At 36.5% G+C, this 72,089-nt stretch overlaps 1 protein-coding gene across 4 annotated transcripts; it reads left to right on the forward strand.

Annotated features, from left to right (window-relative positions):
• The first annotated feature begins 4,564 nt into the window (after positions 1-4,564).
• SLC38A11 (solute carrier family 38 member 11) lies at positions 4,565-54,881 on the forward strand. 4 transcript variants are annotated; one of them, XM_033112371.1, is made up of 13 exons: positions 4,565-4,676; positions 4,932-5,069; positions 5,569-5,686; positions 6,805-6,879; positions 13,207-13,341; positions 14,449-14,514; positions 18,828-18,934; positions 20,978-21,057; positions 39,848-39,918; positions 40,753-40,914; positions 43,946-44,058; positions 47,027-47,158; positions 53,929-54,881. In XM_033112371.1, exons 2-13 carry the CDS (start codon positions 5,031-5,033, stop codon positions 54,220-54,222), a joined length of 1,392 nt encoding a protein of 463 aa, XP_032968262.1. In that variant the 5' UTR covers positions 4,565-4,676; positions 4,932-5,030; the 3' UTR covers positions 54,223-54,881. The 4 variants fall into 4 exon arrangements, with proteins under 4 accessions (XP_032968262.1, XP_032968263.1, XP_032968264.1 ...); XM_033112372.1 differs by lacking the exon at positions 4,565-4,676 and adding an exon at positions 4,753-4,777; XM_033112373.1 differs by lacking the exons at positions 4,565-4,676; positions 47,027-47,158 and having other exon boundaries at positions 4,860-5,069; positions 53,929-54,391.
• The last annotated feature ends 17,208 nt before the right edge of the window (positions 54,882-72,089 follow it).

Genomic DNA, 72,089 nt, shown 5'->3' on the forward strand with positions numbered 1-72,089 from the left:
TCTCTAATTCTTTAGGTTCCCAAGCTGATACAGTTAAGAGTACTATCTTGCTGAGCCTCTGGTCCTCCTAGGCAGTCCAACTGAGGGGTACACAATTTCCTTTCTCCCAGTTTAATTCAGCTGAGACAAAGCTGAAATGTTGCAGATGGAACTTTATTAAAACAAAAGGAAAAGAAAGATCAGATTAGTTAAACCAGCTCTTACTTATTCTAGCATACCCTTCATAGATGCCCTTAACTAAAAAGGTACTAAAGGGCATACAGCACCCAATTTCATTTCTTCAACACTGTCACTTTACATATGGTTGGGCATATTTATCAGTGAGTGATAAAAATTGCTATAGTTGAGGACAAATCTCTGCTTGCTCTCCTGTTGTCTTGCATCGTGTCCTGCACATTACAGAAGGAATGAAGTGGCTAATCTGTTGTAGCCACTCACCTCCAGCTTCTAAAGGTGGGGAAATGGTTCTGGCATCACAAAGTAAATGTTGTGAGCTGCAAACACGAAGGGGCAAACTGGAGTTTGAGTCCCAGTAGGAACACTTCCTTCCATAGACACTTAAAATTGCATTCTCTTTCACATATGCAGAAAATACAAGCAGTACAGCAGAAGATGCTGAGAGACACTCAAGGCAGAGTGGAACCTGCAGTTTTGCTGGGTCAGTCCTCAGGCTATTGATCAAGAACTAATAATAATTCTCTGTGATAAGTGAGACCCTTAAGCAAGACATGGACAACCAGTGCTGACCAGATACCTAAGGATCGAAGAATAAGACCAACTTGGGAACAAACAGAAGGGGACCTATGTCATATTGACAGAGAGAGTATTGCCTTGGCCAGATTAGCCAAGGCTTCTTACCGGTTCACTAATGAGGCAAAAATATGAGAATCTAATGACTTATAGTTTATTATAAATGCATTTAATAACAAACTATATATATGTATTTATTAATACAGAGTTTAATTAAGCACAATGAACCCTCTTGGAGTTTTCACAAGGAACCCAGTTAGAGAGCCTCTTTGCCTCTTTTAGGTGCTGTTATGTAGAAATATATCAACTGGATGAATCCTTTTGACTATTAGAACCATAGTCTTGGTACCCTGAGGAGGTGTTTAAAGGGCTGGCTAATAAGGGTTATATTTGTTAGTAAATGACAGAATATCCCAAATAACACTAGCTGAAACAAGATGGAAATTTGTTTCCTTCTCATATTACCTGAACAATCCAGGTCTAGCATATCCACCAGGAAACCAGGCGCCTTCTATCTTGTTACTCAGCCATCTTCAATATGAAGTTTCCAACAGGTCCAGGATAAAGCCCCAGCTTCAGCCATCACGTCTCTGCATTCCAGCTAGTAGGAAGGAGGAAAAGAGAGATAAAGGTATTACCCTTCATTTAAGGATATACGTCCTAACTACATCCTCAGAGCTTAACCACAACCAGCTGCAAACGCAGATGTGAATTTTATTCCTCTTTTTAGGTGGCTATGGTTCAGGCAAAAATCGTGGCTCTAGCATGATGGAGAAAGGAAGAAGAGCTATTTAGAGCTAAATAGTAGGCAGTAGCCAAAACTCACTCTATATTATACAATTTTGGCCCAACAAAGTATTTTTCTGCTTGAATAAAGCAGCAGCAAACATTTATTGAAAGTTTATTATGTCCCAAGCAATTAACTAAATTCTTTGAAAACAGTATTATGGGTTGAATCATGCCTCCCAAATATGCTGAAGTCCTAACACCCCAGCACCTCAGAATGTGACTTTATCTAGAAATAGGGTCTTAGCAGATATTGTAAATTTAAGATGGGGTCATTAGAGAGGGCCCTAATCCAATATGATTGGTGTCCTTATAAAAAGAGGAACTTGGACACAGACATTCACAAAGGGAAGAGTATGCGAAGAGACACAGAGAAAATGCCATGTAAAGATGGAATATTGGAATGATGAATCTAAAAGCCAAAAAACATGAAAGACTGTTGGCACACCACCAAACGGTAGGAAGAGGCAAGAAAAGATTCTCCCCTAGAGATTTAAGGATGAGCCTGGCCCTGGTGATACCTTGATTTCAGACTTCCAGCATCCGGAACTGTGAAAATAATTTTCTGTTGTTCTAAGTCACCCACTTTATGGTCCTTTGTTACAGCAGCCATAGAAAACTAATACAAATAGGTTATCTCATTTAATTCTCACAACTACTGCTATGAAAGAGGTACCGTTATTATTCCTTTTTTACAAATAAAGAAATTAAGGCTCAAAAAATTAAGGAACTTCCCAAGATACCTTGTGCTTTGAATCAAACCTAGGCTTTTCTAATTCCAGAGCCTGAACTTTTAATCTATTATACTAACTCAAGAATTAACCAAAAGTCGATGTTTTTTTAAGATCTTTCATCCCTTCTCAGCTTGGACACTACTACAGAAAACTGTGAAGTGTTATGCAGATATTAGGTGGTATTATTATCTCCCATGTGACTTTGTAACATGCTATTGTAACCTAGCATCCAAACTGTGACACTTTGAAAATGAAAAAGATGCTATTCGTAATTACACTGGGACAATTAGCTTAAACCAGGACTGTCTTAGATAAACCAGGGCTTACAGACACACTAATTTAAACTCATTGCTCTGTGCGCCACTCCCCTTAACTCCTAAACAGAAATAGCATTATAATGGCTTTACATAATTCTAATAATTACAGTTAGAAAACAACAAAAATACTTTAACTATGCAATAATAATAAAACGGTTTCACAATAAGATATTCCTTGATAATGAGCAATGTATAGATCATAGAAGATAGTTACAAGAATGACTTTGTAAGATGATTAATTCATAAAAAGAAAGAATACAATTTGATTATTTAGCTAAAAGTATCTGAGCAGTCCTTCCAAGCTTGTAAAGACTGAGGATCACTACTTCTGGAAAGTTAAGAAAGAGAGAAAGAAAAGTCTTTCTTATTTGAGACACTGCCTACTAAGGCTCTACTTGTTACAATAAAGTAATATATTGGAGAATATCAAGCTTTCATTTTTACAAAAAAAAAAAAAAACCCACAAAATTATCCCTCTTCAGACTGCTTTCCAAGGTTGAGGAAAAAGTAACTTCCCCAGGGATGTGGACTGAAAGTTTTTATCTCTTTTCTCATCCAAACTTGAACTTTAGCAATGTCAGAAAGGAGTCAGGTTAGCCATCAGGAAGAGCTTCGTAAATTCAGACTTTGGGCAAGAGAGAGCTTTCTCTGATTATTTCTAAGAAAGCTAGGTGCTCTTAGAGGCTACATAGCCTGGACTGTATCCAAATAAAGAGGAAAAGTAATAATCCTACATGAGCATAGAATACTATCTACATAATTACACAATCTGATAAAAAGTTCAAATTAAGTCTCTCTACATTCCTGAGAGTCTGGCTCTCATGACCTTTATCTGGGACTAAGACAGACTCAGTAAAACTCCTTATGTGCATATCATGTGCATTTATCTTCTACCTCAAACACTGTATAATCTGAGTAAAGTACAGGGTTCTAAAATGTTAACGATGTTTACCTCTGCATGGGGAGGATTGCCAATGATTCTATGTGTCCTATTCTTTTTTGTGTTTTCTTATTGAAAATATAGCACGTTTGAAATTAAACAAATAATACTTTTGAAATTATTTTAAAAAAGACTTTAAGCAATATCATTAAAATATGTGTTAAAAACTTCCAGTTTCTGATCTAGCATATAAAAAGATGGGATACTCCACTCCATCCTGAAAACAAATAAAATTCTGAACAAATTCAATATGATGCATCATTTATGGCTACAAATGAATGAATTAAAATATACAGCATGGATAGAAAAGATACACACCAATTTCATGAATTGGCTAACTCTAGGGATGAAGGGAAAGAAATGGAGAATGCCAGAGTGGTTTCTATTATGACAGTAAATGTTTATTTTTGCAATTTGAAGAAAATATGACAAAATATTAAATTTGTTAAGTTGATGAAATGTATATAGAGTTTATTTTACAATTCTCTTGGTATCCATGTTTTTAAAATATGTCATAATTTTAAATAAATGTCTATGAAAAAGAACAAATTTAATTGAATATTTAATAAGTACTTAGGTTACCACTCTTACTGTCCCTGAAATTGTTCTCTATGCATTGTCTTTTGTGATTGAGTATTTTCTGGGCCTGTCTCCTCATCTGTAATATAAGGAGGGTGAATAGATGGTCCTTAAAGATTCTTTCTAGCTCAGATACTCTAGGTGCCTGCCCGTTCCCATTCACTTACACCCCAACAATCCCCCTTTAAAATTCACTAATTGAATCTGTTATCAATCCATCTTCCTTTTCCCCTCTTTAAGTCTACTTTTCTGAAAAGTCATCAGGAAAAATGTGAATAAAGCATATTTAGTAATCAAGTTTGCTAAAACTCTAGAAAAGTTAATTTTCCATTTAAAATAGAAGCCCTACATTTTCATTTGTCATCTCTGACAGAAGATGTACAGGGAGGAGGAGGTGATGGTAACAAAAAACGATGCTCCATGGGAGCCGGGGTACCACTGCGCTTACCTGGGCATCAGACTCCAGCCAAAGAGCAGTTAACTTGGTAATGGGCTAAAATGAGGCCACCGTACTCTGTACGGTCTGGAGAGGACAGCGTGGGAGGAACAAATTGTACTTTGCTGCGGGAGGTAGGGCGGGGGTGGGGGGAGGCGGTAAAGAAGGTGGGGTGCGAGGACAGAGGGCTGCCCAGATCAGAAACATCCTGTAGCATCTCCGCTTGAGGACGAAGGTACGAGTCCCGGGGTAGGGGTGGAACTTCCCCGGGCTGAGGCACCCGGGGTGGCTCCGGGCGGCAGCCCGCGGTGTGGGGGTGGGGCCAGTGGCGCCGGTGTATCCGCTCGCTCCCGGTTTCCCGCTCCCTCCCGGTTTTCCGCTGCGCGCAGACTCCGGATATGCGAGGTCGCGGAGAAAGCAGGTCCGGCTAGAGGGGGATACCAGGTCCGCGAACCTTCCTTCCACCTGCTGAGGCCCCGGATGCAGCCATGGGCTACCAGGGGCAACAGCCCGTCGTCCTGCCACAGGTAATACTGGAGGCTGGGGCAGGCTCTGGAGCCAAGTCCCTCGTTTCATTCACTCTGCAACTGAGGTCGGCTACCTTCACCAGGTGTTTGGGTTTAGCACCGCGGAAAGTTCTCTGGCAGAAAAAGTTGTGCGATGATTTAGCTTTATTTTTGTCTTGGAGGGCACTTTTCAGCATAACCCCTTTGATTTCACAAAATCAGATCATTGGCTCCTTACAGTCCCTGGGATTCCATGCAGCAAGCAGTCTGAACTTGGTGCAGCTGTAATCAGGACATGTTAGGATGGAGTTTGTTAACAAAGCTGTTGAACTACTAGCTGTTATTGTTACTCTTTATTATCCTCATTAATTTCTCTTATTATTGACATTGCTTATTATCACTACTGATACCGTGTTATTCCCCTATATTGCATATTTGCCTGACACTTTTCTATTTTGGAGGCCAGTAAATATTTGTTTAATTATATATAAGTAATTGGCCATTTTATATATTTAAATAGCGCGATCTAGATGACAAAGAAACCCTCGTTTCTGAACATAAGCACAAAGGGAAAACTTGTCGTCAGTCGGCTGCTGTTTTTAATGTTGTCAACTCGATTATAGGATCTGGTGTAATCGGTAAGTGTTTTGTTTTCATTTTACGTGAAAGGCCAAATTTAAGACTCTTAGTGTTAGTTGTTAGTGTTCATTGATTATTTTTAAAAGAAAAAAATCAGATGATAAACTTGGTAATTTTCTTTCATAAAAGCCATCCTTTTTTCCCAATGTAGCAATGTGTATCACATCAGTCTCTTTTACGCTGAACATGGGGTTGTGGTCCATACTCTTTCCACATTTGAGAGCATCCTCCACATGTGTTACATGAAGGTGGAGTTGCATAGGGGAGATGTTGGAAATTATTTATTAAATAGGCTGCATGGTCAATTGATAATGTTACCTAATTCATGTTTTCCTTTTGCTGAAGTGTCCAACATTACTTGAATCACCTTCTATGACCTTCTAGAGATCTAAAACCTCCAGACAATTTGGAAATATTGGAGGTATAAAAGTTTAATGTGAAAACGTAATCTTGTGAAAAATTAAATGATGCAACATTTCCTTACTGTTCTATATAGTGTTAAATTTTAAAGTACAAACTCATGAATTTATATTACTTTTAAATATCGTTTAATCAATAAATAGAAATTGGTTAAATGAAAGTACATATGATTTTTTTTTTAAACAAAGGAGCCAAATAATCACAATCAAAAGAAATAAACAGCTCATATTTTCCCAACTTAAAGCACAGGGAAAATTCTGACAAAATTAAGTACATTGCATTACAGTAATAAAGTTTTTTTTTTTCTGTGCCTACTAGTATTGTTATTTGAAAACATCCAATTTAAGAAAAAGCAGAGACAAAACTCTCGACATATTCTAGGTCATATGTCCTCATCACCCTGAAGTGAACATTATTTATGTAAACTGGCATCTATTTTTTCATTTGCTGCTTTCTTTTTCTTATTCCATCACCTCATTAACTCGCTTTCTTGACATGTTCTTAACTTATAACATTTTATTCTGAAATAAATATTAATATGCTAACATTTAATTTTAGTAGTCATATGCACTGTTTACAACTAAGTTATATAAGTATGTCAATTTACTTAGCCTATTATATATAGGAATTGGGGAAAACTTCTCTAGTTCTGTATGTTTTATTAATGTGATGGGTGGGGCATTTTATGTTTTCCCAGGATTGCCTTATTCAATGAAGCAAGCTGGCTTTCCTCTGGGAGTATTGCTTTTATTCTGCGTTTCATATGTTACAGGTAAAATAATGTATAATTGCTCCTTCCTGCAACTTAACTTGCACAAGCACTGTTTTACACACACACACACACAAAATTGAATTTCCTAATTTTAGTGCGTCAAAGAATCCTAAAGAATTTAGACATTTATGTCTGAGGAGATTTGCTTTTCTTGCTAATCCTCTGACCAGATTAGAAAAGCATTATGTATTACCAAGCCCCAATCCTTTTCATGTGCTCTTTTCACTTGATGCAGAAAATAGTCGACGGGGGAGTCATTTCACGGGCTGGTTAGGCTAAGATAGATGGTGCTCTGAAAGTGTACACGCCAGTGCTTCCTTTCCCACAAGACCCATGGCGGGCAGGCACGAATGAGCAGTCTTTTCCAGCTATGCTGGTGCAGCCACCTGACTGTAAGCCTTGCTGCGCCCTACTTGCCCAGGCCTGCACAGGCACCCAAGCTGCCACAGTTTTTCATGCAGCGATAAGGTGTTTCGGTCTTACTTCTTCTCTCCTGCTTCCCCCTTTGCATGTAACATGTCCGTTCACACCCACGTTTTGCCACTCCCCCGTCTAAGTGCAGTCTATACAGTTCATAATCATCTCCTGTTGTCCTCATCCTTGCCTTGTCATCGCGCCACAGCACCTCATGACAAACACAGGGTTTTTCCTCTACCTTAGGATCACTCTGGTAGAGGCAGCAATCACAGATGCCTGTTGTGGTTGCTGCAATGTGGCCACTGTGTGTGATCACCTACTTGTAGATGCCCCTTTACCAGGTAATGCAAAGCACCTCTTCTGTCCCCTTCTTCAGAATGAGGACCTGGGCCTCAATGGCACCGCCTTCCTGTGAGGTTATGAGCTCCAGCTATTTCCCCACAGTCTTCAGCCAATGACTGACCGATAGAAACCTTGCCTTCAAGAGGGACCATGCAGTGATGCAGTTGGAACTACAGAGGGCTAAGCTGCAGCTGTCTCCACCTGAGACCTCATCTCTGCTGAGCTATTTCCCCTGCCCTGTCCTCTCACTCCCCTTCTCCTGAGAGTACTCCCTCAAAACATTTGCCCAAGGATCTCTGTGTCGGCTCTGCTTCTGCTAACCAAGATGCCATCCGTCATATACTCTTAGGCTTCCAAGACCAGCCTTCGACTCTGCTGTTCTTTCTCAGGCTGAGGAAGAGAGTCAAGTATATGCGAATCCAAAAGTCAGAGCTGCAGAGGCACTGGGCTCTCTTCCCCCACTTTCTTCTCACTACCCTCCCTCCCAAAACCTAAGCTGCTTTTAGTTTCTATAGCTCTTAATTTGTAGCTTAAAAACCATAGCTTGGTAATGTGGGATCCATAACTTTGTGCATATTCAGAGTTGATAGTGTTTAAAATTTGCATTCTGTTCATGAGCACATTTATCACACAAAAAATCCCATCCAAGGATTTACCCTTATCGTTTTAATTTCCTGTTTCCCAGTCAACCAGCACTAACAAATAATTAATTTCCACCCATGCATAATAACCATGGTTCATCTAAGTGCACTGTAAACACCTATACACATTGTAAACCAGTAGATTAAAAAAAAAATTAAATGTATATATCACCTAAGAATTCAGTACTTGAGGAAAATGAACAGTTTACTAAAGCCAAATCACATTATACATAAATAAACCATATTGTGAATAACTTCTTCAACTGACACTATATATAAACGTACAGAAATCACTGTGAGCAGTCCTTTGCAAAGTTATATATTGCAGTTACCAGTGAAAATTAGTTACTATTATTAATTTAGTTGCATGATGAAAATCTTTAAACAATTTTAATAAATAAAGGATAACCACACAAAAGCAAAAAGTGTATATATAGGCTATGATTCATTTTGTTTTTTAATTAGCATTTTAAGAGCAAAATTTGCAAGTATGGTGTAGTACTGAATTATTAAAAAATTGATACTGTAATTATACAGTTATTTGTCTCAAGAATTATTCTTTTGTTTTTTTAAGGCCTCTACTGAGACATGTCTAGTTCAACAAGTAGTTAGAGTTCTAAATTCTTTTTCATTGTTCATGCAATGGTGAGGAGCAAAAAAGAATTATAAATATTTATAACAAATCGTTTTATTTAAATTGCTTTAAGATTTTCTTATTTGTTGATTATAGTCAAATAAATGTTGTTGTCCATACATAATGATTTAAAAGAAAATTTCCCTACTGAATAATATAGACTTATTCATGGATTACCTAAAATTTGCATATAGTATGTTTAGAGTGAGATCAAAATGTTATAGTGATTGATATTTGAGATTTTTAAAACTTTTAAGATAATATATTTATAGCTTGTATTTTACAAGCAGATGAAATCATTTATATTTATTATTGACCAAATTCTTAGCAAATTGTTAACTTCAAGCAATACATTTTGAACTTTTATGAAACTCAACATTCTCATTCCAAGCATATAGTTCTTCACCAAAAATTTACAACATCTACAAAATTGGTTGCGTCCTGTTACTCAAGTCTATTAATTCTCTTCCTTGGCCAATAAGGCTGTTTTACTGCCTTTAGCATCTGTCTACTTTCTAATCAGTACTCCTTACTGCTGCAAGAGTTATCTTTATTAAACCTCAGCCTGATCACTGTTACTCCCCCAATCCAAATCCTAAGACTTTATAATAACAACAGGAAAAACAATTATTGCATTCAATTCCTTCATGTGTAGTCACAGGCTGCATTTTCAGTCTCACCTCCAACTACTCTAACCTCTGTTTCACCCTGTCACCGACACTGCCAGGTATGGGCCTTATGTTTTAGCTATTCTGGACCGTTTCATCCCCCACATATACAATATGCTTTTACACTGCCTTCCCATGGATTGTCCCCCAGCTTGGCATTCTTTTTCTTTTCTACCTGGTGAAATCTTGTTCATCCTTCAAGGTACTACTCAACTCTTCTGTGAAGCCTTTCCGAGTTTTAAACAAAAGAAGTATAATTAATCCCTCTGTCTTTTGTGCTTCCAGAATATTTTTAAATGGTTGAAGTCATTTGTCACATTAGTTTGCATCAGCTGTGTAGATTTCTAGCAATCCTGCTATATTGATCATTGATTCATTCAGCAAATGTTTACTGACACTGTAGCAATGAAGAGCATTATCCCTGCCTGTGTGACGTTCACAGTATAGTGTGGCAGGAAGGCAAAAACACAATTATAATACTTCATGAAAAATACCATAATATAAACGGGCATAATGATAGAGACATCGGCATTTAACCCAGCCTCAAAGGAGCAGGTATGTTTTGGGAAGGAGGAGATACCTACACTGAGTGTTTATGAAAAAACATGAGTGAGCAAAGAAAATGGAAGGGTAGTCTAAGGAGATGGAAATGTGGAAATACAAAAGGGAACTGTGTAAGTGATTCAGTCTGGCTCAAGTATAGGGTTGATGTTTGTATGTAAGTAGAGGGAGGTGCCAGTAGAGAGGTTTCCAGGGGCATTATGTAATGATAATCATTACCATTTCCTGAGGACTGGCTAGGTGCTGACCATAAAGCTGCCCCTACACTTAATTCCTCTCATTGCGTCAGGTCAGTGTTCACGCTCTGCTTTTATGGAGGAGGAAACTGTGACTTAGGGTAAAAATGGCGTTCCCAAGGCCTGTAGTTACTTGCAGCGGAGTTCAGGTTTTGATTAAGCATGGATTCTGGGGCTAAACTACCAGGGTCTGAGTCCTGACTTCCATTACTAGCTCTGTGAATTTTGGCAATTTACGTAACTTTCTGTGCCTCACTTTTCTTATCTATTAAATGGGGGTTAATAATAGCACCTAGGTAGGGTTGTTGTGAAGATTAAACAAGTTGATATGCATGAAGTATTTAGGAAAAGCCCTGGCACACAGAAAGTGTTGTGAAGGTATTTGCTAGTATTTTTGTGGTTGTAACCATTATTATCATTATTGTTGGACTCCAAATACAATGCTTTTTCTACCACCGCATGCAGCTTGTAGAAAGTAATTAAAAATAGTGCAAGTTCTCATTCATTTAGGCTATATAACACACCGGGCATTGTGGCAGACGATCAAACACCATCGTCCTCACAGACTCATCAAGGTTGGTGTATTGTCTTACTTTACAGACGATGCTCAGACAACTCAATTCCTTCACCCCAGGTCACGCAGCTAATAAATAACTTTCTCTGCCTCATGAAAAGGTGTTGATTTTTATTCAAAGGCATTAGAGGATTTTTTGGAGTATTTTAAGCAGAAGATATGATCAGATTTATGCTATGGTCAGATCCATCTGGTAGAGGAGGAATGTTGAGAAAGTCTTGGCAGGTGTCAAAAATATTTTGGTTGTGGGGTGAGATTGGCGGATAAGAAAACTATTAGTTTATTACAATAATCCAGGCAGTAAATGATAAAGGCCTAAGCCCTAAAATAAAGCAGGTAAAAGATTAGAAATGAGTTGAACAACTTATGATGCAGTAATTAATGGATTAGAATATAGAATGATGGATAATGAGAACTCTAGGGAGATTCTCAAGTTTCTTTTGATACTGTTCACAGATTGGAGAACTACAGATGGAGAAGCAAGTTCCAGAACAATTATATAAATTAGAATTTGGATATTTTAAAATTTGGATATCTATGAGATCTCCAGTGTAAAATGTTTATTAGCCAGCTAGATGTAGATAGGGTTTCCAGGCGGGAATTCCCACCCGTTCTCAGGAATTTTTTTCGCTTTCCCTGTTCCTGAATCCCAAGATATAAACTGTTTTCTGTTCTCCACAATGAATCGTTTCCACAAAGTGACGGCTGATACTACCAACCACCTGGGTTCAAGGAGCCGATTTTCCCGATTTCCTGACCAACTTTTCTCAGGATTCAGGAACGGAAAAGTGAAAAAAATTCCTGAGAACAGGTGGGAATTCCCGTCCAGAAACCCTAGCGATAAATAGGAAAAATGTCTAAGAGATACATTGTGAGTAGTATGTTTATTTTCCATTGTGGGTATTACTGGGTTCAAGGAGCCGATTTTCCTGATTTCCCAACCAACTTTTCGCAGGATTCAGGAAGGGGAAAGCAAAAACAATTCCAGAGAATGGGCGAGAATTCCCGCCTAGAAACCCTAGATGTAGAAATCTGAAGTTTCAGAGTCTGGGCTAGGGATACAAATTGGGATGTTACTAACATCGGTAGGAATATTGAAACCATGGGTATTATTAAGATCACAGTAGGACATCTTGAACAGTGAGAAAAAAGTCCAAGAATCCAGAATAAAAGCAGGTTGGTGAAAAACTGAGTATAAATGGCCAAAATAGTAGGAGGAAATCCAGGAGAAAGTAATGTCACAAAGCCCAAGGGTGGGTGGTTGAAAAAGAGGGGAATAGTAAACAGGAAAAAAAGGTTGTACTGAAAGAGCAAATAAGATTAAGATTTGGGGTGGGGGTGTCAATTGGATTTATCAACTTGGAGCCTCGTTGAAAGACATTTCAATGATGTGGGAGGGGAAAAAGGTGGAAACCATATTACAATTATTTGTACTTTTGTCTGTATTTTAATGCATTTCCAAATTATTTAAAGGAGAGAAAGAAATCACCTGTGGTGGAAACATGAGCAAGAGAAAGGACAGCAAAAATCACATCCTGTGCATCATAGCTGTGCAACACCATACAACGGCAGTGTCATTCACTAGATTAAATGTCATTCATTGAGTTAAAGGACAAAATAAAAGAGATATTAACTTTTAATTATATAATATTGATATATTTGTATCTTCAATTTCAACTCCAAAATTGAACTTTAAATCTCTAAAATGTAAATTTCAAGATGTTTTTAGTGTGCTCTCTTAAGCATAATAACTATAAAATAGAGTTACTAGTTATACTTTGTTGTAAAACAAAACAAATGATCTGAGTCTTCTAAATCTTTTTTTTTTCCTGAATGCTATAGCATTTTTCATTTTTAGTCTTCGCACGTGGAATGTCTATGAGATATTTAATTACCTATATTCTGTTGCTTGAATAGTTGAGCCACATCCTATTAGTAGTCTGCATTGGTTAGATTAGGAAGTACGAGTAAAATGGAAAACTGACACTTGTCTCTGTCTAGTCTGCTTACCCTCTTCTGTCCAGTTAATTGCATGGATATGTTAAGTATATTTGCAACTTGATTGAGAAATATATAATTGGAAACTGTACCAGTTTTTGAAAGGTAAAAGCCTTACCATGCTAATTTATTGTAGCATTAAACTAAACTCTTTTTTAAAAAATTTCCCTTTTTCTTTAAGTCAAATCATGACTGTATTAAATGTAGTAAATGTATTAAATGCATTCTGACATGTTTAACTGTTACTTTGCCACAGACTTTTCCCTTGTTTTATTGATAAAAGGAGGGGCCCTCTCTGGAACAGACACTTACCAATCTTTGGTCAATAAAACCTTCGGCTTTCCAGGGTATCTCCTCCTCTCTATTCTACAGTTTTTGTATCCTTTTATAGGTAAGATGAATGTGAAGATGAATATTATACTTATTTGCATAAACATACTGCCATTTCTGAATAAAATAGTTTTAATAGTCATTAAGTAATCATTAAGGAGTACTAGCAGTTGAAATATTTTCCAAATTAAGTGTTCAATTCTTTAGCCATTTTTCCCTTATATCCTGGTCCTTTTCGTTGGTTTTCTGAGTATTTTATTGAAATAAAATGAGTGATTTTCATTAGGTTAATGATTGTGGTTCCCTAATTTGGTGAAAAGATGATCTTTTATTAATAGTGAGTGAGAAAAACAATAGATTTCTTCTAAAGCTGAAACACATTTTTTGAAAACCTAAGGATTTATGGAAACCATATACAAGGCCAATATGCTATTTAAAGTTTGTACCATAAAGGTGAAAATGTTACCTAGTACTTCTTAAATAAATAAATGTCAACGTTCACCAATGGCCAAATTGACTTCAGTTTTTAAATCAGTAATATAGAAGCTGTTGCTCAAACCACTAGTTCCTTATGTCTCCACTGAAAGCTAAGAATACATTTACCAAAAATCTTACTTTTTAAATGAGGGGATATTTTGGAGCCTTCACTATTTTCTATTATTATTCCTCACTTTGAGCAATACATGTGTTCTTCAAAAAGTATTTTGAAAATGTCTCAGTATTACTTTGTCTTGTGCACCTGAAACTAATAATAAAAAAAAAGGAAAAAGAAAAGTATTTTGAAACTGAGCTTTAAATGACAAGTACATCACATTTTAAATGACTACCGAAGCTCACTATTGTTTAAAGATGCCATGGAAAGAATCAGTTTGTAAAGTGAAAATCTCTTTTTAATACAAATTTGTATTCTCCCATAAATCTGTTATCTAGTTATTTTTAAAGTTGTACATATTGGTAATCACAATAGATATATTTGAAAGTAGTAGGATTATGCCAGTATTGGGGAAGTAATAACTGATTATTTTCAAAATATTCAAGATGAAAATTTTGGGTGACTGCATTATTTTTTATTTTTTATTTTTCAAATTATTATTAAATTTATTGGGATGACATTGGTTAGTAAAAGCATATAGTTTTCAATGAATTTTTATTTTACTTATGTATTTAGCTATGATAAGTTACAACATAATAACTGGAGACACTTTGAGCAAAGTTTTCCAGAGAATCCCAGGAGGTATGTAAATATATTTATTTTATATAATTTTTCCTAGTTAATGTGGTTTGTAATAATTTATAAGTAAAATACTTGCAAGTTGAAGAGTTGGATGACTTCAGATATCTGGCAATATCCATGATGCATTCTGATCCTAAAGTATTAATTTAGTTTTATTTATAGTTCAGTTTTTGTTTAGCTGTTTAAAAATATTATTATACTGTACTTAGTAATGTTATTACTATTCTATATTTAGTATAATAGTAAATATTAATAGTAACGTATATTACTATTAATAGTAAATAATAACAGTAACTATTATAATAAATATTACTATTATTATTATACTTAAAATGCTTTATATTTTAATTATCTTATGCTACATAAACTCTGTTGGTAACATTTTCTCGTATATTATTTTTACTACACTATTTCTTATATAAGCAAGCTAACCTTTTCCTCCACTATTTATATTAAGATGTAACTTAACATAGTAAAATTAACCCTTTTATTATGTAGTCTTGTGAGTTTTGACAAATTCATATAGTCATATAACCACAGCCACAATCAAAATACAGAACAATTTCATCACACCTAAAATTTTCCCTATTCCCCTTTGTTGTCAAAACCTTCCTCATCTCCAGCCCCTGGCAACCACTTATCTGATTTCTCTTCATAGTTTTGCTTTTCTCAGAATGCCAAATCAATGGCATCATAATAGTATGTGGCTTTTTTCACTTAGCATAGTACGTTTGAACTTCATCCATGTCTTTGGGTATATCACATCCATGTCTTTGGGTATGCTCTTTAAAACAAAAATGCTGAGGAGTATTTCATTGTGTGGGTGAACAACAGTTTATCTGTCACACCGTTGGGGGACATTTGGTTGTTTCCATTTGGGGGTGATTACGAAAAAGCTGCTATGAACATTCTCACACAGACCTTTTTAACATGTGCCACAGCCCCGCTCCCTGTTCAACCTTTCACCACTTCACAGCTATCTGAATAATTCAGAGAGCATTAGTCTGTGTGCTTCGAAGACCTTCTCATCCAAGCCACAGTATTCCTATTTCATTGTGACCTAACTCTATAATTGTTATTATAGTTGAGATTGATGCAAAAATGCCTTTCCTCTTAGTATTTGAATGACTCATTCTAAAAGATGTATAAAACAAAGTAAAACATAACGTAGAACTAGAAATTGCACCTATCCCTCTCACAGAGGTTAGTGGAAACTGAGTTCAGGGATACTTTGACCATACAAAACCACTGCTTGCTTGCTGTGTGACCTTGAGAAGGTTAATCCTCTCTCTGAGTTCTAGTCTCTTCATTTCTAAATTATTAATTGGAGTATCAACTGCTTCATAGATTTTTATGTAAAACAAAAGAGATAATACAGACAATGCCTCGCATATAGTAGGCTTACCCAACATTGTTAGCTATTATTATCGTTACCCTAAACTTTTTGCAGCTTCTGTCATGGTCCCCAGCCTCCAAATGATAAACTGAGATCATGTGAGTAGAGAGGATGCTAAGAGAAAATGAGAACATAATTCCATACATACAGTATGATCTAAATTATTTAAATTTTCTATTTGCATATATAGGGAAAAAATAAGAAAAAAGACATTCACATAAAAACTGTGGTTATCCTTTAATTGTGGGATCCATGGGATTATTTGTGTTCCCTTTGTTATTTTCCAAAGGTTTTCAAAGGAGCATGTATTAATTTTTAAAATTTTTTTTAATTAAAGTTTTTTGGGGTGACAATTGTTAATAAAGTTACGTAGATTTCAGGTGTACAATTCTGTAATACATCATCTATAAATCACATTGTGTGTTCACCACCCAGAGTCAGTTCTCCTTCCATCACCATATATTTGATCCCCTTTACCCTCATCTCCCACCCCCCACACCTGTTAATTTTTAAAATTTTTATCACTTTATTTTCTTATTTAACAATAATGCATATTTATTAGGAAAATATTGAAAATACAGATAAGCAAAATGGAGAAGCTGGAACACACTCATAATCTCTTCCTCTTGGGAGAACCAAGTAGGGACAATCCTTCCAACATTTCCTTCCTTCCTTTCTAATGTATACTTTCAGAGTTTTAAGAATGGGTATAACTTCAGATAGTCACATGAATAAAATAACACTGTACATCTTGTTCTATGAACATGCTTCTTTCTCTTAGTAATATGTTAGGGACACATACTCATATCAAAACATAGAGATCTATCCCATTTTCTTAATGGACAATTCAGTATTCTCCTGTACAGTACCTACTGTACAGTTGGATAGACTGTAATTACTTTAATTTTCCCTGATAGAAACATTTTGATTATTAATTTTTATTGATTTTTAATTTTACAAAAAATATACTGATATGAATATATATGCATAAAAATAAAACATAATAAATAAGGCTAAACCTCCTTGAAACCTCCTTTCTGGTTATTACTATTGTAATCATCAAAAATGACTTTTAAAAAATAGGTCATATAGTAAAAAACACAATATATTCTTATTACAGTTTTTTTACATGGTTGAATGTGGTATTTTGTAATATGTGATTGTTTATATGTCTTATAAAGATTAATATGATGCCAAAGTTTTTAGAAGTAGATAAAATGCTTAATAAAGCTGCGTATTTTTTTATTCAAAAATATATCACCAATATCTTAGACTAACAAGTGGACAATTATACTTTTCCTAGATAACCAAAGTCTTGGTTCATGATAGAAGTCAAAATCATGCGAAATGTTGGTAGAAGTAGTATGTTTGGATGATTTTGAAATTTTTGAAAACTGTCAATGTTCAATTTTTCTTACTATTGTTTAAACATTTTAAATGCTTATTTGAGTATATTTTTGTTAGAAGATCAGTATAGGTAATAGATCTCATCATTAGTGAAAAATGTCCTTTACACTAATGGAGATCCTCAGTTATTAGGCTCCTACATGCTGTTCATAGTCATATATTTTAGTCTTTTCCTAGGCCTTAGAATTTTTCAAGGGAAGAAAATATATTTTCTACCAAACATATTATAGGGGGAGTAGTAAATAGAAACAGATAGACAGATAATTTAATTCAAATTTTATTCACTAGGAATATGTAAATAGTTGAATTCAGGGTTTGGGGAACTTAAGCGTCCAGTTTAGTTGTTTTAATTCACAATTTTATGATGATTGTTTAGTTATGTCTGAGTTGAACAAATGCTCATGATTAATTATTCCATTCTTGTGTACACGTGTGTGTGTGTATGTATGTATGTGTAAATTTAGGCCATTTTGAAATTTCTATCTTGAAACTTCCTTTTAAGTTTGTTTATTAGCCACATAAGAGTAATAGCTTCTTTTTTATTTTTAAACCACACTCACTTATTTGACAGACTTGGTTTCTACAGGCTAAACTTTGCAGAGATAAATGCACAAAGACTTGGTACCACTGAAGACCTTTCAAAAATATAACTACATGATCTGTGAAGGAAGTCAGTATGGGCTAAAAATTTTAAGCTATGGTGTCTTCATTGGAGTAGATATGTAGCATGTAGCTCTTGAAGCGAACACTGTGATTAGCACAGCTTTAAAAATATGTAAATCCTTGTAAGTATGTTTTAGTTTATGTTTACATATTTTTTGTATTTGATCACACACACACACACACACACACACACACACACACACACTTATTTACTTGTTATGGTAGCTAAGATTCTACGTTGCATACCAGGTTTCAGCAGCTTCCCTTTGACTTCTCTATCCAACAAGTTGCTTCTCTCAATGAAAGGATAGAAATATAGTGAATATTTTTATCTAAATCTTTATTTTTAAAATTTTGTTAAAGTCTCTTTGAAATATAGATTTTTTTTTTAAAGCCTCAGAAAATGCCTGGTCTCCATGTAGCTTACTTTCTGAATGAACAGTTTTACCATTAGAGGGTTTTGGACAAGTAGTGACATAATGTGTTTTTTTGCCCATGAAAAGGAACCCTTTAGTTTCTAGGTTAAGGAGTATACACTCTCAGGGGAGAAAGGAAGGTAGAAACAAGGAAACTGATTAGGAGGCTATTAAAATAATTTCAATGTAAAATATTATAACATTGTTTGAACTATAGGTTCATCTGTAAGTTATTTTGTATTTACATTTTGGTGAATTATGTCTAGTTTTACATGGTTTTATGGAGTTTATTTACTCTTAAAGTCTTTGTCCTTTAGATAGTATGTAATGTTATTTAAGTCGTTTTGATAATTCAGTGTTTGGCTGTTTACTTGTGTCACTGGTGTGCTACGCATACCTATAAACACTTTATAATATTTATTGTGTTTCAGTTGACCCTGAAAACTTCTTCATCGGTCGCCACTTCATTATTGTGCTTTCCACGGTGGCTTTTACTCTGCCTTTGTCTTTATACCGAGATGTAGCAAAGCTTGGAAAGGTAATTTTTATATTTTAAGTAGGCACCGAAATGTACGTTGTTATCTGCCTTTTGTCCAACTATTGACTATATGACCAAGTTCTTAATTATAGTATTTGACTTTAGATTCTTTTAGTTTACTGATACTTATGTGAGAGTAATGTATGGTTGAATATTTAGCTTATTTTTGGGAATGGATGGTTAAATAGTTGATGAGTATAAGTTAATTATGTCCTTTCTTTTTCTTCCTTAAGATAGTTATTCTAACTTTGTGTCGAATAAAGGTAGCCTCTTTAAATTTAGAAAAAAAAATAAGAACTAATAAACCAAATCTAATTTACTAAAAAAATGTTTTCCTATCATTTTTATAGATAGTAGGTTAAATAATTTAAAATTTCAACTAAATTTAGAAGTAAGGATGAATTACTTTATTGGCTGAAAATTTTCTTTGTAAATTACAATGTCTGTTGTGCCTGTATCTGTATTTTTCATCCATCAAATTCAAATGTCAATGTGTTGATTAATTAATTGTTGAGAATTTGGCCAATATTTATGATTGCTGTTGCTAAAGACACATGCTGATTTATTTCTAATGAAACCAATAAAATAATTATTCAACTCATCACATATCCTCATGGACATAGAGTAGCCTTTTCTGGCTGTATTTTATTTTCTTACTCTCAAGAATGTTTGTATTTTATGCAAAATATTATTGGTGCTGTAGCTACATGATGCCAAGCAGCCCAATGAAAAATTGTTAGAGTTATATGTATGATATTTTTATATTCTATTTTGAAAAATCCAACAGTTGATTGAATTTTACTTTTCAAAGTATATTTGATGTGTATCCACAGCTAAGAAGTCCCTCCTTGCAGGTAGAGTTGATAGTGTAGGTAATATTCCAGAGTATTCTGACTATTCTGCCTTCCTTCCCTAACAGTTATCCAGAAATAAACAAGAGTATATCAAAAGGTGCTTATTTTGGTGAATTATATGAAATGGCTAGATTGTTTTCCATTCACATGTTCAATGTAGACACAAATGTTACCTTCTCAGAGCAGAAGGCAAGGAATTCATGAAAAGAAAGCTACTAGTATTCTATCATATTATTACCTGAACATTTTCTTTAAATGTCCCCTAAAAGTGTCATACTGAAGTATCTAAATAAATCTCCCAATGAGCAAAGCAGGTAGACAAGAGCCCTGATCTGTAGTCAGGGATACTTGCTTTTGAGCTTCTCCTCTGTCACCTCCTTGCTGTGTGACATCAGGAATATTACCTAATATTTCTGTTCCTGAGTAGATCAGAGGATTCATAATAGAAGCTTCTTTATAGTTAAAAACTAACAACACCCAAAACAAATTTAATAACAACCAAATAAAATTAATTTTATATTTTTCTTATCAGAGAAAAAAGTCTAAAATGTGTTTATCCATTTTAAAAATTAAGAGAAGAAACATACTAGATCTAATGTATTGAGTTCGCAGAGCACATACACACACAGATCAGTTTATTTTTGAGCCAGTTGAGATAGTGACAGGAGAGAGAGGAAGAAGCAAAGAAGACTTAGAGACATCAAATTCATGAAGGAAAAGTAGACTAGCAGAGCTAGAGAACAGAAAGGAAAAAGCAAATGCATCACAAAAATGTATGTGTGGGAGGGGTTGTGTTGGAAGGGAGAGGGTTTGATGAAGACAAAAGCAGAAGGAGCAATTATAGATTGGAAAAACAAAACAAAACAACACTAACGTAGGGTCTGAAGAAAAAGAAACCATAATGTCACTTTCCTAAAGGAAAATCACCAGAAAGCCACTAAAAACATTTCAATCCATGTTGCAAGATTATAACAGTTATGTATGATACTTGCTTTCCTATTTAGAGGGAAAACACTAAGACTATGAACTGATAAAAAGTTATATCCCTGAGATTATCACCCCAATTTATACAAATAAACAAGTAAATAATTGCATTTAAAATTATACAAATGAAAAGAGAAACACCTACTTTTTTCAATAAAATACTCTCTATGCTATATTGACAATATCTTTACATTTTCTTTCACAGATTTCTCTTACTTCTACAGTTTTAACAACTCTGATTCTTGGAATTGTAATGACAAGGGTAATTTCATTGGGTCCACACATGTAAGTTTTGCTGCTTATTGGATGGTCTTCATGAAATTTATAACCTTCACCTAGGTAAATTGTGATATAAACGCTGAAATGTAAAGTAATTGTGGTATCAGAAGCATCATTTGTTTATCTTTAGTACTTGATAAAATTAGAGAAAATAATTACAGCCAAGTAGATATGCAGGTTTCCCTTGGACCCTGCATGGCCGATGAGATTAAACTAAATTTACTTATTTATTTTAATGGCCAGCCATAAGAATTAGAATAAAGAAGAGATTCTGAATAGTGAGAGATAGGATTGAAGTAGAGCACACAGGAGTAAAAGTGGTAGATGGCAGAAATTTCAATATCTACTTCAGAGATGGATTTGTTCTTTGAACAAAGTTGCACCAATCTAGGCTGAAATAAGAAGAATAAAGAATATTTTGGATGTTTTGGGGGCTTTTTGCCATTAAACAAAATGTAGTCATGATGAAAACCAACCTTTATTCTCTACTAAGATTATATTTTTAATTATTTTGTGTTGAAATGCTTTGTAATTTGTGAACTGATAGTGATAGCTGATAATGGTATTTATTCGTTTTTTTAATGTTATTGTTTAGCCAAATAAAATGTTGGCAACTTTGTATCAGTTCTGCAAATTTTATTCACTCATCCATGAGATTCAGATTGTGGGTACTGCTGATCTAAACTGCACAGTTTTTATGATTTGATTATAGATTAGATTCACCAGATAAGGACTGGTTTATATCTATAGTCCCAAGAGAATGCTGGGATGAAACTAACTAAATTGGCTTTAAATGTAGAGTCCTATAATGCACAATAAATACTTGTTAAATATATAAATCAACCAATCAATTAATCAATCAATCAATCAATCAATCAATAATATAGTATGGTGTTTCCGTGAGACCTTAAATATTTTCTCTATCCAAAATAAAATTAATGTTAGACATAATGTCTAGGACAGTGCAAGGGACATATGAGGTCTTCAATGACTGTTATATGTGAGAAAAAATAAAATAAGCCTGATGAATATAGCTATAGCTATGAATAGCTAAAATAATGTGGTCCCCAAGATAGCTTACTTTATCCTGTTGATTAATTGTTGTTTTGTAAAATCACTTCATTTCAATTGTTTATGCTCATGTCAGTCTTCTTAGTTTACCAGAAAAAGACCAAAAATTATGCCATAAATTTCTTTGGAAGGAAATGTAAATATCTAGTCTAACTGCATTTGGTATGGCCTTTTCTTTGAAAAAACAAACACCTATTTTTTTTAAATATTTAAATAAAAGGGAAAGGTATAATAATCTATGATGTTTATATTAATACTCTCTTCAAACAACTTAATCCCAGTTCATAATTATGTTAGTCAGCTTGGGTTGCTGGAACAAAATACTATAGACTGTGTGGCTTAAACAACAAACATTTATTTTCTCATAGTTCTGGAGGCTGGTTGGTGAGAAATCTCTTCCTTGTGTTCCTGCTGTGTCTTCTTCATATGGCAGCCAGTTGAGAGAGACAGCAAACTGTATGGTGTGTCTCATCCTTTAAGGCTCCCCCCTCAGGATCTCATCTAAACCTAATTCTCTCCCAAAGTCCCCATCTCCAGATACCTTCTCATTGGGGGTTAGGACTTCAACATATGGATTTTGTTGGGGACACACTTCAGTTCATTACAATAGTGTCTTTCAAATGCACCTGGTTTACTTAAATGTGGCCATTTATTTTTTCATTTAATAAATATTTATTAAATGCCTGTTGTTTGTAGCTATTTTGCTGTGCCTTGAGAGAAAAGAACAGAGAGGCACAAGTCAGCACCTGCTGCAAGTTGTTGACAATTAGATGTGGAGAAGGGACAAACTTTTTAAAAAAAGAAAAAGAAAAAGACATGATAGTACAGTATAAGGAGAGCAAAACAGAGGCATAAACTAGGGGCAGTTGCAGTGCCAAAAAAGAGAGTGCTTAATAGTCTTTCTGAATCAGGGAGGGCTTCCTGGAGGAAGAGAAATATGATCTACATGTTTTGAAAGATTAAATTTTTCAAGATAGATAAGGTTGTAAAAGGCACCACAGGAAGGATAAGCATAAAAGCACAAAAGCATATATTAAATTCTGCTGACATTTATTTAGCATCAATTATGTTGGTGCTCTATTCAGTTCTGATTTTCAGAAGCTGAATTCACAGCAACAAAGATCTAATAAGTAAATGGAACAGAATACAATAGATACTAATTTTTAGCTAAAATTTTTAATTGTTCAAGGTCGACCTATTTTAATTGAAACTTTTATTATGAAAAGTGATCCTAGAGAATAAATGATTGGGTTATGATAAAAGGTCTCATAGATTTGGTATAGTACTATAAGGCAATATTGGGGGGGAAGTACTTAAAAGTTGGAGGTAAATAAATTATTCATTAATTGAACTCCAGGAGAAGAGTTTAAAGCAATGATTTTTCTGGCGTCACATTAGAATTACCTACCTAAGTAGCTTTTAAAAATATTGATGCCAGTTCCCCACCTGCAGAAATTCTGAGTGAATCTGTCTAGGGGTCAGGCAATTGCATCGTTATTTAACGGTCTTGAGTCTGAACAAGGATGTAGATAGAGCCTCTTGGTTTAAAGAGATAAAACTCATGAGTACATTTTTAACTGACACATCCTTTCTAAAAATATACCTGTGATTTTGTGTTCTTTTAGTTACTCTTTTGTCATTATTTTTCATGATTCATTCTCCACTTACTTTTTTAAGTGTCTTTTATATACAAAATGTTATGTAAGATACTATTGTGACTACAAATCGAAATAAAATCTCTGCTCTCAAGGGGCTCACTGTTTAGTGGGGAAGATGTAGAAATGATCATCATATAGGCAATGTATCTCCATACAAAAGAAAGAGAAAAGAGAGGCCACTTCCTGGTAGGGCTCAATGAATTGATTTTTATGACCAAAGAGATATTTAGTTGTGTTGTAAACAAAATGAGACCTGTGTCTCTCTAACCTTCCTCTAGTGGTGATATCTTATTTCATCTGAGCCTTTGAAAATTTTCTAATAACAGGGATTATTTACTTAACTCTTTCAATATTTAGATGTTAAAGAAGTGTGTGTGTTTTTTTAATATTGTGCCACCTTTAATTTCTGTTTGAATACCACTGCAAACAACTTCTGTTTGTCCAGATTTACAATTAGGCTAATCAAACCCCATGTTCAGGGGTTGGCATAATAGCTAGTCAGGCAGGCTTCTCTCTGAAAATATGATGGCCACGAATGCTCATAATCCATAAAACATGAGAAATTCAATACTCTGTGTTTTTCCTCATTTTTGGTTCAGAGGAATGATCAGAAAAGCTATACTTTTTCATGGGGTTTTTAAAGTGGTATTTGAAAAAGATCTTTCAACCCACTATCAGGAAAGAGGAAGGTCTGTAATGGCTACTGGTATTGACCTTGTTACTATGGCAACACCTTTTTAGTGGTTGTGTTTTAAAAATAAAACACACAATTCAATTTCCTTTTCCGTAACTCATAGGGCCATAAATTCCACTTTTTGATATGATTTCAAATATCTCACAGTCCAATGACTTTCAGTTCTTTTTGGAAATAATGGTCAGCTTTATTGTATTTTCTAACCTTGTGCTTTCTAAAAACTGAGGTGACAAGACAATTTAATTGCTTTTCAGAAAGTGTGCTAGTAGAAAAACGCAGTAACACAGTTTTCCCATTCTTTTTCAAACTAGAATCAGAGTCATTATTGCTATGAAAACCTTCATTCTGTGCCTCATTAATACTCAACTCTTTACATTCAGAATAGAAATGATAGCATGCAGCTCAAATTTATAACTATTTTCTCTTCATATGACATCTCTTTTGCAGCATTTTAATCAATAGTGTGGTTGATGTTCCAAACATAATTCTAAAAAGTGCTGCTGCACTTTCCACAGGTATTTATGTGCATAAAATGTGCCTTCCCTAAGGATCTCAATACGTACTAATTTCTTTGCCCCTTATCCATTCTAATCCTGAAATTCTATAATATATAATGTTATACAAAAGGAGAACCTAAAGGGAATTAAAGAAAGGATCAGAAAAAAGTGGGTAAAGACAGAGGAATAGTGCATATTTGAAAAAAGGAATAATTAGTCTTGTCAAATACTAGCCACTGAATGTTTTGATAATGCATAAATTATTGCTATCTTTGTTGCAAAGGACAAAAACCACAGGGTCCTAACTAAATAAAGCAAAGAGAATTTATTGACTCACTTTACTGTAAAGTTCAAGGGTAGTTCTTATTAGGTTTGGCTGGATTTAGGAGCTCAGTCAGTGAAATCAGACATAATTTCTATTTTTCATTTCTTGGCTTCACTTCTTGTTCTATCTCTAGTTTCTGAAAGGCTTTGCCTTTATATTGACAAGATGGCAGCAGCAGTCTCATCCTACATCCATTCAAATCCAAGTCCTTATAAAAAGAAAGAGTTTTCTCTTATAAGTTACCCCCAACCTCCTTCCGGTATTAGTTCTGATCGGCTCTAATGAGGACCTATGACAATCCCAAACCTTATCATCATGGCCTGTGTTGAATTGCTTGTGTTTAGATTACATGCCTATCCTTGATGTTAAGGATAGGGTGAATCCAACGAGAGCACATGGGCTGGCGGTGGGGGAAAGGATGATCCCAAAGGAAATCAAGGCAAGAATGCTGGGAGTACACTGCATGTTGCAAACTACAGCTTTCCACTTCAGGCGATAGGAAATTCTGCTAAACTTCCAGAATTTCAGTCAAATAATATGGGTGGAAGCCAGGTTAGAGAGAATGAAGATGAAAATGAATGATAGGAAAGTGAATTTTGCAAACCCTGTCGCTCCCCCTTTTTATTTGTGTGTAAAGAGCATCAGTGAATGCAAATGACATGACAAAACAGTGACTTGAGGGACTAAGAACTCTAAAGTACCCTTGTTACCATAGGAGATATTGAACATGTTATAGACCAAGCCAGAAGATGGAGCCAAGGCCCCCAGGAGATCTTGAAAAGTTGGAATTTATGATATAGAGTGATCCTTGTTGAGGAGCCTGGGTATTTCTTCCTCTTGAAACAATAAGATAAGAGTATGGAGAGTAAACTGCAGATTCATCCTAAAGACCAGTGAAGGGAATTTGAGTGTTCATACCCAATACCTTCTATTTTTTCAGAGTTTCAATTGTCATCTGAGAGTCTGTGAGACAGGAGTAGGTTCAGAACTGGAATTCTTTGGATGCTTACATTTGAAACGTTCACCATAGGAAGTGAAAAGGGATCCACACATAGGAATAAAATAATTGTGCTCTTTGTTAAATTATCTTTACTGATCTTTTCTATGGTTTGTTGTGTATTTTACGTCTTTCTCACCATATTGTGAATGCCACGAGAACAGGGGTCACATTTGTTCTTTTCACACCATATACCTGTGTTTCAGCACACTGCCTAACACAGAATCAGAATTCAGCAAAGAACTGTTGAATAATCGGTTGGATAAATTAATGGATCCATGTGCCTCCTGGTTTTAGGTAACTCAACTTGGGGGTTAACTGACCAAAATTTTGAAGTAATGAGACAATAAAAATTATCTTGGGATGATAAAAATTTCATTCAGAAACATTTCCTGTCAAAGAAAATTTCCTGAGGCTACCTCCATGTTAGCAGAATTTGCTAACTCATTTGCTCAAATATCATTTGACTTCAAGTTCTGCAGCACTGTTAGAGCTAGTGGTGTTACCAGACAGATTGCCTACATGATGCAACAAATAGATCCATCATTTAATTTGGGTCTACATGAAAATAGGAAAAACAGCTGCAAGGCAGTATATTCTCAGAGAAGATTAGTCTTGTTGATGTGTTAGTGGAGCTGGAGGAACAACCCAGGCTGCTCGGTGTTAAGAACTCATTCTGTCCATCACAGTTATTTTTATAAATGGCTGCCTTAGTGAGGTTTGCCACCTGTCTGTTATTTCCAGTGAGAAGACAGACCGGTCTCTGGTATACATTCACAACCAAAGAACAAACCTACAGTAGCTTGCTTAGCCTGCTCTTTCAACCAACAAGCACTTAGTAAATGTTTTGCTGGTGCCAGTCACTCTTCTAGATATTGCAAAGATGACGAAAGCACAGCCCCTGACCTCCGATACCTGTAGTTTGTGGAAGGGGAGAATAGACCTTTGAAAGATAATCTCAATATCATACTTAGAATTGTCGGGAAGTGCCGTGGAAACAGAGGAAGGACCCTTAGCCCGACCTGGGCAAGCAGGTACTATTTCATGATAAGATAATATGTGATTTGCTGCTTGAAAAAATGTACTGGCAGTAGTTGTGTCAAAAAAGGAAGTGGGGAAAAGTTGGAAGCTATTGTTGGCAGAAGTGTGTGAGGCTCAGAGGTGTGATGTATATAATGGCAGAAGTTCAAGTTTCTAACATTAGGAAGGACAGACAGTTTGCCGTTGGTTAGGGGAACTATCAAATAAAACTAAAGGTACCTCCATTGAGAATATTATCAAAAACTATGTTGCTTTTATGTTGCCCCTCAAATATATATTTTATCATAGTTTTAACAACGGTCATGTCTCCATATTATCTCTTTTGAAAGACTGCTGAAGATAGTGCTTTCCGAATCTACTGACCACCACTATATAGCTTCAGAGTGTTGGTGATTCTGAGCTGAGAGTTTGGCTTGAGTTTGTGCGAAGAAGTGATCGTAAAGAGGTTGGCAGAGACCGACACGAAAGGAAAGCTTTATGTGTAGTGCTAAGACACTTGGATTTGTTCTTTACTTGCTGCGGCATTGGAAGTTCTTAAACAGGAGAGTGACCAGAGCTAGTCTCCATTTCAACTGGACTTCTCTTGCAACATAAACTGAGGGTAGAAAGATCTGGAAGGAGGCTATCTGAGGCAAGCAAACAGGCAAAAGACAATTGGAATGGTGGCAGGGCAAAGCTGGTAAAAATGAAAAGGAGGAAGAAGGGCTGGGGGGGGAGTGGTGATGCCAAGGTTTCCAGTTTGGATAACCAGAGTGGTAGATGATCCAGAACTCACCACCAAAAGGAGAAAATGGAAGAATCTGTTCAGTCAATTAGTATTTACTAAATGCTTACTGTTCCCATCACTTTTCTAGGTACTGGAGCTGGAAAAATCAATTTAGCACAATCCTTTTCTTCAGGTCTCTTAAAACTTATTGCGGGCAAGGTGGGGTAGACAAACACATAAAAGATAACTTCAGTAGACTATATAATAGAATTATGAGTGGGCTGCTATGGAAACAGAGGAAGAGAACCCCTCCCCAGATTCTTTTAAGTTATTAACCAGGATAGGAAAGGAAGCGGGTCTAGAAAAAACATGTTTTTAATATTTTTATATCTTGATTTTGATTAACACTTGGCAGAGAGAAAAGAAGAAGCCTCCCATAGTTTTGGAAATGCAAGTCTGGAGTTTAGGGAGAGTCTAGAGACAAGATTATGCAGGGACAGCTTATGAGGTTTGACAGTTAAGTTCAAGAACTTGTTGCAACGATGTTGCTAACCTTTTTTGATATCAGGAGGATTATTCACTATGAATTTGCACCAACTGGACAAACAGTTAACCAAGTTTACTATTTGGAAGTGTTGAAAAGGCTGCATGATAAAGTTAAATGACCTGAACTTTTCGCCAACAATTCATGGCTCTTGCATCACGACAGTGCACCAGCTCACACGGCACTGTCTGTGAGGGAGTTTTTAGCCAGTAAACAAATAACTGTATTGGAACACCCTCCCTACTCACCTGATCTGGTCCCCAATGACTTCTTTCTTTACCTGAAGATAAAGGAAATATTGAAAAGAAGACATTTTGATGACATTCAGGACATCAAGGATAATATAACAACAGCTCTGATGGCCATTCCAGAAAGAGTTCCAGAATTGCTTTGAAGCGTGGACTAGGCACCGGCGTTGGTGCATAGCTTCCCAAGGGGAGTACTTCGAAGGTGACTGTAGTAATATTCAGCAATGAGCTATGTAACACTTTTTCCTAGGATGAGTTCGAGAACTTAATTGTCCGACCTCATATAAGGTGGAGAAAGGTGAAACACAAGTAGAACGCCAGTGGAAAATAATTATCTGGAGTTCACATCTGAAATTTCATTTATTTTAATATAAACTCACATTATATTTTAATGTAATTTCTGTTTTGTGGAAAACATATTAGAGAACTAAAGCAACACTCATAATTCTAACAAGTTTTCATTATGTTAAAAAGTAAAATCCTGCCCCCTCCCACGCAGTGTCTGCCTTTTGAATCCCAAGTGACAAAAACAGTTGACACCAATTATTAAAAAGTTGACAGAGGAATTAGATCCAATCCTGGAAAAAAGAATAGAAAAGTAGGTGACTGAATAAGAATCAGAAGTGGTTGGTGTCCCAAATGAGAAGAAGGAAGGATTTGTAGTGTTTGTGGTGCCAAGCTGTGTAAGCTTTTTATGATTCATATTAAAAATCAAAATATTATTTTGGCAAAAAAAGATCAGCATAATGTTTTATGTAAATTTTAATTCAAGATTAGCTTTATGCGAAACTTGTGTTTTTTTAAAAAAAATGAATCAGTTTTGATGTTTAGAGTGATTCCCAAGAAGAATTTTCCCGAACAGCTTTATATGTTCATGTAAATCACAGTTGTCTAGAGAACAGAATTAGAAGGAAAGTGAGCTGGAGCCAGGAAGGGGCAGAGAGCTTTCAGCAGATGCCCAAGCCAGGGAAGTGGGCAGATCTGCCTGTGTCATTAATAGCTTGTGGGGTGACAAGAAGCTGGAGCCTTTGTTTATGTGCCACTCAGAGCACCTAACTAGCAGATGTGTCTGGTTAAAGAGGTTAACATGTAAGGCTTCTTAACAAAAATGCAGGCTCTGCCAAGATAGAATGACTTGGAAGGTGTCTGTGTTTAGCTGTAAAGAATCTGGGTGGGTACGACAGAGAGGTGTGACGTTTGGTCCTCCTGATGGGAGGGAGCTCTAGTGTTCTGGGGATCAGAAGCAATCCCCCTGCAGCTTGTTTTCATAAGTCTGTGAAGACCGGCGATATTATTTGCTAGGACTTGCTTCCTACTGCTTTGCCTTATTACTGCTACTCAGCTGTTGTAAAGATAAGATGGAGTTCATCTTTCAAAATAGGATGAAATGCCTGAATCCAAGAATCCAAGCTGATATAATATCGCAAAATGAATTTAACTCCCCCAAACCTACCCACTCCCACCTACCCCACACACAAAAAAGTTTCAGGAAAAAAAAAATGTAGCTAGAATATGACTGGATTTTTTAGTATAAGGAAAACAATTATTCTCTTGAAAGTATTTTTCATACCAAGACTGCAAACTGCTATAAGCCAGCCTCTATTTTTGTTAGTATTAAAATATATTTAAACACTTCAAACATGGCTTCTTAAGTGATATGAACCTTATAGCAAGCCTCCATTATGTTGCCATAATCTATTTGAAGCTTTGTAAGACGTTTTAAAGGATCCTGCTTCTTCCCAATATAACTTTCATTTTGATTTATTTTTTTCTCAAAGAAATATATATTTACATATTTTTATAAAATCAAATGTTAAAAATGGCTCTTAATGAAATTGAGCAGTCATCTACCAAATATTTTCCTATTTCTGATGTATCATTTGGAATTTACATTTTTACATCTACATAATATGCTTGTAAGTGCTACTTTTGCATTCTCACTCTTGTCATATAGTAAATGAAGGTGAGCTCTCTCAAATGATCTTTTCTCTTCTACCATATCTTAATATGTGGAGATATAACACAATGTTCAAAATTAAATAGCTATATTCTCTTTCTGCACACTAGTTTTTTCTAGAATAAACACTTGCTTTGGGGTTTCTCTTCAACCATGTTTAGCTGGATGTCCAGATTAGGTTTCCTAGGACTGCATTTTTCAGAGCAGTTTTAGAGTCACAGCGGAGGAAGGCACAAGGGATTTTACATACACTCCCTAACAACACATATGCGTGGCGTCCCCCCAGCGTGGTTACAACTGATTAACCTAGATTAGTATATCATAATCACCCCACGTCTATAGTTTATATTAGAGTTCACTTTGGGTGTTGTACATTCTGTGGATTTGGACAAATGTGTAATGACATATATCCATCATTATGTTATCATGCAGAGTATTTTCACTGCCCTAAAATGTCGTCTATGCTCTACCTATTCATCCCATCCCCCAACTCCCCACCCCTGGCAACCACTAATCTTTTTACTGTCTCCATAGTTGTGTCTTTTCCAGAATGAAGTACAGTTGGAATTATACAGTATGTACCCTTTTCAGATTGGCTTTTTGCACTTAGTAACATGCATTTAAGGTTCCTCCGTGTCTTTTCATGGCCTAATAGTTTATTTCTTTTTAGCAGTGAGTAAGATTTCATCATTTGGATGTACCATAGATTCTTGGTCCATTTACCTACTGAAGGACATCTTGGTTGCTTCCAAGTTCTGCAATTGTAAATAAAACTGCTCTAAACATCATGTGTAGGTTTTTGTGTGGACATGTTTCAAATCCTTCTGAGTAAATACCAAGGAGGGCAATTGCTGGATCGTATGGCAAGAGTATGTTTAGTTTTGTAAGAAACCGACAAACTGTCTTCCAAAGTGGCTGCTCCAGTTGGCCTTCCCGCCAGAAATGAATGAAAGTTCCTGTTGCTCCACATCCTTGCCAACATTTGGTCATCTCAGTGTGCTGGATTTTGGCCATTCTATTAGGTGTATAGTGGCATCTCACTGTGTTTTCATTTGCGTTTCCCTGATGACAAATGATGTGGAGTATCTTTTCATGCGCTTATTTGCTCTCAGTACATATTCTTTGGTGAGGTGTCTGTTAAGGTCTTTGGCCCATTTTTAATTGGGTTGTTTGTGTTCTTATTGTTGAGTTTTAAGTGTTCTCTGTATATTTTGGATAACATGAGATGTGTCTTTTGCAAATATTTTCTCCTAGTTTAGCTTTTGATTTTGATCATTTTTGTTACTCCTCCAAATGCTCGAACATAAAATAATCTACCAATTTAATTTTTTTTTCTGGAGACTCCCTCCTCCCAGAGCCTTCTCTCCTTTTGCTCCTTTTTAGATGCACTGATTTTTGTTTGCCGCTCACTGTCATTCTAGGACTTCCTTTTTTTGTTAGATACTCTCTATCCAGGATCTCAAATCTTTCATTTTTCTTTTTTTTTTCCTTTTTCTGGAGCATCCTGGGTAGCTCTCAGGTGTCTCTGAGTCCTGCACACACAGGGGATTTGCAAAGTGAATCAGCTCTTTCTCATCATTTACTCCCTCTGTGTGGTTGTAATTTTTTCCATTCTCTGCAGTTACCAGCTAAGCATCAGCTTTCCTTTTCACAAAATGTCTTCTCCACTATCCCTTTTTCCATGGTCTTCTCCCCTGTGGATTTATCCCTCTTTTGAATTCTCTTAGGAGAATTTTAGTGAGGGCTGAGGTGAGAGAAAGGAGATAAATTTATGTGGCCCATTCACCATGGTTGATTTTATGTCCAAGTTTAACTTTTAATTATTAATTTGCTGAGGATTTAAGTACAAACATTTTATGTAAAATATATTTTCCTCCTTATGGAAGTTATTTCATTTTTTTGTGAGGCTTGCACTATGCCATAAAATATAGGAGAATTAGTGTGCAGGAGGAAAATGGTTAGAAAATTCTCTCTCAGAATTTATCCAGTTACTGGATCTAATCCCCTTCTCTACAGTTTACAGCTTCTATTACACTGTTACTTGATGGGGAGATTAAGAAATGAAAGGAAGAACAAGTACCATGTGTATTATCACTTAATCAAAAGCTTTGGGAAGAGATATCTGTGAAAAACAATGACTACACTATGATTTTATCTTGTTTTGCTGGATATTTCTTTAGTTCTCATTTTTATTTATGCACTCAGTAAAAGGTTTTGGGTTTTTAATTTGGTAACAATCATGAGATATATATTTTCTATTGCTTCCCAAACTATTAAACACACACACACACACACACACACACACACACACACACCCTCAAGAGTTTATAACATGGTGCAAGGCCATTTCACCTTATTAAAACAAAATGCAGTACCTCCAAATAATTCCTGAAAGTGAAACTAGTTAGCCTGATCAAGTAGGTAGGCTGTGTCTCTCTATAAGAAGGTAGTGCTAAGTATTCAAGAAATGAACTTAAATATCACTATAGTTATGTTTTATCAACATTAATGATAAAATATTGATATATTCATTCCTAACCTTTCCTTGTAGTAAAATACAAAAGGAAGAAATTCTGTCTTTGCAATACTGACAGAATAAATCCTTTCTATAATTGGAAATTTATATAACAAAAAATAAAAGTAACCTTTAATTAGTGTGTGTGTGTGTGTGTGTGTGTGTGTGTGTGTGTAGATAGAAGCTTAAAAATGTAAAAGGTTAATTTTATATATTTTTTTCCTTTCCAGTGATTAGTCTAAGATGTTATCTGGTAATTAAATAATCAGGAAATTTGCCTTTCCGTTTTAGATGTCAAATATCTAAAGGTCTAATGAGTGCTTTCTTTTAGTCAAACATTTAATTATCTTTCATTGATGGTGGTCTCCACACCACTGTAGCAAAATTTATCATATCACTACAGAGCTACAGCTTAGCTGGGGAGACTGATGGCTGGGCTAAGACATAAATCCTGCAATAACATAAACAGATTCAAATACCCTGAGATTGTCTAAAATGGCTTTATGCAGCTGGAACTTGCAAAAATTTGGCAGATCCAGTTGTGCAGAAAATTGGTGTATGGGATAGAACACTGAATATTTACTGTGAATACCTAAAGCATAAATGAGCCATTTCATCTTTTTCATCATTATCAACCAAATGACTGCCTATTTGGTTACATGTATGCCTATTATCAATGTTAATCATTCACTTATTTTAAATAAGAGAGCTTGCCTTCTGCAAGGTCCCTTCATTCTCTAAAAGTATATAAGTAACATGATGAAGAGTGTATGTCATGTACCTGAAGGTCCTTACACCCAGACTAAGACATTTATTTTTACTTTAATGATTACATAAGGAAAGTGAGGAAGAGTGGAAGAAAGTCTCAGCTAACATTGATTATCCACTGTATACCACACACTCTTTCATTCACTTTCTCATTTAACCCATATGTCAGATTTGTAAAGTAGAATTATTAATATTGTCTTTGTTCTACAGCAGAGAAGACTGAGACCAGTGCCACAGAGTAATCTGCCCAAGTCACCTTGCTAGTATATCATAAATCTAAGTCTCTCGGATCTCAAAGCCCATATTATTTTCCTTGATAGCTTGCTGTATTCCACCTGGTTTTTCCTAGTAGTGAGAAGCGTTGTTCTTCACAATAGAAATTAAGTTCATTACTGTTTTAGTTGTCCTTCATTGGTAATATTAAGCACAGTTTCGTCAGTAGCCAGCAAATAATCCCATGAAATGAAAGAAGCAGGTAAGAGACATGTGAGGGTAAAGAGCTGGTCTGTGCCTCAGCAGGTAACTTGAACACCTGCTGAAGAGAGGAAGTTGACTGTGGTGGACTAATTTCGGAACTACTGGCCTCCATTGCAAACTCTAGACACACACCAATAAATGCAGTTGGTGTCCGTTCCTCAGCGAAATGAACTTTGACAGTAGCAGCAGAATCTAAAACAAAGAGAAATTGGAGAGTAGTATTTATTTTGGGTTTTCTTTAGAAGAAAACTCACCCCACTCTGTACAAAAGAAATACTCCAAAAGAGTTACATGTTAATTAATATGTTTGAATTTGAATATTCATTTGAAAGCCATGCCTTGTTTACAGGTAATCTATGGTGAATTATTCTTTCAAATTTTTTTAAAGCACTCATCCCGTCATTTAATCATTTCATAATAAATTAAATTTTATTCAGTTGATTCATTTCAATATGACTACCATGTACTATGTCTTTTCCCCTGGTCCCTATTCATAATGACAATTTCAATTTATCCTAGTTTGTTGTTTTTTTGCTTTCTTGTTTGTTTTGAAAATTCTCTAATATCCATGGTCTTTATAAGTTAGCAAAGTATTCTTATGTTTATTGTTATACTCAAATCCCCCATTCTTCAACTCGCCTCTCAGAAAGTTCAAGAGGTAAATAGTAGCTGAAATTTATGGCATAAGCTACACTATAGGAAAAATTAAACCTCTTTAGGCAATTTCCATAATTCTTTTCAACTATTAGAAGGTAATTAGGTTTTCTGAAACAAAAATTACCGACATGACGCCTTGTAGATCTGTGTCGTACAATATAGAAACAACTAGCCATGTGTGGCTCCTTAAATTTAAATTAGATAAAATTTAATAAAATATAAAATTAATTCCTCGGTCGCACTAGTCGTAATTGCAAATGCTCAAAAGCCACATGTGTTTAGTGGTAACCATATTGGACAGCATAGATACAGAAGATTTTCATCATCACAGAAAATGCTGTTTGGTGCTGTTCTAGGTTACAATATAGAATATAAACCAAGATAGTTGACCTCTTCTGTCCTTTTTTCTGCAGTATTCCCAGTGATTATAAGAGTACTTGCCACATAAATGGTGCTCAACAAATATTTGCTGAAAATTGAATGAATTGAATGAGTGATTGGAAAGCAGGAAGAATGTAGTTTCAGTTATAGAGTATTTATGGAAGTTTAAGGTTAAAAATTAAGTTCAGATCCAGAGGAGTTTTATGTACAAAACATTGTATAATTACATAAAGTTCAGGAAACAGGAAATTGGCCTATATTTTTTTAAAATAATTTTCTATACTTGCTTACAATCTTTATGAGCAATAGACTATCATATTTAAAATTTGATTCATTTCTCTTTCCCTAAAGGTAACTATATTTAAACAATAAAGGTAACTATATTTACACATAATATTATGTTTAAATTGGTTTGAATCATTCCTGTTCATGTTTTTATATTTACACTATGCATTTATGTATTGATAACAATATATAGTATTGAATAGTATGTTTATAAAATATCCGTAACCATTTTTTCCCCTCAATATTGCAATCCATGTATTTCCACTTTGTTACAGTTAGCACTGGGTGAATCTTTTCAATTGCTCTATAGCACACAAATTTATGATTATGTCATATTTTACTTATGAACTTATTTATCTATTCTATTGCTGGACATTGAGATTATTTCCAAAATTTGGCTAATATAAACAATGCGGCAGTGAACATTCTTATCCATATTTCTTGGTGCATGTGTGTATTTCCCTAGCCTAGGGTATGTACCTAAAAATATAAGTGTTTGCTTACAAGCTTTGACTAAGTTCAGCTTTACTAGACATTGCCAAATTCTTCTCCAAAGTGTTTTACAATTTACAGTTCCTTCTATAATAATTGCAAGTTGTCCTTTCCCAGGAATTTATCAACATTGCTATTGTTGAGTTAGATATATAAAATGCTCTTTTTTATGGGGTTCGTTTTAATTTCTCTAATTATTAAGGAGGGACTTGTACCATATTTATTAGCTATTCTCATTTCCTTTTCTATAAATTGATGGCTGTCCATTGCTCATTGGTATATCTTTTTCTTATTAATTTTCAGGAGTGTTTAGTATACTAGGTAATAATCTTTTCTAGTTTATATGCATGACAAATCTCATCTCCCAATTTTTCACTTGTCTTCAACTTGGTATATGGATTGTTTTATTATACAGACATTTTATATTTACCTTTAATTAATTTTATTAAGTGTATCAATCTTTACCTTTATGGTTTTGCTTTTATGGGTTTTTTTTAAATTATTTTCACTCTCATTATCATATTTTATTCTTTGAATTTAAATGTTAATTTGGGGAGAATTGACATCTACATGAGATTGAGTTTTCCCATTCATGTGTGTGAATATGGTATATTTCTCTAATTATTTGTACCTTTCAATAAAATTATATCATTCTATTAAGATTATGGACATCTTTAAAAATATTTAGTATTTTTGTTGTCACTGACGTTTGAAAAACAATTTTATTGGTTGTTATTTGTGTGCCAAAATCCTATTAATTTATGTATATTGAGTTTGTATCCAGTAACCTTGCTAAATACTCCAATAGCTTGTCAGTAGATTCCCCTGAATTTTCTGTGTACATTATCATATTGGGTACAATACATTTATTACTTTTTAGTTATTACATATTTTATCACTTCTTATTTTATTAGGTAGGAATTCCTGTAATGTATTCTGAAAGCCATGATAGTGAACATCCTTATCTGGCTTCTGCCTTTATTTGTAATGTTTCTAACTTTTCACTCCTAACTATGTCATTTGCTGTAAGTTTTGGTGGATATTCTTACTAGGTTAAGGAAGTTCTATTTTATTAACATCTCGCTTTCACATGCTTATCGTAATAAATAGTTCATTGTAGGCTTTTTCACAATTTTTGAAATGGTAATCCTTTTTTCTCCATTAACCTATTAATGTGATGAGTTATATTAATAGTCTTTTCTGTTATTGAACTACCCTTGCATTTATTGAAAAAACTCTTCTTGGTCATGGGTGTTGTTTTGGTGTTGTTGTTTGTTGTTTTCTTATACATTGTCTTGATTGCATTTTATAATATTTCATTTTCTATTTCAGCATCTCTAGTCTAGAGTCAGAGCAATCTATGACTTCGTTTTCTCATCCACTTTGGGTATCAAGGCTTCAGAGCCTCACAAAATGTACCAAAAAACTTTCTCTTTTTTTTCCTGTGGAAATGGTTGTTTCTGGAATTCAATGATAAACTATTTTACAAAAGATAGCAAAGCTATATTCATTGTCTCTTCCTACTCTTTCCTTAGATTTGGGTACACATTATTTGCCTGTCTGTGACATCTTTTTGGATACTTTCCATCTTATAAAATCAGCATCATTAACATGAACACAGAAAACCCCAAATTATCTCTAGGTACTGTTTCACACTCCATCTTTGCCAGGAATATACTCAAGGAACCATATTGACCAGGAAATTTTTTAAAAATTTAAGAAGACAAATAAAATCAAACTCCTATGTTTTCATTACTAATGTAAGAGTTGAAAAGTATGACACCACTACAATCTATACCAAAGAGAAAAATGAGTTTTTTTCACATGCCAGTACCTTTACAGGGAAAGGAGATCTTTTGAGACAGACAGAAAATTAAAGATCTCCAAGTGTCTACAACTGTTAGTACTTCCTTTTCAAAAAAGAAATGTAAGGACCATGGATAAAATATGTACCTTCCTACATTCACATTGGGATTTAACAGGTACGCTGCTAGCAGTTCATGTTCATTGCAGTAAGAGCAGTGGAGGCAGCAGGTGGCAGCAGCCCCACTCAAACTAGGGAAGAGGAGCAAAGCTTGTGACAGCTGGCGCCTCCCTTGTCGGCTAGCTAGTTCCTTTGTCTGTAACTGCTTGTTTCGAATGTGGAAAGAAATGATATAATGCATAAAATCCCACTAACTTTGACAAAAAAAATGGAACTTTTTTGTGTCTACTTTACATCGAGAGTTAATCATATACCTTTATACTTTTTCTAGGACTTTCCTTCCCTGTTCACCTCTTCCAATTTCATGCATTCTTTCAGTCTTGCGACAGTCTTTTCTTTTCAGGGAAGCTGGCGATACTTTTAGACTTTTTGCTATATTTTATTAAATGACAGGGAATAAAAACAATACTAATACGTAAGCTGATAATACGAGTGACTGTGTATTGAACACTTAATATGTGCTAGGCCCTCAGAAGTTTTGCATCACTTAACTCACACAATAACTCAATTAAGTGCTATTATTGTCATCCCCATTTTATAGATATCAAAACTGAAGCACAGAAAGGTTAAGTAACTTACCTAAGATCACACAGCTAATAAGTGGAAGAGGACCGAAGACCAACACAGGCTGTCTGACCTGGAGCCTGTGCTCTTCACCATTACTCGAGGGTGTATTAATCAGGGAAACCAATCTCTGCCAATAGACACGCTGGCAAATATTTTAATTCCACTAAGAAATAAGCTTCTTCAAGTTATTTTAAGTGTGCGTGTTTCCAAAACCTGTTTGAGAGAAGTATATCCACAGCTGGAAATTTGAAGCCACTGAGAGTTCAGGATGGAAGACATTTTGGGACGGACAAACCAAGGAGACAAATCTTAACGTCTTTATTTACTGTCTGTGAAAGCTTCACAAGTTATGTCACCACCCAGAGCTTTACTCTCCTAATGTATTAAAGGAAGATAATAGTACTTAAGTGTTATTTTGAGGATTGAGATAACATAGGATAGTTCCCAGAGCATAGCTAATTAAGTACATCATTGATTCATATTCATGCCTATCTTCCTCACTAAACTGTAGTGCCAACTGTGAATTTCCTTGGGTAGAATGAGCCCAGAAAAATGAGTAAAAGGGGAATAAAGGGTAATATTAATTAGTTGAGGAGGAGTACTGCATTATTAATTGTCCTAGCTCCCTCAGTGAGTATTTCAAATAAGTGCACAACAAATGTTAAATTGATGAGTAAGTGAAGTCACAAAATTAAGTTGTCAATGGATATTTTAAATATGTAAAAATAGAGTCTTCTCATGTAATGGGGGACTAACAGATAACATTGATATTCCTGGGAAATTTATTCACAATTAAATAAGATTAAGGGAGACCCCTTAGTAATTTCTGACTGAAAGGGGTTCAATTTATATTGTGACAGCATTTCTTGTTTTCTGATATACTTATGCTTGTATGTTTACTCATTGATCAAATTAACTCATTTCTCTTGTAGACCAAAAACAGAAGATGCCTGGGTATTTGCAAAACCCAGTGCCATTCAGGCTATTGGTGTTATGTCATTTGGTGAGTATGTGTTTCCAAAGGCACTTTCTCAATGTGGACTCTTCTGTATAATGAGAAAGTGCTGTGGTTTATATTTGTGTCTAGAGAACAGATGTCCTAAGTTTCAGACATCCTATTAGCAGCATATGATCCAGTTTGTGCCAACATAAAATTAGGCTCAAACTTTTCTCATTCTTCACTAAAATTTGCTTCAATTTGGACAAGTCTCTTTTTCATGCAGAAAACTCGTTAAAGTCCTCGTGTTTCTTCACTTGAAAATCTAGCAATATTATGGACTTCAAAACCTTGCACATAAAGTTTTACAAATTGCTAAAAAAAAAAAGTATTACAAATTACTAATCCTTTATATCCCAGATTGGAAAGGAAGCGTTGGACTGAAAATATTGTGTCGTTTAGGTTTCCCCTTAAAATTAGAAAGGCCATTAGGAAATGGAAAATGGGAGAGAAAATTGAACAGGCCTGCTTTATATAAAGAGTGGCATGAAAAAACTGCACAGTCTAATGTGAATGAAATTTCTCATTCCCAAAGCTGTTAGTTAGAAAGATGATTTTGTGACATATGCAGTAAATTAGTATATTTGAACTTTAGTTCATTAGCATTCCAAAGTACTGTGTTTCCCTGAAAATAAAACCGGATCTTATATTAATTTTTGCTCCAAAAGACTCATTAGGGTTTATGTTCAGGGGATGTCCTCCTGAAAAATCATGCTCGGGCTTATTTTTTGGTCTTATTTTTAGGGAAACGCAGTAGCATACACCTATGGTTTTCAAAAGTAAAGGGAACGCTAGTGTTTGCTTTAATAATGCTCTTTTTTTGTTTGTTTTCTCCCCCAGCATTTATTTGCCACCATAACTGCTTCTTAGTTTATGGTTCTTTGGAAGAACCCACAGTAGCTAAGTGGTCCTGTATCATCCATGTGTCCACCTTGGTTTCTGTATTTATCAGTATTCTCTTTGCTACATGTGGCTACTTGACATTTACTGGCTTCACCCAAGGTAAATGAGAGGTGCAGTCTTCCCAGATTTTGGTATCCATATGGTGTGGTGCCATCCTTTCTCAATTTAGGTACAATTATACCCAGTGTTCTACTTCGAATTATCACTATCTCTTCTACCCATTTTCTCCTCTACTTTCCTGCCTGTCTGCTGTTTCCGTTTCCTAATTTTCTCCTTTTTACACTGCTGAGCTTATTTCTGTAGGCCATTCTCTCTCCTTCCATGCTTTCGCTTCAAAGCACATGAATTCTGGCATCCCTCTCTACTACTCCACTGCAGCAATATCCTCCCCATCTTCAAAGCTGCTAATCTTCTTGGTTCTGATTCTCTTGGACCTCTCTGAATCACTTAACAGTTATGAACATTCTTTCCTCCGGTAGAGAAAAGAGCACTACCATACAATCATTCTTTCTGTTGATATTTTTCCTCTACGAGCAATTCATCTTTGCTTTTTCCCACCTCCTCTCTACCTATGCCCTCCTCCTACCTCCCACCCTTTCCACACACACACACACCCCACCCCCCCCCATTAACTGTCTCAGGCAAGTTGCCGTTTTCACCCCTCTCCACAAATTCTCTGGAGATTTTCATTATTTTAATGCTAGTCCAGACCTTCCTTTTTACCTCCAGACTCTTGCCTGCAGGACATTTCTACTTAGTTGTCCCATTCTTGCCTTAAACATAAAACATCATCTTTCCCACAAAACTAGCCCCTTCCGTCCACCCTCCCCCGCCAGTGCCACACATCAAACTTCCTTCCCTTTTCTAATATTCACTCAGACCCAACCACTGTGTGGTTGTCTCTTCTTTTCCTTTGACCCTTACATTCACTCATCTATGTAACGTAATATTTGGGGTATTCTGACAGCCTGTTGAATGCTCTGCTTCGTGCATCTCACAGCTTTTGCAGGTTTATTATCTCATTTGACCTTCAAACAACCCTAAGATGGTAAGTGGAATAACTAGCTTTACTCCCTGCTTATAACACAAAGAGGAGAAATTAACTTGCCCAAGCTGGCTGCTGACAAAGTAGAAAACAAATATCCTGACTTCCAGTCAAATTTGCTTTTCTATTTTACCCTGCTGCCTACCCCATTATGGTTAAGTGTGACCCAATAAAAGCTGTCTCAGCCTCCTGCTCCTCTTGGCCTAGTTTTCTGATGACATTGAAATCTGGGTGAATAGTGCATTCTTTCAAATAGACTTTACAGGTAACTATGATTATAGACAAATATTTCTCAAGAAATAAAGATGGCTTCAAAACAGAGTAATTAGCATAACTCCAATCCAGTAAAAAAACATAGTAAGTACAAGCAGGTACCATTAGAGTGCAAAACTGAAATACCTTGAAAGTCTTGATAAGAATTTTGTTTCAAGCATTGCCATGTATCACTATTTTTGCCAGGATGAACGGCCTGTAGGCTCTGATCTGTACAAAACCTTGATTTTTAAATGCCTTCTTTGTAAGTCATAAACCCTTTTCTTAGTCACACCTTCCTGGTGTTTTTATCAGTGGTAATTGCTCAGATATAATTAAATCTTTATATAACAAAACTGACAAGTTGATTTGGGTCCTCCTCCCCTCCCCCACCCTCACCCCCACGCCCCCAGCTATAATTCCCTAAAATACACTTAGACTCAAGCTAGAATTAGCTGACATTGTTTCTTTAGGCCATTTCACCTTAGGCAAATCTAGTCTTGTTTGTGCAAAGGGTGTGCTGCTTCTCTTTTTCCTTTTCAATAGATAAATTCCAGCTTGAGAGGAGGCAATCACTCTAGATTGTTCTTAACACTCCCAGTGACTTTTGAAAAGGTGTCAGTCTCATTTTTCAGTAGAGGTTAGTGAAGGGGAGCATCCGTCCTTTTTTCTTAGAGTGCTGGAACCTTTTCAATCAATCTTGAAACAAGTCTCTACCACTACTGCTCTGTGGTTTAATCCCCTTCTGCCCCAAAGGGACACTAGAAAGTAATACACATTTGTTCTAGTGGATGGTGGGCGGAGACAAGAGTCACTTAAGTCTTAGGAAGAGGCAAGTCGTTTAGCTTTTTAATGAAAAAAAGAAAGTACAAAAGTATTCTTGTTTGTTTTCTTTTTAAACAGTGTGGTAGTCTGTGACTCTGATCTAATTTTCTATTCAGTCTAGTGAAAAATGCAACAGAAATTTTAAAATGTAAGCACGTTATATTTAGGAAAGAAACAGACCCAAATATCCTTTGTTTCAACATTGGGCAACTTTTTTTTGCTGACATGACTTTTGTGCCCTTATTAGATCCCTGTATGTCTTCATACGGTAGGTGTCTGAGAAAACACAGTCTCTAAATAAGAATTGGTCCGAGATATATATGGTCTATTGTTTGGTATGGAACTAATGAAATATAATGCTCTTCCATATTTTCACATTTTTGAATCAGTGCATTTACACTTGGGTTTATCAGATATCGTGAAACATAATATATGTTTGGAATTTCTTGCTGTGGCCCTAAGTTTGTGATTAAACCCTATAGTGTGATACACAGGAAATTCAGCTCCCCAGATGCAATGGTCCACTCTTCCTTTCAAGATTGTCCTTGATCTATGAATAGCATTTCAAAAGGAAATTTGTTTATTTTAAAAGACTTTTTTTAAAATAATGAAGTCACTTACCAGAAACAAAGACCAGAAGCAAGTTTATAAAACCAATGCACAAGAACGGAGTTGATTCTGGTGTAAGAAGACAATAGATAAAAAGTACTTTTCAGAAGCTTATACAAATTTAGGCCAAGTCTACCAAAACAAACAATGAAAATAAAAGGAAAACTATTAGAGATGAATTCATCTTCAAGTGGAACATGTACTAGTTCTAATATCAGTCACTAATTATATAGTTATGGGATTCAAAAACTTATGTTTAGACTTGGCAATCCATTCTATTAATTAAATAAAGTTTATGTAGCTTCACTTACATAATAAATATCCAATGTCTCATTTATTAGATATTTATATGAAATATCTAGTATCTGTTAAATAAATATATTTTATATCCTTCTCTAGGCGACTTATTCGAAAATTATTGCAGAAATGATGACCTGGTAACATTTGGAAGGTTTTGTTATGGAGTCACTGTCCTTTTAACGTACCCCATCGAGTGCTTTGTAACTAGAGAGGTAAGCACAATTCCTTTCCATCACTTTACCTAGGTGATCTCTCTACCACATTTATTTAGGAAGATTTGTAAATGATTCAATTCTGCACATTCCTGAGTGCATGAGAAGTAATATAATTTATGAAATTTTCCTTTCAATCAGTTTAAAGATAAATTTGTATTCAGTGTTTGCAAGATGTTTTTCCTAAAGTTGGATTTGAAAATCAGAGTTGGTGCTTTAGTTTATATTAGCATAAGTATAAATATTTATACAACTACATTCCAAAATGAATGCCAGCCTTTAAAAAGGTAAACTACTTTTTTTTTAAGCCATTCTTACTGAGAAATTAAGTACTAAGTTTTAAAACATGTTTTAAAATGTTGTCTTTTTCTAAGATGTTTTCTAAGTCAACATGGATTAAAGGCACAATAGAACGCAATCTGATCAGTTTTGTTATTTTTTAAAACTATTTTATTTTCTATGGAAAAGCAAAATTAAATTTAAACCTTTAGTTTTACTGATATATTTCATTTGTTTGTTTATATATATTTATTTATATTTACATACCATATAAAATAATGTAGATAGTATATACATACATATATATGTATATACACATATACATACATATACATACATATATACACACACACACATATATATATGTGTGTATATATATCTATATATATATATGTATGTATATTTCACTTATAAAGTCCATTCCAAGTTAAGTTGTTTATATAGCCCTCCTGGATTTGTAGAGAAAGATTAGGTGAAAGAGAACTAATCCTTTTTGTGTAACATTGGATAACATGGCTTGTCAGGAGTGCCTTATGCAAGTCAGCTAAAAATCCACTGTACCAGTTAGCAGAGAAACATGATCCTGCTTCACAGTGGTTCTTTCAGGAATCTTGCTGAAAAAGGATTAGTCTTAGGATCTATTGCTAGAGGCTGTTTACACAGTACACCATGTGAAAGGGTCTAATGTGTGAAGTGAAACCCCTGCAGAGCTTTAAATACACTAACCAACTAAATCGGCAGGCTTCTAGAAGCAGACCAGTGCTTACCTTATGGGCATAAGGAACTGCACAGGGAAACGGAATAAGGAAATGTTCAGCACTATGTATGTCCTTTACAATTAGCGTTTGTCCTCGCTGACAAACGTACAACTCACAGGCCAGGTCTCCACCTTGAATGTAAGGAAGACCTAGACTGAACTCTCCTTTGTGAAGATTTTTTTTTTTAATTTAGGAGCCTTTAAAATTTTTGCTAACTATTGTTGGATGCAGGAAATGGTTTTCGCTTAGCTTCTGCCCAGTACTTTAGGTTCAAATCTGATCTCTAGATCAGCAGTAACAGATGGTGCATTCTCATGTGGTTTCTGGTGAGCTGCCTGTGGACGGTCTGAGTCACCCCACCTGCACAGCTTATGTCTACAGTACTTGGAACTCGTGTTTCCTTTCTACTGCCACCACACAAAGACAGAACTAAATCAAGATCTCTGCCATGGTAGCAAAAACTAGGCTGAGGAACCTAGTACCTCACCCATTTATTTCCTTTCTCTTTTTCTCCTTTCTGCACACCATAAATAAATAAATAAATAAATAAATAAATAAATAAATAAATAAATAAATAAATAAATAAATAAAATATTGGCATAAATCTATCAAAGCCATTTCTATTCATAGGTACGTAGGCAGCCACATACAAGACTACCAAAAAGCCTATCTACCCCTAATAAATAATACTCACCAGCCTGCCTCACTGAGTGATTTCCCACTGTTACAGTCCTATCTTAGAGGCATTTATATGAATGCATTTTAAATAAGATAATATTTGGAAAAATATCACCAATTGTAAAATCATAAACATGTAAAAGTTATTAGTATTCCTCATTAAATTATTAGCAGAGTCACTGTAGTATCCAGTCTAAGGGGAATGTTACTCTTCGCAGCTTGGAGAGTTGGCTTCATTAAGGTCCCCTAACTTCTGACCCTCTCCTACCATTTCCTACTCTTACTTCATGGTTTTTTTTTCAGACAGTTATCACCTTTCTCAAACTGTCTCCTCCTTGCCCTCCATAGGTATCTTTCCTATTCTTGCCTCTGCTCTTTTTCACACTGTTGCCTGGGTCTATAATTCTGCTCTAAATCCTATCCCTGTTTCAAGCTCCACCTCAAGCCAGGTTAGGACAAGCACATTTCAGGAATGCCTTAAAGCTGATTACTATAAGGAAGACAGATCTAGATAAGTAAAGATCCTTCTAGTTCTAAATTCTATTTGATCATCTTTATCCTGTCATAAATTGATCACCATTTGTTCCATTAGCTTGTTTGGATTTCTCCAGTTAGGATGTTAATTTCCGAGCATAGGAATCATCTTCTGGACATTTTCTCTTTGCAAATCATATCACAGAGTAGGAAACATAGAATAGGTAACTGTTGATTGATTCCCTAAATGGAGTATCAATGGAAAACGGTGATCAACTTTTCTCCATTTTTGTTGAAGAAAGACAAGATAAAATAGACTTGTATCAAATAAGATTTAGATTACATAAAACTAACTTCCTGTTAGTAAAGAATATTACACATGTATTATTAAAGAAAATTGTGGTAACTCCTTTCTTACAGGTCATTCAAATAATTTAAATAGCATCAGTAGTTTTTCTTAGTGGTAACCTTGTTGGACTTAAGGTAGAAGTATAAGGTAACTTCCCAAGGTCTCTTACACTTGAGAAATATATTTATTCACACATTAATATGGCATGTACTGCCTGTCTAATAGTTCAACAAAGAATACTTGTTATTGACGTGTGTATGTGTCTGTGTGTAAGTACATTGGAAAAGGTAAGGCATTCATATGGCTTAAAATTTGATTGATTGCCTTATTGGTAGTATTTTATACAGTCCTAAGTGCTATAATGTGAACTACTCTCTTAAATCCTTCACATGTCTGAGAATTTTGTCTAAACAATCTGTTTATTTGGCAGGTAATTGCCAATGTGTTTTTTGGTGGGAATCTTTCATCAGTTTTCCACACGATCGTAACAGTGGTTATCATTACTGCAGCCACGCTCGTGTCGTTGCTGATTGATTGCCTTGGAATAGTTTTAGAACTCAGTGTAAGTACATTTAAAGATGTATTCCTTCCCTTCTAAATATCCCTTTAAAAACAACATTTGCATTTCTTTTTAAGATGTATGTTTCTTAACAAAGGTGTCCCTTTCTGAAGTGGATCGAAAATGTTTGTTGTATGATAGCACGTGTTTGTAATGATGATAATATGTACTTTATAGCACTATATACTTTTAGAGCAGTGATTCTCCAATGGGGAAATGTTTCTCCCTCCTTCCCCAGAGGACGTTCAGCAATGTCTAGAGACATTTTTGGTTGTCATGACTGGGTAGGCAGGTGCTACTGGCATCTAGTGGGTAGTAGCCAGGGATGCTGCTATGCATCTCACAATGCACAGGACAGCCCCCACCTCAAAAAAATTATCCAACCCAAAACGTCCAAAGTGCTGAAGTTGAGACACCCTGGTTTAAAGCACTCTTTCATATTTTATTATCTGTAATATATAGATATTGCTAAAAATAGCTATAACTTAAATGTGTCTAGAATTTCCTTTGCCAAGTAAACATAGGTCTAGAGCGATTCATTAAAATATGTGAATGAAGAGAGTGATATCCATACTCGACGTTCACTTACCAATGCCCATGTTCTCTTTCTTTAAAATAGGTTTTCTCTCTCTAGAACTTTCCCTTGTAATCTCTACTGCTATCTCCCAAATCTAGGTCCTCATCATATCACATCTGAATTAATACTGGCTTTTTGCTTCAACTAACACATATTTAAGTTTCACTTCCAATTTATCACCATCCTGCTTAAAATTCTCTACTTTCCTACCAGAGCAAGCATAAATTCTTTTGCCTCTATATCCTGACCCCATGCCTTCTATGGAAAACTTTTGTTTTAACCAAAATCTACCCTCAGCTCTAGTCAATCTTATTTTTGGCCTATGAGTAAGCCATGGTAATTCTTTCTTTTATCCTTTGGCTCATGCTTTTCTTTCCTATAATTACTATTTTCCTTTCATTTCTGTCCAAATCTTACGAAGATTTAAGGTCTAGTGAAACTTCTAATGCATTTATTCATTGACTATATATATATTTGTTGTTGTTGTTGAAATATATATTTGAACAAAAAGGGAGAGAGAGATTATTATGTGCCACACAATAAAGATATAGTAATGGGAGGAAATCAGAAAGGATTCATGCTTTCATGGATCTTACAAGCTCACAAATAAACATAAAAGTTCAGCTGCTGTATAGGTGATGAGGAAGAGAGAGGGAAGTAGATGGATTCCCAAAAGACATTTTTGAGAAAAGATTGACAGGATCTGGTGAAGGATTGAATTGGGGAGATAGAGGGACACATCAATAATGACTCCTTGGTTCTGCTTTATGGAACGAGGATAATGATGCCATTTGGTAAGACATGAATAAAAGTGGATCTACCACTTCAGAGCCATTAGGCAACCCCTTCTGCAAATCCTTATAGAATGTCTACTCAGAATCACAGCACTTAGCATGTATTAGTCATGAACCACAGGGAGGGCAGCTTTACAGTTGGGATCCCAAGTCATTATTTACTTATTCTCTTGAGAGTTGAAGGATAGGTGAAGGCATTATTGTCAGTGCCCAAGACATTATTCCTTCCAGACGCCATTTGGATTCGAAGTTCCAGACAAAGGCAGTGGGAGATTCAGTCAGGAGCACAGTATTAGAGTTGTTCTTGTAGCAGAACATGTGGACAGCATGGCGTAGGCAACTTCCCAAAAGCACTCAGGACTGGGGGAATCATCTATTAAACCAGCAATGGGAACAAAGCTCATGGGAGAGATGGATAAATATCAAAGGTAACTTGTACCTATTTCCCAATTTTCATAAGCCTAAGGCTAGTAGGTTTGCTCAAAATCATTTCATGTTTCCACCTTTATCTTTGTAAATGGATGATGGCTACCGTAATGCACTAACTTGATTTATGTGTTATCTTGTTTCGTGTATTGTTTAAACTCTCCATAAGTTTTCCTTCCCTGCCAAATTATAAGCTCTTTGAAGAATGAAGTTAGCTGCTTCTCCATTCTCTACTGTTTCTGGCACAGTACTAAGAACACAGTGCTCAAATTATTTCATGGGTGATTTGCCCCTTGGGACCACAGTTCCGAAACTATTTCCACAAATGCTCCTGGACAGGAGACATTCTTAAGTGTAACATCAGGAAATTAAATGTTACAAAAAATTGTTGGTGTTGACAGTAAAACTAATCCTTCAGCTACACTGAGGAGATGATCAACATAATGATTCCCAGCTGTTATCTTATTTTGTGAACTGTCTCATTTGAGTTCACAAGTTTTTTTGTTGTTTTTTTCTTTTTTAATATTGTAGGGTTTTGATATGAGAGAAAATGTTTATCAGCTGCCTGACCATACACTACATCTTGATAGCTTAACAACTTTTTGTTAAGTTAACCAAACACACACATATTGCTTATTTTTCAGGAATGATTTAGTTTTTAAATTTGACCATCACCTGTTAATTGCTAATCACCCTGACACTTGCACAACAAAATTGTAAGCACATAATCCATTAAATATTCTCTCTTGTACTTACGTTGAAAAATTTTTGTGGTTAAGACAGAATCCTGGTAATGTAATCAGAAAAGAATATTTGGCAAATATCTGTTATGAAGTCAAAATATGAGCTGGCTGTGGACAATTTTTAAAAATTTAAAACATGATTATAGACCCTTCAATTTTTAGAAACCTGGTTATATAGACATTCATTAAAATATTAAATAAGAGTACTAAATTGTCTGTTATGATCTAATGACCCAAGAGAATTACACTAGTTTTAAAGCACTTTGTAAGAATTAATACAATCTAGGATCTCCTTTCTCTTTCAGACCACCTCAGCGCATGTTTTTTTTCCAATCAACAGGTCTTTTGGTATACCCAATAACATATTCAGGTCTTTACTCAACTCCCTTTTGTGTGGGCATTTGTTGCGTTTAATAGAGCCAGATCAAGCATCATTTCTTTTAGTAACTAATGTAGGCTACATCATGCAACCCTTTAGAAGTAACTAAAGCATGTTGTGTTCCACTTCAGAATGACAATGTGAGCTGACATATATTGAGTATTTACTCTCTGCCAAGTGTTTTGTATGCATTATCTTCCTTAATCGTATTAATTTTACAGATGAAGAAACTGAGACACAGAGTGATTAAATCGGTCACACTAGTGCTAAGTGGCAGAATCAAGATTTGAACACAGGCTTTCAGACCCCATAACCACATTTTTAATCATTATGCTAGTCTGAGGTTTCCTAAATATAAGGCTTAAAATTATATAAAATAAGTATGTTTCTTCTGCTATCCATTTTTTAAATTAAAAATCTAAGCATGGCGTTTGCCTGTGAGGTTAAGAGTAATGCTTAATATATATGGATAGACTTTAATAATGGGTTAAAATAAATACTGCGAGATAAAATAAAACTAAAAGTTTTTCATCGAAATTCATAATTTTTAACTAATAGCTTTTATCTTAGTTAATGTTTGTAGTACTTTAGGAATTCTTTTCTATTATGGCTTCTGAATCATTACCAAGTCGAATAATGATCTTCACAGGTGAGATGTGTAATAGAATCAGACCTCCAATTTGCAAAGTTAGGGAAATGCTGTTACTTAGTATAATAAAATAATATAGGATAAATTGTTCAGGGTCACATTAGTTATTTAATCAAAAGCAAAACCCCATTTAGAATTTAGCTTCCCTTTTATTTCATTGTTTTCATGGCAGTGGACAACAGTGACATATTTTTCCAAAGCAAATGCACCCTCAGTTTTACAGGATTCATTTTAGAAGCAAATATAGTAAGTATATGTCCCATTCTTGGTAGTAAGACTCCAGCATTTCAGCGCTGATGTTGCTATTAGAGAAAAGAGGCCATCTGCGGTAATTGGGCCCTATGGGTTCTGCTTGCAACAAAGGAGAAAAGATGAAGCAGCTGGTGCCTGTGGCCAGAGTAACCAGCCCAACAAGCATTGTGTGCAGCTTACGGTGGAAGGAACAAAGCCAGCCGGTTACCCAGTGAGAGCCTCGAGGTAGAGATTCAGTCATCAGGGTAAGCAAGTCATGGTCCACGTTGCCAAAGACCTCCTGAGCTAGAGAGAGGTTCTTTCTCAGTTATAAGAATACATTTCATGAGTACAAATTGATTACAAAGTAGGAATTTAAAAGATATGTTAGCATTCTCTTCTTCAGATTTCAGCTTCCTTGCATCATTTGAGAGGTTTCTGTTCAGGTAGGAGAATTCAGATACTTTTTCAACCTGTATTGCCAATAAAAATCTTCAACACCTTCTGTTATTTTCTTATGGCAAACTGCAAAATGCCTTAGCATCAGTAGTGTTATTATCAAAGGACAGTGCTGTCCTTTTATAAATATGGCTATATTTTATTGTCTCTTTAATAAACAGTTATAGTATTTATGTCCTGTCAAGCAATTTCAAAAGTTATTTCAAAGCCAGTGGTGTATTCTCAAGCCAGGCTATATTAAATAGAGCAAATAAGCTGGACTTCTTTATAAGGAGTATAGTAGATGGAACTACTCTATCATTTTACACTTGATTTTGCATCCTAACAACAACCTCTAGCAAGACTGAGCTTTCAAATACTAAGAAAATAACTGCTATCGAGACAAGATACCCAACTGGACTTCTTCCAGTACAAACATCAGCTATATAGATTTTACACTAATTGCTACTTTCTCAACTCCTAAGAATTATAATATAAACAGAACACCTATTGCTTTGCACTGCCCAGCAAGTTAGGTTTGGAAGGGTCCCAAAATGCTGACTGATAGATGACAGCTTCTTAGCAGTAGCTGGTAGCAGTTTCATCCTGATAGAACTTTTACACTCCCCAATTCCGAATGAATTATAGTTTGTTCCTATAAAGAGAAAAGACTTATATATGTACATGTGTATATTTGTGTTTTCATTACTTTTTCACTGTTTTCAAAAATTATTTCCAAGGAATCACAGGGTAATAATTATTATAAACACAGACTGTGTTCTACAGGATGTCTCATAACATAAAAAACATCACAGTAGAGCCCAAGTATCATGATAGAACCCAAGGAATCCATCATTCATTTCATTGTAGCCACATGAAAATTAATCCTTTATACCCTGTGTACCATTGTAGGTATTTATTTGTATTTAGGTGCTATGAATGGCAAAATTATATTGTATATATGTTTTAAACTAGAATACAATTTGATGCCTCTTCGTATTTTCTCAATCTTATATTTCTGACTGTAGAAATATTTTCTATGAAATGTGGTCCCTCCTATGCGTCCCTAGATGTTAGATGCTGCCTGGCTAGTCGGATTTTATAACGTGCCCCCCTTAATGGCCATTTCTCTGTACAGTTGCTGTTTTTGTAAAACAGGAACAAATTCTATTTTTGGAATGATAGTTGTAATATTTCTGGCATGAGGATGGTACTTAGTATAAAACAGTAATTTTAGTAAATAGTGATCTTGAGAAACTATTGCTTTTAAAACTATCATTAAGGTATAATATGTTCTTTTACATCATCCAATTTCAAAATCAGTTTTCTATGATTTTACCAAATTATGAAAATTTGTGTCAAAAAGCTTTCACGTTTTTGAAAAACATTTTCAAATTTAAAATTACCAAAATAATGTGTCAAAAGCTTTCAAACCATAGGAGTTAGGTTTATAGGGTTTCATTATACTCCTCTTTTTACATTTCTGTATATTTACAAATTTCCATAATAACTTTTTCAAATATAGCAAAACACATATTTTTATGGAAAACTTGCTTTTAATTCTAAACCAATATCACTTTTTCTATTGAGTGTATTACAAAAAACTTGTATTTTATGACTTAAGACAATATTGTTTGTCATAAAATTGTATTTAATATATTTTATTAATAATGTATATTATATTTTGTTTAATAATTAATATTTAATATAATTAGAAAAATATATTACCTAAAATGCATTAAATTTTAACATTATTGTATTTGCAAAGTTTCTAGTGCAAATTTGGCCTCCTCTATGAGAAAGTTTATTTTCTTTTGAAGTTAGTAACTCTTGGTATTTTTATAATAGACAAACCACTTCCCATAATTTTCAATCTGACATTCCCCCTCAGGTTGGAGGACTTATCCATAAGCTAATGTGAGGGAGGGTGAATGAGTCATAGTCATTTAGTCATTTTTTTAGGGTAATTAATGTGTTTAGTTTTGCTTGAAAGATGATGTAGAAATGCTATTTCATGTTGAGTGCCATGAGGGTTATACTTTTCCTTTCTCATACAGAAAGTCACTTACTTTCATACAAACTTAGGAGGAAAGAATATGCTTTATATAGTTACCAATAGCTCCTTCTTGTACACAATGACAAATAAATCTTTCAGATTAGAACAGCATCATAGATACACAGTAATTTTAAAAGCACAAGGTAATGTGATATAACTGAAAATATGAGATATTTCAAGTTTGCCAGCGTCAGTTTTACCGTCTTTTTTATTTTCTATATTATTTTCTGATTATGTTTTCTAGTCTTATTTTATTTTATATTGTTTTATGCTTCTCATTTGTAAATACATCATCAGAAATGAAAAAATAAACCTATTTCTGAGTTTTTCTTAGAATTATTTTTCTTTCCTTTGATTCAACCAAGGCTTTGCAACTTTTAACATGTGCAATGACAAATACATTTTGTTAATTTTTTTAAAAACTCTCCAAGGAATGTTCCATCTGATAACATTATCTTGTTTCTCATTTTTAATACGCAGGGTGTGCTCTGTGCAGCTCCCCTAATTTTTATCATTCCATCAGCATGTTATCTGAAACTCTCTGAAGAACCGAGGACACACTCAGATAAGATAATGTCCTGTGTCATGCTTCCCATTGGTGCTGTGGTAATGGTCGTTGGATTCGTGATGGCTGTGACAAATCCTCAAGACTGCACCCACGGGCAGGAAATGTTCTACTGCTTTCCTGACAATGTCTCTCTCACAAGCATCTCAGTTTCTCATTTTCAACTGACAACTCCATTTTCAGTTTTAAACCTCAGTATCTTTCAATGAGTGGACTGCTTTTAAAAATATGTATGTTGTCATAGAGTTCTAAACCGCATGATAACATTCACACATGTTTTAGTCTCTATAGTATACAATTATTACTTTGGCATTAATTAAGACTTGGCTTTCTTTAGTTCAATATGAAAGATAAGGAGGAAAAAAGTTGAATGTATTTTTATCTTAAAATGAGACAAAATAAATGTTTTGTTTTCATGATGGCACTGATCTTAATTGCAAAAGGAAACGTAAAGCCTTTGGCATTTGCTGCCATCTTCTCAAAGCATTATTCTCTTATTCAATATGTGAGCCAAAGTATTGGATTCTCAAATAAGTACATGATTATGGGTTGGAGTTTTGTATATGTGTCCTTTATGGGGAAAAAAACCACACGCAAGGTTTGTCTTTTAAAGTCTATGGAATTGAAGGGAAGGGAAACGTTAGAGACAATATTCTGAAAGCAAAGTGAAGCTCTCCATTATAATTTCAGCAGCATCCTTTATTTAGACGGAAGTGAATCCCTGGAGAAATGAGTGAAGTCTCTCCCATGTTAAGAGCATGAATAATAGACTGACTGTATAGAGCAAGGTGTGTGAGGAATCAAAATTACCTCCCAATTTGTGATCCTGTAGGAATATGACGGTAGTGCCATTAAATAAATTATAAAAGAGGAAAATAAAAAAACAACAAGTTGTTCTGAGTCAGGAACCGGAGAGATCATTTTGCATCAGTTTTGGACCTGTTGAATCTGAAGTTCTGGCAGGAATATACAATTGGAATCTGAACTTTCAGACTACAAGATTGCAAGAAGATTAAGGGCTACAGAAGAGGCATTCTCACTCCTTGGGGCGGGGTGGGAGGGGGGCAGTCCTCAGAGAGATTCTTGGGAGCTCTTGTTGACTATTCTCCAGAAGCAGATACTAAGATGGAGTTTGGCATACAAGGTATTTATTAGGGATCATAACTAATGGGAGAGGGAAGGAAAGCCTGATCGGGAGGGAAAAGTGGAACTGCAGTGTAAGCCAACAAAGCCTCAGCCAAGTCCACAGGGAGTCTGGAGTGTATGCGGCCCATGAGAGTTGTCCGTGTTCAGGAGAAATATGGAGGATCATCACCACTGCCTGCATCAGCCCTTGAAGGTGGGCACCTGTGGAAGGACACACACTTGGGCTCGGCAGCCCTTTGCACCGTAGCAAACCCTAAAGGAACTGAGAGCTCGAGGCTGTCTGCTGGTAGCTGGGGCACCACCTGCTTCCTTGTAGGGGATCTCAGAGGCACAGCTGTGTCCACCACAGCCGCCTTCAGTTTTTAATGAGGGTTTCTTATATCTCTTAATGAGGATTTCATGTCTTCATATCTATGACAATCTTTAAAAGTAACAAGAAAGTTTGGGACCATCTGGGTGGCAACCTTGTATCAAGTATCACCCAAGATTTTATTTCTTTCCTTTTCATTTGTATATCAATCAAGTTGACAATCCATAGTATTCATATAAATTATTGCCAAATAGTGAGACAATATCACAATCAGACTTAATACACACATGATGTGTTTCTACAAATCACAGGCAAAAAATGAAAAAAATCTCACAGAAAGTACATAAAGGATAAGGCAAAAAAAAAAAAACCTCAGGAAGTATAGTATAAAGGATAGTTTTACAGTAGTGTGAATAAAGAAGTGGTGAAAGCTGAGTCATTGTGTCTTGAATAGTAAGAAAAGCCTACTGAAAACAAAGGAAACTGCACCTTAGCAGACAGAACCATGCTCAGGCTCTGAGTGGTTTTTGTGCTTCAATAAAATATCATCCATGCCACTAAAGTAATTTAAATTCGATTGGCTATGTAGCTTTTCTGTATTTGTAGATTTGATTTTATGATTTTTTAAAAATCATAAGCTTAAGTGGTTTGTGCCTGATTTTAGATTGATACATGTTTTAGTAAAATAATAACTCTTTCATTGCATACTGAGGGAATGTAAGAAAATTTTGCAACAGTCTAGCCCTACATTACTCATGACTGAGAAACACTGACCTACATAATTATTAGATGAAGTCATGAGAGATGAGATTTCCAAGAGTGTACACAAAGAAGTACGTCAAGGATAACGTAAGTTAGCACTTAACCATCTATTATCTGATACTTTGGGTATTGCTTCAGATATGTTAACCTTGACTCTTCAAGTAAGTAAAAAGCCCCTGGTAGGAACCGAGCACTGCCATAATGTCTAAAAAAATATTTGTTCTGGGTTTTTTCCCCCCTCCATATCAGCTGTAGAATGAGGTTCCTTGGACCCAGTTATTAAATGCATGGATTACCAACATCTTTCAAATCATGATAGACTAAACCTTAGAAACTCACATATTTTGCAAGGATACTTTATTTTGCCACCATTCAGAATTTTAAGAACACCACCATCTAGTTTCGGCCTCAATTTAATGAGAAATTTCCACTGAAACTCATTCCCTCCCTGCCAGTGTTTGACCCTAACAAAGCAATTTGAAGATTTTAAACCAATTTTTGAAGTTGTCACTACATTTTAACCTATAAAGTGCTGATTTATTTTTTAAAAAAGACGGGAGGGAATAGTATCTGTGGGGACAGAGTCCCAGAGAGCAGTTTCCAGGCTCTTGGCCTCATGTGGAAAGGTGCTGGCTCGGTTATTAGAAAGCCATCAGCTGTAATCAGATGGCCATCCACTACGGCTGGGTAGCCATCAGCTGTTACCGATTAGCCATTAGCCACTAATATAACTGCCGTGGTTACGCTAGGGGGTGGGTTGATTGGTTGGCAGAGAAGCGGAGGGCAGGTTGCGGCTCCTGCTTCCTGTGTCTCCAACCCAGTCGCCAGCGAGAATATAGTGGTATGACTCCCCTACCTATGGCTCTGTGGGTGTTCCTTTTTGGCCTCCCCATATCCTGTGTTCTTGGTCGGGGAGTGGGAGCTAACCCTGTGTTACATCTACTCTCCAACATGTGGCACAGTTGGCAGCGGCAGCTCATCCAGGGCAAATCCACACACACTAGTAGGTCTCTTTCCTCTTCCTTGCACAAGTCTCTCTCGGATCCCCCAAGGGTTAGATGGGAACTGATGGTCCCTGACTGAGGCTACTCTCCAGTGGGACTGAAAGCCCAACATCCTCTCCAAAGGTAATCCCAAAGCCAAATGGTGTGAGACTCCCCTTTTACTCTCTCTCATTCCCTATCTCCTCTACTTTCTCCTTTTATTGGATCTTCTGGGGAAGCACCTCCAGTGACTCACCAGGTCATCAGTTGGTAAGTGGATATGCCTAGGGACGTCCGGGAATTCCACAGGCTGGTCCATGACCCACTTCCTTAGTACAGGGGATGCTCTCGTAACTACTGGTCGGTTTCTCTCGTTCGCTTCCTCTTGGGTATGCGGTAAAGCACTGGTTAAGTCCGTAACCAGAGTGGGAGGAACCCTTCAGAGATGCAGGGGGACGCTCCTCAATCTCCTGCCCAGACATCACGAACCATTGGCTCTGCAGTCATGGGAAGTAGCCCCTCTATTCTCCAAGACTCTACTCTCGCTGTCTTCTAATTTGACCTCTCTTCTTTAATAATCTTTTTTCTGTAATGTTGCCTGGCCACAATATAAGTTAAATGTCAGGAGGTCTGGCCAGCCAACGGAACTCTTAACTTTAACACCAGGCCTCTTCTGCCCAGGTCTACAAACATAGTCCGAGGCCTTCTGTGTCCAAGACTTAACAGTCCTAAGTCAAGAGCTGGACCTCCAAAAAACAATGCTACATGTGCTTGACTACATTTCCTCAGTTCACCTCCCCCAACCTCCTTGATTCTCTTATCCCATGTTCCCCCATGGCCTAAACAGCCTCTGAACTTTCTTCTCCCCAGGCTTCAGCACCCCCTCCTTCCTCTCCCTTCCATTCTTCTGCCCCATCCCTTTCCCAGTCTCTTTGGACCCTTTCTCCTCACTCTGCTGCTCCTGTTCTAAATCCTACAGGGACCACTCACAGTGGGATTCATTGTAAGGAAGATGGTCTTTGGACAGGATTCTGCCATCCTCCCAGAGTATTGGCATTCTAAATAAGACCTGCTTTTAAAATCATGTTATCTACATAACACATGCAAAGGTTGTGATAATCAGCTTTACTGCACTTTCCCCCACCCCCAACTACAGGAAAACATAAAACTTGAGACCAAATAGACTCAATGCAGTAGTTTGCAGCAGTTTCCAGCAGACTCTGCCCAGCCAACTCTCTTTAATAAATCTTCTATATTTCAATCTGATTCATGAATTCTTTCATGGCCCGCAACCAGGCAGGCACAACAGATTGGATGACATCTGTATAATGTGTGAATTGGGTCCCTGTCCATGTCACTTATAATAGAATCTTTAGTCTCAACCCTAACTTGAACCGTCTTCAAATATCAGAACAAGTAGACTGCCTTGCCTCTGTTTCCAGTGGTGTCAAGCAATAATTGTTGCCTCCTATCTTTCCTAAAAGGACTCTGAAAGCCAGGTTATTCAACCAAGAAAACCCCAACTAATCCTCTGCTGAAGTCATACTGTACACAGCTACTCAATCAAAGATTAATGTATTGGACAGAACAGCGTACTTCTGGTTTATCTGCTGCAATCTTCTCAGAAAAGCAGTGCTAGTCTGTTTTTTAGTAGAGCTGGCCATTGACAGGACCCGGTGTTGTCTGGTATGCCAAGAGTCACTCAAGCAACGACCTGCCAAAGACCATGAGGTAGGGTACCCATAAATGCTTCACTGACTGTGGTGGGGTAATAATTAACTACACCGATACATAAGCTCTGTCAAGAATGTATAGTTACTCTAAAAGTATATAAAGGATTTGCCAGAATAACAGAGCAAATATGCAGAGTGGATGAGAGACACCATGAGCTAGAACGAGAACACATAGACTGGGCAAGAAAGACAAGATTACATCATTCTCTCAAACTTCAACACATGTCAAACTCACCCTGTTAAAACACAGATTGCTGGGCCCCACCTCCAGAGTTTCTGGTGCTGTACTCTGGGATGAGGCCCAAGAATTTGCATTTCTGGAAAATTCCCAGGTGATGCTGCTGTTTTCGACTCAAAGATCACATTTAAATAAAGTAGAAAGTTGGATGTAAGAGATGCTAGCTGGAACCATCTGTACAGGTAGAGGATGGGTGAAATACAAGCAAGATGTAGAATGCTGTGCTGGAGCTCAGGGAAGAAGCGGGCTGGAGACAGGAGGGAAAGCTACTTATGAAATGTACTTTTATTAAATGTACTTTTAAATTATTAAATGTACTTCTCCTTTGTCTCTTTGAAAATCATTTGTAGAGGAGAGGAGAAACCTAGACAGTAGGATTAGTGAAGAGTAAGGGGAGGAGCATTAACAACAAAGGAGAAAACAGAGATTACAGTCTAAAGTCAACACAGCTGCAGTGGTTAAACTGAAAGCCTGGTTTGGAACTGACAGGCATTCAGGGAAGATTGCCCACGCTTCTTAGCTCTTAATTATGAGGGAAAAGATATACCGGTTCCTCAAAAGTACAGCAAGGTTTCCTGGGACCAAACGCTCAACGGAACGTCTTAACTTGGAAGTGTAGGGAACATAACACTGGGTTATCCTCAGAATAAGACCATTCAGATAAAGAATTCATGTAGCTATCTTTTACAGGTCACTGTGATAGTCATTCCACTAATGTTTGCTCATCAACAATGGAAATTATCGATAAATTTAGCTTCAGAATTTTTATCATACTATTCATTTATAGCAAAATACTAAATGCTCCATTAAAAAAACACACATACAGATTTGGTCTGTCCTTCATTCCTAACTCCCACTGGTTCTGGTCTTTATCAACTCACACCCAGACTAATGCCATGATGTCTTCCCTAAACATTGTGCCTTCAGCCCCTTCTCCCTTCAAGATGATGTGTGCATCATTCCAAGAATCATCTAATTAAACAGATGCTTTGATAACACCACTTGCTTGCTCAAAAGTTTTCCATAAAATTCTTGTGCTTGTAAGATAAAGTACAAATGCCAAAGCCTTTATTCAAAGCTTTCATAATATGGCCTCAACATTTCATTCTTGCCTTATCTCCCATGACTGCAGGAAGGAACGCCTTACTCTTTTTTTTTTTTAAATTAAAGTTTATTGGGGTGACAATGGTTAGTAAAGTTACATAATTTTCAAGTGTACAATTCTGTATTACATCATCTATATATCACATTGTGTGTTCACCACCCAGAGTCGGTTCTTCCATCACCATATATTTGATCCCTTTTACCCTCATCTATCACCCCTTTCTCCCCTTACCTTCTAGTAACCACTAAACTATTGTCTGTGTCTATGAGTTTTTGTTTCTTTTTTTGTTTGTCTTGTTCCTTTCTTGCTTTCAGTTTTACATCCCACATATCAGTAAAATCATACGGTTCTTGACTTTTTCTGTCTTTATTTCGCTTAGCATAATAATCTCAAGATCCACCCATGTTGTCGCATATGGCACTGTTTCATCTTTTCCTACGGCAGAATAGTACTCCATTGTGTATATATACCATGTCTTGGCCACTGTTAATAAAGCTGCAATGAACATCAGACCACATATATCTTTACGGATAAATGTTTTCAGACTTTTTGGGTACATATCCAGGAGAGGGATTGCTGGGTCATATGGTAATTCTATTCTTAATTTACCTCTTATTATTCCCTTATCTGAAACGTACAAAATTCTATCAATCCTTTAATCTCCCTGTGCCATTCTTGACAACTCTAGCTGCAAGTTAGTTCTTCCTCCTTTAGAATTCTGTAATTCTTATATGAAGAAACCTTGTCAACCTTGGCCAACGAGACTAAAAGTTCCTTGAGGACAGACAGTGCATATCAAAGCTTCTTTCAACTCTTCATAGCCCATGGCATGGTGCTGTGAATGTAGTAAACACTTGGTTAATTGTACCCATAGCCATATTTTACTGTCTGATCTTTCCAGCTATAATGATTATCATTCAGTAAAGTAGCAATTTAATGTGATGCATTCACCCCAACAAGCTGGTTTAGATCATTAAGATGGATTTCTTATTTTGCTTTATTACACATAGAGCCTTCAGAGAAATGTTGTGGAATATTCTTAAAAGGACTTGTCAAGTACATAGCAATCAGCACATATCTTTTCGCTTGTTTTGACTGCTAAATAAATATTTACTTGTGTCTTTCTTAATTATAAGCTCCTTGAGACCTGAGACTATGTCATATTTAGTTTTGTTTTTTGCCAGTGGATGCTCAGATAGTTTACTCATTTGAGGTGCTTGATAAACACTTAATGACTTGAACTTGTCTAATTTAGGTGTAATTGACTAAAATTTATAACCCAAGAAAACTTACATCAACCCCTTCATTTAATATTTCTAAAGAAACAAAGAGTCAAAACTTTAAACTGAAATGTGTTTATGGTTTAGATACAATTATCGCCTTTCTTAATCTCAGCAGACAGGTCAGTAATTTGATAGAGCATGGAAAACAAGAGGAATATAAGAAAAACACCTCAGGCAACATACCAGTCAGCAGTTTAAAATTAGAAAGACTTTGGAAATTTTTATTTCCAAGACACAGTGACAGTTATGTATTTATAATTTTTAAATTTTGTCTTGCTGGAGGGCAACAAGCCAGTTCTAGAAAAATGAATCCAGTCAAGCCTTTTTATAGTCAGGAACCATCACATAACCACATTGTTCTTTAATTCTTTAGGTTCTGAGAGAGAAAGTTATAAAGAACATTCTAAGAAAAAACAAAAACGAAAAATTATTTTATCGCAGTATGGCAGCCTTTGGGTAACTTCTGACTTTTTTTTACACAATTTTGCATTCTTGTAAAGTCCTAATTTGTTTTTCTTCTAAGTTACACCTTTTAGTAACTATTGTTTCTCCATCTGGAAAATGTAGACAAACTGGTAGTTAAATAATATGACCTTGGGTTTTATATGCTCTATGTATCAAAGCATTTCAAAATGAATTTAGATTTGTTTAAAAAACTAAGAATAGACAAGGGAAGGTAATTGACTTTAAACATTTAGAAAAGTAGGGCTTAGAAAACTCTTAGTTTTTGTAGAAGGGGCTACTCTATTGCACAAACACAGTGGGTGATACTCTCTGTTGTAGAAGACAATCTGATCTTTCGAAGTAGACATTTTAAAGAAGAGAATAAGAAATTAAAAATATTAACTTTGGGCCAACCGGGGGAAACAAAATTTCCTCGAAACAAGTGATTTTATATGTGTAACTTCAATGCCAGCTGGGCAGGATGCCTTGCCCCCAAGTGATCTGGTTAAACTTGATCTTAAACCCTATTCCACAGTCAGGAGCCTACTCCATAATTTTGGTAAATTCTTCTGGCTTCTCTATGTCACCATAAACCAGTGTTCTTTTGCTCTGTATCTTAAAACTCCATGATAATCCAGATGCAAAATACAATCCCTTCATTTCCCATAAAAATCCACTCAAATCATGCATTGTGTAGAGTTTTTGTGGCTGTGTCTTTTGAAGATTTAGAGTGGTTACAAGGAAGGGTCTCATCCTGGAATATGACTTTCAATTAGTCTTCAGGCTTCACCATCTAAGCTCTTCATTTACTCCTCTCATTTTCCATCTCCTCCAGATTAACAAGCAAATCTTTCCCTCAGACTTCCTCAGTGATGTCCCAGCACCTCCAGGCCTTAGAAGACCCCTCTCCCATGTTACCCCACACCTTGTCATTGTGTTTTTCCAGCACAAATATTATTTTCTTCCTAAGGAGAATTCAGATGGTAGCTGTCAACACATTCATAATTTTCCACTTTCTTACATACACATGTATTTACTGTCTCATTTTCTGAGTAGCTTTTTTGGTGACTTTGCTCTCCATAAAAAGAGCTGTTCTACCCAAATGGTAACAGAAGGTTGACCAGCTCATACTGTGGTTTCCCATCACAGTGAACCTACATATCTTAAAGCTGTGCTCCCACAGGTCCCTATTGCATATTTTCAGCCATTGTAATTCTTCCACCTCAACATCTATACTATTCTCCAAACACCATCTATGTAACCGCCTATTTCTTTGGCACTCTGGATAAATCTGGTCTTTTCAGAATTAGATTAGAGCAGGCCTAGCTGTAGTGAGTAGATAATCTTCTGCTTTATAAGTGAAGGTGTTATTGGAGATCAAGTCCTTGTATCCTCTCAGGAAGGCATTGTAGGATATACAGATATTAATCTATGCAAACCAAGCCAAGCAAGCCATGGATTTATTAAAAGAAAGAAAATATTATTGTACACTCTCAAGATGGCGTGAGAGTGGACCGGCCCAGGAAAAAGGGCAACTCCACTGAAGAACAAAGAAATTTAGGGTTATATTTGAATGAGGGCATGAAATATGCAGAGTGGTGTTACAAGCACTCTCAGAGCATTCCCAGGGCAGGTCCTCGCTGTCAATGACGACTCCTTGCCATGGACAGGTGGGATTCCCTTGTAGCAACTGTCAGGTGACACAGAGTGGAGATTTTTCCCTATGTGCCTTGCTAATAGTGTTAAAATCCATCACAATTAGCTGGAGCTGCAGGTTAGGAATGATCTCATCTCCTCTTTTCTTTGTTTCCCTCACTTCCTTCTTCCCTTCTTTCCCTTTCTCTCCCCACTGCCTACAGTAACAAGGGGAATCCTAAAATGTCCCTACTTATTTTCTCAGATATATTCTATGGCATGATACCAATGATGTCTGACATATTGTAGATTGCTCTTCACTATTTAGAATAAAGACATCCCTTAACACTGGAACATGGAGGATCCAGACGAACGATTAAGAAGTGTAACTCTGAAAGGATGGTGATGTTGCCTTCCCCACTTCTCTCCACCTCCCTATATTCTAGCAGAACTTAAGATTGCTAAGGCCAATGCCTCCTCCTCTGAAAGGTCTCCCCCCAGCCTTCTCCAGCAGACCATAACCTTTCTTCTGCAAAACTAAGGGTCTGACAGTTAATAGAAGGAACGATCCAGTAAAAATATGAACTTTTTAACAATTAGAGCTGACCGATGTGGGCGTGGGCTACTCTTGGACCTACTGAGCCTTCCGGGCCTGGAACAACATAGAGCTTGGACAGACATGACCCACACGTTGTAGTGGCAGTTTATGTGCTGCATGAAAATGTAACTTGGTGATTGTGGGGACAGAGCCCCAAAAAGCAGTTTCTAGGCTCTTGGCCTCACATAGAAAGGTGCTGGCTCAGGTAGTAAATGGCCATCGACTGTGATCAAATGGCCAGCAGCTGTGGCTAGTTGGCCGTCAGCTGTAACCAGTGAGCCATTGGCCATGAATATAACTGCCGTGGCGAGGCTAGCAGAAGAGTGGGGGCTATCAAGAAGACGGTGGCTGAGTCTGCAAGCGGCACAGTGAGGGTTGAGAATTATGTTGCTCCTGGTTCCTGTGTCTCCAACCCAGTCGCCAGTGAGAGTATAGTGGTATGACTCCCCTACCTATGGCTCCGTGGGTGTTCCTTTTTGGCCTAGCCATATCCTGCGTTCTTGTGTGGGGAGCAGGAGCAGAGACCCCACATTCCCTGCCTGACACCCCGCACGACACTTGGCGTACTCGGCAGGATCCCCTGCAGAACACATGGCGCAGCAAGCAGGGTTTGGTGCCGGCCAAAGCTCCCTGAAGGGCAGTGGAGCAGTTTGTGCATATGAACACTCAGTTGCAGGAAGACCAGGAGGAGCAGCTGCCGGAGAGCTGGATCCCCATGGAGGGGTGGGAAGACGTGGACGGTTCCCCAACCAGCAGAGGCCGGAGAAAGCGAAGGTTGTTGCGGCCTGTGGGCTGGGAAGTGCTTGCTGAGGCAGCCCAGATGCAGGACTTGTAGTCCCAGGAGGAAACGCTTGCTGAGTCCTCGTAGTCCCAGGAGGAAACGCTTGCTGAGTCCTCCGTGGGAGCTGAGGGTGAGATCAAGGTCATCCCTCACCCCCACGACAGCCCTGGCAAATGACTATGGACTATGGGGAATTGCCTTCCATCCCTACTTTAATGGACCACTTGACTGTTTGGGAACATACCACCATGTAGTGGAACTGGTGGATGTTTGCTTTTGTGTCTTGACCGGCCACCATTGAGACTATGTAAGCACCTTGACTGTGAGCCACTGTTGTTCCAGCACAGTGCCATGAGAGGCCCAGAGAGAGTGGCAGTGCCCTGAGAGCCCTGGCTGTGTCCAGGAAGTCTGGCTGAGCCCAGAGAGAGTGGCAGTGCCCTGAGAGGCCCTCATGTGCCCGGGTAGACTAGTGGTACCCTAAGAAGTCCAGGAAGTCTGGCTGTGCCCAGAAGTACTGGTGGTGCCCTGAGAAACCCTGGCTGTGCCCGGGGAGACTAGTGGTACTCTAAGAAGTCCAGGAAGTCTGGCTGTGCCCAGAAGTACTGGTGGTGCCCTGAGAAACCCTGGCTGTGCCCGGGGAGACTAGTGGTACCCTAAGAAGTCCAGGAAGTCTGGCTGTGCCCAGAAGTACTGATGGTGCCCTGAAAAACCCTGGCTGTGACCAGAGAGCTTGGCTGTGTCCAGGAAATAGCATTCACCTCCAGGCTCCTCGCACAGGGCCCCTCACGGAAGACGCTTGTCGCGTAGATTGTGAGGCGAGACCCTGTAGGGGTGGAGTGTGGGGACAGAGCCCCAAAAAGCAGTTTCCAGGCTCTCGGCCTCACATAGAAAGGTGCTGGCTCAGGTAGTAAATGGCCATCGACTGTGATCAAATGGCCAGCAGCTGTGGCTAGTTGGCCGTCAGCTGTAACCAGTGAGCCATTGGCCATGAATATAACTGCCGTGGCGAGGCTAACAGAAGAGTGGGGGCTATCAAGAAGACGGTGGCTGAGTCTGCAAGCGGCACAGTGAGGGTTGAGAATTGTGTTGCTCCTGGTTCCTGTGTCTCCAACCCAGTCGCCAGTGAGAGTATAGTGGTGTGACTCCCCTACCTATGGCTCCGTGGGTGTACCTTTTTGGCCTCACCATGTCCTGCGTTCTTGTGCGGGGAGTAGGACCAGAGACCCTGCCTGACACCCCGCACGACAGTGATCTTTAAAGGTCTTCCCTAATGCTGAGCCTCTAGGTACTTCCTTGTGAGATCTGATGAGGTAAAATGCGGAGCTGTTATGGAACTCCTTCATTATCTACTTTTGCATGTCTTTTTATTTTTTTCTAAGTAAATATTAAACAGTGTAAGAGTCATTCATTTCTTTTCAATGCTTAGACCACCTTGCACAAAATAAATATTCAAAAAAAATGTATGGGTTGAACCATGACAGCGTGTTTTGAAGGGAGGTTAAGAAAGGGAAGGGAGGACAATCTTGAGACTGTAAAGCAGATATGGAGCAGTCCCACACAGCATCAGATTTCAAAGGGTTAGGTCACGTGGAAGGATAAGTGCTCACAGGGATTTAATGGGATCCGTCAACAACTGCACTTACTCTGTAAAAAACAACATAAACAGAGCCACTTCAAAAAGGAGTTGGCGCTGTCATCGTAGAGGAACTGCTTTGCATGTCTTACTCTTCAAACCTTTGGAATATTTAAACTGGGCAAAATAACCTTTGGGCTGGGCCGAACCGACTTTGTATCCCAAACAACTGTTGGCAAAAGCTAACAAGAAAGCAGACATTCTGACTACCAGACTGAAAATTAAAGACATTCTTTAGGATTAGCACCACCATGTACAGCTAGAGCATAACTTAGCTTATTTGCACCAACAGAAATTCCTTGCTTCTATTCATGTAATTATTCCCGTTCCCTTTCTCATAAAACCCCTTAGCCTTCACCTGCTTGTGGGAATACTACTTGGGTTTCTGCCTGAACCAGGGCTTCCTGGATAGCTCTTCTTCTTCTTCTTTGTTTGTTTTTTATCTCAAACAAATGCTTGTTGCTTCTCACTTTGGGCTTTTATTTTTAGGTCCACGCTACCATTGGGAGTCACACACATCATTGCTCCCCTGCTGACCCACATGCAAGATTAGTTCTCACTCTCCTCATTGTCATCGTTCCTGAGTTTCTACTTTTAAGGGAAAGATATTTGCAGGAAAACCCGACAAACTGTTTAATAATTGTGGCAGATAGATCCATGCATTCTTTAATTGCCCCTATTGATTGGAGGAAATTGCCTAAAAGCAGAACAGAACCCCAGCACACACAAGATAAAAACAAATGCCTCACACCCATATTTGGGTTCACAGATGTGCAGCATATGTTGGTGATGAGGAGCTGGGAGGTGGTTTTGCAGCCTTTACCCAAGAGGTGTGATCTGTGGGCCATCAGCCCTGTCTTCCACTGGGAGCTCTTCAGAAATGCAGAATCTCAGGCCCCAGAGAAAACCTACTGAAACAGAATCTGCATTATTAACAAGAGCCCCAGGTCGTTAGTATTCAAGTTTGAGAAGCACCAACACACTGGGGGCCTTGGCCTTTGGAAGGGGGGCTTATCAGAATCTGCTAGGAAACTTAGTTAAACAAGGAACCACCTCCTGGAGAGTTTATGATGCCTTCACTGGGGCTTCTGCTACTGATGAGAATGTGTGATGACATTTCTGGGGATTTCAGGAGGAAAAACGATTGTAAATCATTGATTCCTGGCTATAACATTTAAGCCCATTTCTGTTTGTTAAGTCTTTTTCCCGAATGATCATGCAATCAAAAAATTATTATTTTTTTCAACATTGTCTAAAAGTGGAACACATTGTCCATACCTTTTCTTTAGATCATAATGGCAATTTCTTTTTAACTAGGAAGCAGTGCTACAAATGAAGAAAACTTTTAAGACATCTTATTGACTTCTAGTTTGTATATGAAAAGCCCTAATGAGTAAAGCAGGAAATTTTTAGCATGGCAATGTGCTTTGAATTTATGATCTTATCTGTCATCAAACAAACGGGGGTGGAGGGTGGAGAGGAGTATCACTGCAATAAATGTTTAAAGCCTGAACATAGTGTTTATATTCGAATGCATCAAGAGGATACAACTTAATAGATAAATGTATGAAAGTCATCAAAAATACTCTTTATGTTATTTCTAGATTAAGTGGTTGATTATACAAAATATCCAATGTCATAAGACATGCTTTCCAGTTAAATTGAAGAACAGCTTAAAATACATTTTAGTTTAATAAAGAGGAACATGTAATTACATTGTTAACATTAAAAGCTTAATGAAAGAAGTATGTTCCATAAAGAACCAAACAATAACTGACTCATACAGTTTAATTTAAATTTAGTGAGGGTCTGGTATTCAAAGAAGGAAGAATATCCCTCATTCGAACATCAAGAACTCTTAAACTCTAAGGGTGAGCCACAAAAAGTCATATTTAGGTAAGGGCCACGTGGATTTCCTCAGTCATCAGTGTGACAGGGCATGAGACCTGAGTCCAAAGTTAGAAGGACAAAGCTCAACTTTGTCCTTATTCATGTAAGCAAGTGATTTAACCTTTCTGATCCTCACTTTCCTGTATAAAGAAGAAATCATTATATACTAGGTTTCTGTGAGAGTTTTTCCATGTTTATTGATAATTTGAATTATTATGTACTGGATTCCACTTACTTATTTTCTCCCATTGGGGTTTTTGCTTTTTCCTTCCCTTTTTCTAATGAGTTAATGATATCATGTCTTATAACTAATGTACGAAGTAACTTTTAAAAATTTGGTATTTACCTTTTAATTTTGTTAATGATTATTTTATCTACTGAAGTTTTTCATTTTATATAGCCAAATACATTGTTGTTAACATTTTTTTAAGTTTTAATAAAAGTTGTTCTTCAACTCAAAGGTAGATAATACTTGACAGAAATTACCTTCTAGTTTTGAATTAACTACAATTTACTCATCTCTTTTAAAGTATTTTTATTATAAAAATATAAAGTGCATGTTATAAATAAAAAAGGAACATTGCATGAAAGGAAAATTAAAATCACCACACTGTTAATATTTTGATTTACTACCTTCCAGTCATCTTTCTATATATATTTTCTCCAAAATTGGGTTAATGCTATTGTGTGACATAATAAGAAACATATATTTTTGTCTCTGCCTCCAGTTCCTGACACAGATCTCCTAAAACCCTTGGAACTTTATAAGTGATAGAGCTGATAGGAGCATGATTTGTTCTAAGATGTGATCTTGGACCCAAATTCTTGACACAAGAACTTCTAAGACCCTTGGAATCTCTGGAGTGATTAAGAGTGTCTTTTTGTATGCTGATCAGATGACTGGTGGCTGGAGGACCCTAGATAATTTCAAGTTGGGAGTTAGTCGCCAGAAAGACCAAGACCTGATTAGAAAGTTAAACTTTTATCCTCACCTTCAACCTCTGGGGAAGGAGTGAGAGAATGAGATTGAGTTAATCACTCATGGCAATGATTTAATAAATCGTTCCTAAGTAATGGAATCTCCATAAAAACTCTAAACAGAGTTTGGAGAGCTTTCTGGTTGGTGAACACATTGAGGTACTGGAAGGGTGGTGTGCCTGTAGAGGGCATGGAAGTTTTGTGCCACCCACCACCCCCAATACCTTGCCCTATGCATCTCTTCCATGTTGCTGTTCCTTAGTTTTATCCTTCGTAATAAACCAGTGACAGTGCATAAACAGTTTTCCTGAGTTTTGTGAGCTGTTCTAGCTGATTATCCCCTACGAAAGGGATTGTGAGAACCCCTGATGTATAGCTAGCTGGTCGGTTAGAAATATGAGAGGCCTGGACTTCCAACTGGCATCTGAAGTAAGGGAAGCCTTGGGGCATTGAGCCCTTGATTTGTGGGAGCTGATGCTAACTCCAGATAGATAGTGTCAGAATTGAATTTTAGGACACCCAGCTGACATCAGAGAATTGGTCAGTGGGGGGGGGGAACCCCACACATTTGGTGACGAAAGAAGTGTTGTGATGTCAGAGAAATAGATTTTCTTTTAGCTATATATAAAATTTGGGTTGAAGTTTTAAAATATATATAATATGAGCATTTCCCTTGTATTAAAAGGCTTCAGGTAGTTATGATTTTTAGTAGCTGCGTAACATTCCACTTTTCATGTTCTGTAATTATTCTCCTGTTTCGTTTTCAGGATATTTTTCCTTTTTGTTGTAAATAACATTAATGAACATTCTTTAATGTGAAACTTGGTACATATTTCATTATTTCCATAAGATAAATTCCTAGGAATAGAATTATTGAGTTAAAGAATATAGAAACATGTAAGGTGCCTTTTTTATTGTTGTTGCTGTTGCTGCAAAACCGAAATCTAAGTAAGTTATACTAATGTAAAATTTCACAAGTATACATATGTGAAGGCCCATTTTACCACACATTAATACCATGTATTACAATTTAAACATATTAACCATCAGAGAGGAGCTGTTCTACATGAATTTAAAACACACTATTTTGACTGCACATCACTAGAAAGATATACTTTAAGGACAAAAAGAACATTTAAAAGACTCCACACTTTGATACAATCTTATTGATGATATGTGTGGTGGTGAGACATTTTTCTTCTAAGGCTACTATGTGGACATTGTGGCTCAAGGCACATGAGCAATTATAATGATATCCCTAAAAATCAGGATTTTGGACATGGGATGCAGATATAACGTCAATACAATTTTGTAAAAATTCCTATAGTGTTAAAATTGAGTTGAAAATGTCTGTGTGGATTCAAAAAGTATTTTGTCGTCAAAGAATTACAAGCTTACTTCCTACTGCTGTCCACTACAAAGGCCTCGAGGCAATGAGCAGCACATAACGTACTGAGCACAGCAATGCCAAACCTGTGGTTTCCAAATACTTTCTCCACTAAAGGAACCGGGGCTCCTTGGAGAAATGGCTTAATGAACAAGTGGAACAGCAAATATCCAAGGTAAGAATGGAACATCATTTAATGACAGAAATCAAAGAAGCAGAACCATCAAAAGAACTTGGACGTCAACTTGAAGCGGTTTGCTCCCATTGGTCAAAGATGGGACAATCTGAGTGCCAATCAGGGTGATATTAGCAGTGATATAAAATAAATCCTGTATGTGTTTAAAAAAACAAAAATCTTATTCATCATCTTTGGGGGATTCAATGGAACCAAAGCATTCTTCGAAAACTAGTAAACAAGGAGAAAATCAAACATATTTGTAGTCTTTCCTTTACAAGCTGTACTACTAGGTAACCAAAGAATTGATGAAAGAAAGTTCCTCTTTATTAAAGCATTCCAAATAATAAATGAAAAGGGAATAATCGAATTCAAATATCACCGTTTTGTAACTCTTAATGAATGGATGAATGTAAGCATTGATCATCAATAGCTGCTGACACTGCAAAAAAGAGATAACCTGACATTTCTTGTCATCAGTGGAAAACTGCAACCCCGTCTATCTAATAGTCTGGGGGTGGGGGGATCAAAGATGAATTGTCAAGCCTCTAATTTTTAGAAAAGAAAGAGGACAAAGGAACCTATTATGTGACACCACTGGAATGCAATTAGTGAAATTCAGACTATGGAGAATTCTACGGAGCAAATGACTCAGTTTCTTCAAAAACAACAACAACAAAGGCAGGGAGAGGAGTGGGGGATGGGAGGAAAGGAGAGAGGGGGAAGGAAAAGAAGCGAAGGGAATAAAACCGACTGGAAGAAACCTAAGAGACATGTGATGTACCTTATTTTTATAGATACACACTCAACTATTTGTGGGTGAAATAATGTGATATAGTCCATCAGGTATAAATGGAAGTGGAGGAAGGTATAAAAGAAACAAGATTGTCCATAAGGTGATTAATTTTTATATAATTGGATGACAGGGACATAGGCATTGATTATACCATTCTTTTAATATGGGTTTGAAGTTTTCCACAATAAAAATACTTTTG

Source organism: Rhinolophus ferrumequinum, chromosome 8, assembly GCF_004115265.2.
Source record: "Rhinolophus ferrumequinum isolate MPI-CBG mRhiFer1 chromosome 8, mRhiFer1_v1.p, whole genome shotgun sequence".
Lineage (NCBI taxonomy): Eukaryota > Metazoa > Chordata > Mammalia > Chiroptera > Rhinolophidae > Rhinolophus > Rhinolophus ferrumequinum.

What these genes read in the sequence shown, in the direction of transcription:
- SLC38A11 (XM_033112371.1), top strand. Translation starts at nt 5,031, where the DNA reads ATGGGCTACCAGGGGCAACAGCCCGTCGTCCTGCCACAG. An exon ending in GTTTTTGTATCCTTTTATAG is followed by an intron (nt 13,342 to 14,448) that starts GTAAGATGAATG and finishes TTATGTATTTAG; the next exon opens with CTATGATAAGTTACAACATA. An exon ending in ATTTCATTGGGTCCACACAT is followed by an intron (nt 21,058 to 39,847) that starts GTAAGTTTTGCT and finishes TTTCTCTTGTAG; the next exon opens with ACCAAAAACAGAAGATGCCT.